At 41.0% G+C, this 72089-nt stretch overlaps 3 protein-coding genes across 9 annotated transcripts; 1 reads left to right on the top strand and 2 right to left on the bottom strand.

Moving 5' to 3' along the window:
• Positions 1-20392: 20392 nt before the first annotated feature.
• On the bottom strand, positions 20393-28467 carry mtfr1l (mitochondrial fission regulator 1-like). 2 transcript variants are annotated; one of them, XM_083544875.1, is made up of 9 exons: positions 28373-28467; positions 27236-27422; positions 26562-26693; positions 26081-26188; positions 25654-25763; positions 23906-24117; positions 23453-23810; positions 23200-23353; positions 20393-23083 (listed from the first exon to the last, which is right to left on the bottom strand). In XM_083544875.1, the coding sequence occupies exons 3-8, from the start codon at positions 26574-26576 to the stop codon at positions 23245-23247; spliced, it is 912 nt and encodes a 303-aa protein (XP_083401001.1). In that variant the 5' UTR covers positions 26577-26693; positions 27236-27422; positions 28373-28467; the 3' UTR covers positions 20393-23083; positions 23200-23244. The 2 variants fall into 2 exon arrangements, with proteins under 2 accessions (XP_083401001.1, XP_083401002.1); XM_083544876.1 differs by lacking the exons at positions 27236-27422; positions 28373-28467 and adding an exon at positions 26859-27026.
• Positions 28468-28543: 76 nt separating this feature from the next.
• Positions 28544-51641, top strand: LOC310727823 (oxidation resistance protein 1). Of its 6 annotated transcripts, XM_083544678.1 has the most exons (18): positions 28545-28670; positions 30193-30398; positions 31994-32148; positions 36652-36731; positions 38373-38450; positions 39744-39848; positions 41306-41437; positions 41515-41699; positions 43386-43621; positions 43697-43844; positions 44379-44547; positions 46926-47042; positions 47188-47340; positions 47846-47941; positions 48712-48785; positions 49565-50387; positions 50443-51431; positions 51513-51641. In XM_083544678.1, exons 2-16 carry the CDS (start codon positions 30340-30342, stop codon positions 49698-49700), a joined length of 1923 nt encoding a protein of 640 aa, XP_083400804.1. In that variant the 5' UTR covers positions 28545-28670; positions 30193-30339; the 3' UTR covers positions 49701-50387; positions 50443-51431; positions 51513-51641. The 6 variants fall into 6 exon arrangements, with proteins under 6 accessions (XP_083400805.1, XP_083400804.1, XP_083400803.1 ...); XM_083544679.1 differs by having other exon boundaries at positions 28544-28670; positions 43700-43844; positions 49565-51431; XM_083544677.1 differs by having other exon boundaries at positions 49565-51431.
• A 5087-nt stretch (positions 51642-56728) lies between these two features.
• Positions 56729-70610, bottom strand: selenon (selenoprotein N). Its single transcript, XM_083544706.1, has 12 exons — positions 70089-70610; positions 68750-68867; positions 68529-68659; positions 68204-68416; positions 67727-67851; positions 66260-66397; positions 65575-65656; positions 62586-62774; positions 62362-62467; positions 61379-61491; positions 60175-60276; positions 56729-59595 (listed from the first exon to the last, which is right to left on the bottom strand). Exons 1-12 carry the CDS (start codon positions 70323-70325, stop codon positions 59428-59430), a joined length of 1722 nt encoding a protein of 573 aa, XP_083400832.1. The 5' UTR covers positions 70326-70610; the 3' UTR covers positions 56729-59427.
• Positions 70611-72089: the final 1479 nt, after the last annotated feature.

The following is a 72089-nucleotide window of genomic DNA, read 5'->3' as shown; positions in this document are numbered from 1 at the left end:
GGGAAAAAGCCAAGCACGTGACGAGTGAACAAAAGGATTAAAAACTTTACAGCATGTCACACACACACACACACACACACACACACACACACACACACACACACACACACACACACACACACACACTTTTACCCTCTGTGTGTAGCTCTCTAGTGTAGTGAAGCTCTAGTTTCCATGTCTCTGGTGTGGATGAGACCCGATCTGCTTCTACTCATCATTGGTAATGAGGCTGCAGAGCTAAAACCCCCCCCCACACACACACACACACACACACACACACACACACACACACACACACACACACATACATATAGACACACAAAACCCACTTTTATAGTTGCTTTTGTAGTACTATCATCTTTTGTGTTAAATAAGGAGTGCCAACATTTCCCAAAGGATTCGCTAGTAATTATTTTGCCTTTACATGTACTATGAGAGTCGAAACCTGTTCCAGCATGACATAACTCCTGTGCACAAAGCCAGCTCCATGAGGATACATGGTTTGGATGGGAGGTTTCCTGAAATATGTCTCTAAAACTCTCACACTTCTGTGATGAATGTGAACGCTGACTGCACCCCAGATCTCCTCACCTCACCTGCATCAGTACCTGACTTTACTAACACCCTTGTGGCTAAATGAATCTCCAAAACAAATCCACAAAATCTAGTGGAACATCTTCCCAGAAGAGTGGAGGTTATTATAACAGTAAATTGGGGGGTTAATGTGGAATGAGATGTTCAGAAAGTAGAGGGTCTTATGCTCAGGTGTCCACAAATGTTTTTTTGTTTTTTTTTATTCACATTTATACCATTTGGCCTTTGGATCCAAAGTCAAATGTCTTAATATCCAGAGCAACTTACTACTAATCAGTTAAGGGTTAAGGGCCTTGCACAAGGGCCAAGCAGTGACCTTTTGGTGGTGCTTGGATTTGAACTCACAACCTTCCATCTCTGTGAATGACCAAAATGGAATAATCTCTCTATTAAGTGGTGAATGAATCATAATGAATAATGAATGAATCAGTGAGCCACTACGATCGTCAAGCTGCACCAAAGCCTGACAATGATACGATTTAGGCTGGAAATGAAGCATCACACGTCCCATCTCCTTTACTTTATCATTTCCCTCCTGGTTGGTCGTATAAACACTGAGCAGATCTAATGAGACCTCTGAGAAACCTGGCCCGGCACTGATGTCACATGTCATTTGCCACTGTATGACCCGAAGCACCTTGGAAAGCGCTCAGCTCTTATTAACATAGACAGCAGTGTTCAGAAAACCATCCCACGAGATCCCCGTATTCCCGTTTCTTTGACTCGACATGCCGAGGATGAGATTCATGAATTTTATATACCGTGTGGGGCTGGTTTCCAACGTAATGTTACACTGGATGCACATTTCAGTCTCGGCTTACATCCCTGATGGGTTCCTCAACCTAGAATAGAACATAATTAGTGAACTCGGCTGGCTGCGGCACAGGCCTGGAACACAAGCTAATGTCTTCTATGAGCTGAAGAACATTTCCTTTTATAGCAGGAAACATGCGTCAGATGTGACCTGGTACTTTGAATCTACATTGTGTGACCAGAAGTTTGTGGACACCTTAACAAAAAAAAATTGGTATGTGCTTCTTTAATACCCCATTTCACATTTAGTCCCTTTTCACATTTTTAATAAACTCTTCTAAATAAAAAAATGAGTATGTGACATTTATTTATTCTAAATGACAAGTTTTACAGCTTCCTGTGGTGGCTCTTACATTAAGAAAGTAAGATGCAAAGAAATATTCGCAATTGTGATTTCTAGTATCGATATACACTATATGGACAAAAGTATTGGTACACTTGACCCTTTCTTGCTTTTTTAAATTCTTTTTTAAACTGTTGCCACAAAGCTGAAAGCTCTCAATTGTACAGGACAGGAATCTGTAAATGCACTATAATAAAATGTTGTGGTCACTTGAACTTAGAAACCCAAACCCGTTCCAGCATGTCAGTGCCCCTGTGCACAAAGTGAGCTCCATGAGGATCTGCTTTATATGGTTTGGTGAAGAAGATCCTGAGCGGTCTGCTAAAGAGCTCTGATCTCATCCCCACTGAACACCTTTGGGTTAAATGTGAATGCTGACTGCACCCCAGGAACGTCTTTACCTCATCTACATCAGTACCTGACTTTACTTAACACCCTGGTAACTGATAAACAAAAACACCCAAGCCCCTTCTCGTCTCTACCGCTGAACAACATTGTGAATGGTTATTATTCCTAATCATCCCATCACCACGAGCTATGTTTGGTTTCCCGTGGTTCCAGAGGCATATCCCTCACTTGGACTGGACCAGTGGCACGGTGTTGGAATGGGGAATCTTGTGTGAAGCCAGCTGTCTCACATTAATCCCTCGGATCCCAACTCATTCTGAGATGGAATCTCCCTCCGATCTCTGTTCTGTTCCTCGGGAGTACCATGATCTGAGCTCCTCAGCGGGCCACTATCTTTACCAAGCTAAACCTCCGCAATGCGTACCACCTCGTACGCATCTGGGAGGGGGACGAATGGAAGACGGCTTAAAAGAACCACGCAGGCCACAATGAACACTTGGCCTCACTAATATTCCTGCAGTCTTCCAGGCCCTGGTCAACGACGTCCTTCGGGACATGCTCCATTGTTTTGTGTTTGTCCACCTGGATGACATATTATTCTACTCCCGCTCCCTGGAGAAACACCACTGCCATGTAAGCGCTGTGCTCACCAGTCTACTTTAGAGCCAGTTGTATGTTAAGGCTGAGAAATGTGAGTTTCACGTGTCCAGCACATCTTTTCTGGGCTTCATCTTCAATTCCTGCCCAGATTCTCGCCATGGTGGAGTGGTCAAAACCTGAAAAACATAAAGATTCCTCGGCTTTGCGAACTTCTACCGCAAGTTCATCCGTGGTTTTAGCACCATTGCTGCCCCCCTACACCGATTCACCTCCACTAGTCACTCATATACTCAGCTATATATCTCATCTAAACCAGGCGATACAGCTTAATTAACTCGGATAACTGAGTGTGTTAAGGAAATAAGAGATTGGATGACCCATAACTTTCTGCTATTAAATTCTGATAAAACGGAGATTTTGCTCATCGGCCCAAAAAATAGTACACAGAAGCTCCAGCATCTCAACCTGCATTTAGACGGATGTTCTGTAACCACTAGTTCAACGGTAAAAGACCTGGGAGTTATTTTAGACAGCAACTTGTCTTTCAAATATCATATCAACCAAGTTACAAAAACAGCCTTCTTTCACCTTAGAAATATTTCTAAGTTAAGAAACATGTTGTCTGTATCCGATGCAGAGAAGCTCGTCCATGCGTTTATGACCTCCAGAATAGACTACTGTAATGCATTACTAGGTGGATGTCCTGCATCATTAATAAACAAGCTTCAGTTAGTCCAGAATGCAGCAGCCAGAGTTCTCACAAGGTCAAGAAAATATGATCATATAACCCCAATCCTATCGTCCCTACATTGGCTTCCTGTTAAGTTTCGAATAGACTACAAACTATTACTTCTCACTTATAAAGCACTAAATGGTTTGGCTCCTATGTATCTATCCAGTCTTTCTAGTAGTTCCTAGAATAGCAAAGTCCACTAAAGGTGGTAGAGCATTTTCACATTTAGCTCCTAAACTCTGGAATAGTCTTCCTGACAGTGTTCGGGGCTCAGACACACTCTCCCAGTTTAAGTGCAGATTAAAAACAAATCTTTTTAGCAAAGCCTACAAATAACACACATCACATCATAACCTTGTGCTCCAGAACATCTGATCACATGCACATTATCCACTTGTGCTGTTAATATCATGAACAGCAGCTACGCCAATTCCTCTCCACTGCTTCTCTTTCTCTCCCCATCCCAAGACACCCTGAGGTTTGGCCAGCTCCAGTCACCTCCCACCTCGTGATGATTACGGACCTTTGAAGAAGTAGATGCCGAACTTGCAAACATCCCAAACCATCTAGAGATGTACCAGTGCCATTTGGATCCTGCTACATGTGTGGAGTTTGACATTGGACCTCCTGGAGTGTTTAAAGGCTCTGGCATGGAGAAGCTGATGCTGGATCTGTGATGATCACAAATGCTGAGCTTATAAAACTAGGAGCTACTAACCATATAGACTGTATAAGACTGCAGAAAGAACATCATTTATAATCTTATACTCCAGTAATCATGTTAGTTCTCACTCTCCAGTGTTCTGTATTGTTGAAAGATTTATGATCAAACTCTTGATGTCACCCAAATGAGGATGGGTTCCCCTTTTGAGTCTGGCTCCTCTCAAGGTTTCTTCCTCATAACATCTAAGGGAGTTTTTCCTTGCCACAGTCGCCACGGCTGCTCATCAGGGACAAATTCACATCATTCACCTTAACTGTTGATTTGTGTAAAGCTGCTTTGAGACAATGTCTGTTGTGAAAAGCGCTATACAAATAAACTTAACTTGACTTGACTTGACTAGTCAGCAATTATCTTGAAATCCTGATGCAGAACAGGCCTTTCCTGAACTCAAGACCTGGTTCACCTCTGCACCTATCCTTACTCTGCCCGACCCTTCCCGGCAATTCATCATGGTGGTTGATGCCTCCAACAATGGTGTGGGGGCCATCCTGTCTCAGAGAGGAGCCACTGACAACCGCCTTGATCTATGTGCCTTCTTCTCACGCTAACTAAATCCCACAGAATGCTATTACTCCATCGGGGACCGCAAGAGAGTCAAGCAGGCGCTTAAGGAATGGCGGCATTGGTCAGAGGGACAGACGGTGTGGACCATCCGGGCTCCAAAAATAGCAAACCGGAGACCCTGTCCCAGTTGGGTTCCCATGATGAGGAGAGAGGGGAAGATATCCTTCCTCTGTCTGTTTCCGTCCAAGCCCTTCACTTGGACATTGAACGCAAGGTGCACAAAGCTACTTCAGGGCAGCCCAGACCAGCTACGTTCCCAGGTACTCTAGTGGTGCCACAGCTCTCGTTTTTTCTGCTACCCAGGTACCCCTTGCACCTTGACCCTACTGCAGCAATGTTTTTGGTGGCCCACTATGAAGGAAGATGTTCGGCAGTTTGTGGCCTCCTGTCCTATTTGCACCCAGCACAAGAGCCCCAGAAACTCCTCGGTGGGAGTTTATATAAGTTTTATATATATATATATATATATATATATATATATATATATGGAGGTTGGATAGCATCAAGGATCGGCTCTGAGCCCTTTCTTGTTTGCAGTGGTGATGGACAGTTTGACGGACGAGGACAGACAGGAGTGTCCATGGACTATGATGTTTGCGGATGATATTGTGATTTGTGGACAGATAGAACAGATAAAAATGTGTGATTAGGTTGTGATTAATCGTGAGTTAAATCGTCAAGTCAAGTCAAGTTTATTTGTATAGCGCTTTTCACAACAGACATTGTCTCAAAGCAGCTTTACAGAAAACAACAGTGAAGGTGAATGGTGTGCGTTTGTCCCTGATGAGCAGCCGTGGCGACAGTGGCAAGGAAAAACTCCCTTAGATGATATGAGGAAGAAACCTTGAGAGGAACCAGACTCAAAGGGGAACCCATCCTCATATGGGTGACATCAAAAGTTTGGTCATAAATCTTTCAACAATACAGAACAATTTGTGATCATCATAGATCCAGCATCAGCTTCTCCATGCCAGGGCCTTTAAACACTCGGCATCTACTTCTCCATGATCATCCATAGGTCCATAATCTTCACGAGGTGGGACGTGACTGGAGCTGGCCAAACCTCAGGATGCCTCGGGATGGGGAGAGAAAGAGAAGCAGTGGAGAGGAATTAGCGTAGCTGCTGTTCATGATATTAACAGCACAAGTTGATAATGTGCATGTAATCATATATTCTGGAGCACAAGGTTGTGATGTGATGTGTGTGATGTGTGTTATGTGTAGGCTTTGCTAAAAAGATATGTTTTTAATCTGCACTTAAACTGGGAGAGTGTATCTGAACCCCGAACACTGTCAGGAAGACTATTCCAGAGTTTAGGAGCTAAATGTGAAAATGCTCTACCGCCTTTAGTGGACTTTGCTATTCTAGGAACTACTAGAAGCCCAGAGTTTTGAGATCTCAGGGAGCGTGACGGATTGTAGCGTGTTAAGAGACTGGATAGATACATGGGAGCCAAACCATTTAGTGCTTTATAAGTGAGTAGCAGTAGTTTGTAGTCTATTCGAAACTTAAAAAGAAATCGTGACAATCATGCGATTAGTTCTGACGATTACATTTTTTTATTGTGTCACGGAACCACCAGCCATGCCTTCCCCCTGCACTCAGCACATTCGCAGCGCCTCACCTACATACTAATCACCTTCACCTGTCTCCAATCTATGCTCTCCTTGATAAAGCCCCCATTCTCACTCACCGTTTGATCTACAGTTCATACTAGCAATCATCCCTGGACTTCCCCTGTTTCGGATTATACCAGTTTTCCAGTTCGTGCTTCTACCTAAGCTTCTGTCTGTGTACTACAGCAAATAAAACGAGCTGACCCTATTCTGGTTCCAACTCTTGATCCGAGCGTGACAAATTGATTGACAGCCCTAATATTAATATGATGTAATGTTCAGTTACCAGCGTGACACTAAAACAGGTAGTAATAATCACTACTTTTTACTGAAGTACATGTCAGAGCCAAAACTTCTTTTGAAAAACCAACAATCAACTTTTACCAGAATCTTTTAAAACATCAGTATCTGCACTTCTACTGAGTGAAGGATGTGTGTACTTTTACTATCTCTGATTTTGATATGTGGTGTGGCTGCAGTATTTTGTAGTTTATTTTGATAACCTTAAAGTTTGATTTTATTTAAAAATACATTTTGATGTATCTTTAGTCAACCCTGAAAGTGTCCATTTAATGATAGTATATCCCCAATGTATTCCCTTTAAAATTAGATTTGCCTGACTCGAATTTCTGTTTCAGTTCTCCACTGAAGAAAACAGTGCATAAAAAAATTCCATCCTTTGGGCTTCTCATTAATAAGCCATAAAGCCCTGTGTGAATGCTTGCGGTCTCCATGAACCTCACTGTCTCTGATCTGGCTATAAATCTTTTCATTCTGGACATCATATTTCTCTTTTAGTACATAAAGACCTTCTCCCATGTCACGGCGTCTCAGGCCCTGAACAGACCAGACGGAGCTGAGTCTAAAAACAGCACATGCATTTTAGCCCTACTTTCCACCCAAAACACACACACACACACACACACACACACACACACACACACACACACACACACACACACACACACACACACACTACACTACATGTCAGGGTAATGAGTTATCCATTGTTATTTATTCAGTATTAGAATAAATTGCTAGAGTGAGTCCTGAGTGAAGTGGAAATTGCATATTTTGCTATGTGTGTGTGTGTGTGTGTGTGTGTGTGTGTGTGTGTGTGTGTGTGTGTGTGTGTGTGTGTGTGTGTGTGTCTGTGTAGACGATGGGGGCTTAAGAGGACAAGATAATAATTACAGCTGCTGTTTGTCATTTGTTTTGTTTTTTACAGTGCAAATGCTACCATTAGCCCTGACAATAAAAGCCTTTAAGACTTGTCCAGGATTTTCCCTCGAATCTCGATTTCTCATATTTTAGTCACAGGCTTTACTTCGGATCAGGAACTTATCGTATCGTGGTAAATAGATCGGGATGAAAGGGTTCTGAGCTGTAGGCTTCATCTGTATCTATCATGTGAGGAGAATAAAAAAGGATCGCACAACATTTTAGAAGAAGCCTGGAATACTGTTAAGGTCATCGAGGCGGTGGCATTACCATAAACAGGACGTTCTTTAGGGAAGCTGTCAATGTCAGGATTATTTCTAGATCCACAGGGGTTCCCATCAGGCCTGGCAACATCACACAGCCTAGTAGCATGTCACTGATCACATACACCCACAGGAAAAACACAGGCAGTTGGGAAAAAAACATAAAAAACTTAGAACACAACAATGACAAAAACAACAGTCAATAAATAACACACACGAGCACTTTTTTTTATAGTTTGTTAACTCTAAACATTCTATGTAGATGTGTGCATACACAAAATTAACGCATTAACACAAATGAATTTTTTTGAACGCCACTAATTCTATTAACAAACGATTAATGCAGCACGCATCTCTGACCGTTTTTGCTTAAAAATGTAAATAAATAAATATAAAAGTTGCGAATTTAAAACCTTTAGCGCAACACACATCTATTCACAAAGTCCTTTCTTTATTTAGATATAAAAATACAAAAAACTCTACTAAACCTTTGTTTTACTGATGCGCCACGTCTCAAATCAAGCACCAAAATCCGCCATGATGCGCATATCCGGCAATTAAAACCGTCCGTGTGGAAACATAGCGAAAGTTCAGTTTGGTGTCCTGCTGATTTACGTCATTTTAAACACCATGATTACTTTAAAACATTAAAAATCAAAAGCTCTATGTTGAGTTTGGTTTCACAAAAAAACTAAACATTTTCTCGGTGAGAAAAATAAAATATAAATATGTACATAAAAACATGTCGAATTTTTAAGCAGCAATAAACCATATTTCCCACAACCTTCCTCTCTCTTTTTTAATAACAGGAAAGAAGCAGTTGATGCTCATAGGAAAGAATTAATTGTAATCAGATGCAGTGGACTTGATGTTTTCTCACTAGGAACTTTAATAGGACAGAGAGCAGCTGGTCATGTTAAAGAGAAATGGAATAAACAATGCCATTGTTCATGACTGAAAACTTTCAGCAATGACGGGAAACATCTGGCTTGTACTTAATGCTGATGGAAAATCTACTCACGGAAAAGTTCACCATATGAACCGGTACACGGATTTCTGTAGATCATCCACCTTGTGTTAGCTGTTACTTTTAACAAATATTTTCACTCTGTATTGTATTTTTCCACTTTTCTGTGAGTCTTGTACTGTTTAATTAATTAAGTTTGGAAGTTCTTAAATTTTTTTTCGCCCAAGTGTAAAGTTCTGTGAAGAACCTTTAACATCTATGAAGATTTTCCATTCCACAAAAGGTTCCTTGGAGTGGAAAATGTGGAGTTTTTTTGTGTAAAGAAACGTTTTTTAGATTCAATAATCTTAAATATGGTCATATATATATATTATAATCTTGTATTAAAGACATTTACTGAATCAGGCGGAACAAAACTTAATGTAATGTTTTATATGCCGTAATTAATATGCAAATAAATGCAAAAATGTTTAAAACATATTCAGCTAAAAGATGTACATTAACATTTTATTTCAATGGTAATTATATTCAGGTTCTAACTATACAGGGTTTGTGTAGGTTAGTACAGGGTTTGTAGCACCAAAAAAAAAAATAAAAAAAAAAGGTACTTATGGTTCTCTTTTAAGAACCGTTTACTGAAGGTGAAACTTTTCTATTTCATCACCATGGTATGTGATGTTCTTAGTGATTATTATTTATAAAAAAAAAAAAAAAAAAAGAAAAAGTTGAGAATTTCTATACTGGTTGTGTACAGAAATCATAAAACATAAATTCCAAATAAAAACCGAATGCAATGATTTGCAAAACTCAAACCCCATATTTAATTCAAAATATAGAAAAAAACATATCAAATGTTGAGACTGAGGAAATATACCTTTTAAAGACTTTTTTTTTTTTTTTTTTTTTTAATAGCTAAAACACCTCAAAAGTTTTAGGGGAAAAACACAATTTGGAAAAAGCAAGTGTTTTTAGAATGAATCAGCTGGAGAATCAAATTGCAATGAATTTATTTGGCAGCAGGTGAGTGACATGACTGAGTATCAAAAACATATCTTAGAAACCCTGCCATGCTCAATGAAGATGAGATTCTTTACATGGATTGGAATGGAAGATCTCCTGCCATAGAACTTCAACCATATTAGGATGAATGTGAACGCTGCCTGCAACCCTCCAAAATCTAGTGGAACATCTTCCCAGAAGAGTGGAGGTTCTTATAACAGCAAATGTGGACTCAATGTGGAACTGGATGTTCAAATGGAAAGGGAAGAATCCACAAACCTTTGTGTATATAGTGTGTCTAGGTCGATGTTTTCTGTTTTTGGCCGTGGTCTGGATAGTGCTTGAGGGATGCTGAACAAAAATTCCTATCAGCTCCGGTGGAATACACGTCTCAATCACACCCTGCTCCGTCCTGCTTCACCCTGATGAGCACTGTGATACACGTCCCTGTGTTTCGGCGTCCGGTTGTCAAGTTTTTGTCGATTTCTTGTCTGTTTGTTGCTGTGCCTAAAACCCAGCATTGTGTTGTTTTTTTTGTTATACTCTTTTTTTCCATTTCTAGTTGTATCATTCCAGCTCTGTTTTTTTTATCATGAATTGTGCATAAAAATTTTTGCAATTATATTCGATAGATTAAAAGACTTATCGAATCTATTCTTTAGAACGTCTTTATGCTGAATATGCAGAAAGATTCTAATTTAATTATACTCATTTTTAATTATATACTAGTTTTAGTTATACTGTACATTTTATTTTATTCCTTTATTGTATTTTTCATTTCGTGATTTCTACTCTTTTTCTTTCTACTTTTTTCTTCTTTTTTTTTTTATCCCTTTAAGCATGTTTGCGTTGTTCATGCCTTTTATAACGACTTAATCAACCACATATGTACTGTGTTCTGTTATTATGCTTCTCACCTTTTTGACTGTGAGAAGACTCATAAAAACAATACACACACATACACACATCTACACACACACACACACACACACACATACACACATCTACACACACACACACACATATGTTTTTTTTTTTTTATAAATAATAATCACTAAGAACATCACATACCATGGTGATGAAATAGAAAAGTTTCACCTTCAGTAAACGGTTCTTAAAAGAGAACCATAAGTACCTTTTTTTTTTTTTTTTTTTTTTGGTGCTACAAACCCTGTACTAACCTACACAAACCCTGTATAGTTAGAACCTGAATATAATTACCATTGAAATAAAATGTTAATGTACATCTTTTAGCTGAATATGTTTTAAACATTTTTGCATTTATTTGCATATTAATTACGGCATATAAAACATTACATTTTCTGTTATTTTGTCTGTCTGTCTCTGTCACTTTGTCTTTCTGTTTCTCTCTTTCTGTTATACTGCCTTTCTGTCTTTACATCTGTCATCTGTCTGTCTCTCTGTTATTCTGCTTACCTGTCTTTCTGTCTCTTTGTCTGTCTGTCTTTCTATCCTTTTGTATTTCTGTCAGTCTCTGTCTCTGTTTTTCTCTGTCTCTCTCTTTTTATCTTTTTCTGTCTTTCTGTCTCTTGATTTCTTTAAAGCTGCTTTGAGACAATGTCTGTTGTGAAAAGCGCTATAGAAATAAACTTGACTTGACTTGTCTCTCTCTCTCTCTCTCTCTTTCTCTTTCGCTTTCTGTCTGTCTCATGTAAAGAAGGAAGCAGCTGGTTATCTGTGGGTATGGAGAATAAAATGATGCTTCGTTAATCACACAATTCATCACATAGAAGTACAGGGGGTGCTTAGTAAATGTGTGTGTGTGTGTGTGTGTGTGTGTGTGTGTGTGTGTGTGTGTGTGTGTGTGTGTGTGCATGTAAAGGAGATTTTAAAGCTATACATCTGTGAACCCACCAAGTCAGAAACACACCCATGAGCATCAGTCACTGTCTCGTTCTCATTATCCTCCTCCATGCAGGTGAGATGAGGCTCTCCCTGGAGAGGAACCCTGTCTGCTCTATCCCTTTTCCTGTCTTCCAGACCCCACAGACCTCACGTCCCCATGGCTCCATGTCTTCTCAACTCCTGATCTGCCCTTATTCCTACTCCATTACGACATTAGGTAGCTGGCCAGGGGAAAGTCACTCGGCATTGTGTACTATTTATACAGGAGACGTTCTGTTCTTCACTGTGGTGTCTACCAGCGAGGGCTGAAAAGAAACTCTTTCACACACACACACACACACACATCAAATGGGGTTTTGTTTTATAGCTCGACTATATATACATACTCATACACACTGTCCCTTCTGCCCTGCGCTTCACTCGACTGAAGCGATGTTCTCATTTGGATGACGAGTTCGAAGCAAACACAGGTTTCTGAGGTGAGGTCAGTGTGTGTGTGTGTGTGTGTGTGTGTGTGTGTGTGTGTGTGTGTGTGTATGTTAGAGGTGTAAACAGTAGCTGAAAAACATACTTAAGTAAAAGTATAGATACCTTACTGCAATGTGTACTACAATACAGGTTAAACATCACCAATTTCTATATCCTTTGAGTAAAAGTCTTATATTTATATTTGACTCATATTGAACTCATATGGTCCTCAACACTGAGACACGTGTTAGTGAAAAGACTAAAACAGTCATTTTGTAAAGTTTTATTTCCTCAATTACAAATAATTGTACACCTCAACACTGAATTAACCAACAACACAACTGCGTCTTCAACGTGCCAGAATCAAACAAAGATCAACAAGTCGGTCCAAAAACAACAAAGTAGTAAAATGATCTTTCAAAAAATATAAATATGGAATCTTCTTTCCACCACTTTTTAAAAAGTTTGCCTAAAAGGCGACTCTCTTTTTTTCGCAAAACCGACTTTATTTCCCACAATTCACAAATTTTCTCGCAAATCCGACTTTTTTCTCGGAAATCCGACTTTTTTCTTTTTTCAGACTTTGTTTGTTTTGCGAATCCAACCGTTTTCCAAAATTGCGACTTGTTTGCTTGCAAATCCGACATTTTTTTTCTGTCGAATCCGACTTTATTTCTCGCGTTTCGGAGTTCTTTTCCAGCAACTGAAAGTCCGATTTGCAAGAAATAAAGTCGCAATTGCAATTAGGCTAACTTTTTTATTTAAAAGTGGCAGAAACGAGCTTCCATACAAAAAACATCTTCAAATAACAAATACAGTAAAATGACAGGATCATGTCAGAAGGTAAATGAGATATTAGTACTCAATAATAATGTAATAATTTCCGATAAAGTAAAACCAAGAATTCAGAGCTGACTGTAATACGACGCATCTCTCAGAGAGGGACAATATTTTGATTCCGCTTCAACAGCTGGTTCTAAAAAATTTTGGAATTTCTTCGAGCTTTTTTTGGACTGAAAATGAAACCTTACAGACATCAGATGTGTGTAGAGAAATTTGAGCCTCAATGACCTTCAACAGAGGTGCAAAATGTCATTGGTTGTGCTCATGGACAGTTAAAATAGAGTGGAGTAAAAAGTACATCTATTGAAGCATAAATGTAGTTGAGTAGAGAATAAAAGTTGCTTATATCTTTGTTACTCAGTAAAACTAGAAGAAAATACAGCAATAAAGAACATTTATGCCAACACTTGAAAAAACACTCGGAAAATCGATATCGGGGATAATTCCAAGATTATTCCTGAGTGACTGATTTTCAGACGCCTCCTGTGGACCAACATATACACAAATATTACAATTTACCTCCCGGAACTGGTCATTTTCTGCAAACGATATCTTGATGATTCATCCTCCACTTCATTTCCGTCCAATTAAACGCCCTCTACACTGTACAAGGTGATCAAAGGAAAAATAAATTGTGGACACCTGAGAACTTTGAGGATGGATTTTTGGACTGTAATTAATATAAACAGTTTGCTTTAATGGTTCCAGGGTTTACATGAACAGTTCTGCATTATGGTGTCTATCACTGAACAGCACTGAACACCTCAACAATGATGGAGCTGTAATGACTGGACATTCCCTTTCGAGTCTGGTTCCTTCTAGGTTTCTTCCTCATACCATCTCAGGAAGATTTTCCTTCACCACAGTGACCACTGGCTCACTCATTAGGTACAAACTTATAGGCACTGAACATATACACTCTTTTATACAACTTTATAACTTTGGGACAATGTCCATCGCTTTATCAATAGAAATGATTTGAACTGAAGATAAGTGTTTGCTTCTTTTTGAACATCCTATTCCACATTGGGTCCTTATTCGCTCTAATAACAACCACCGCTCACCTTGCAGGACGTTCCACTAGATTTTGTGGAGATTTTGTGGAGATTCATTCAGCTAAAATCAGGGACTGATGTAAGTGAGAAGATGAGGAGGTTCCTGGGGTGCAGTCAGCATTCACATTCATCCCAAAGGTGTTCAGTAGTGTTTGTGCTTTATAGCAGGAGATCTTCCACTCCAACCCATGTACAGCATATCTTCATGGAGCTGGAAGTGTTTTGGGTCTCCTAGTTCAAGTGAATGGGAAAGTTTTTCATGCTACTGCATCCAAAGATGTCCCATACAATTGTGTATTGTGGAAAAGTCAGGACTTCCAATACTTTTGTCCGAATTTATGAACTGTATATGAGGTGAAACGAATTAGTTATAAAAATGGAAATTTTTTATAAACGCATGAAGTGATAGAAACCACTTTGCCTTTGTTTTTCGAGTTCATGCTTTGGTCATTTCTCCATCATTACTTTTGTCATTTTTGATATTGTTCTACTAATTTCCACCGTAAGAAAGTACAATTTGTTCTGTCACTTATATGGCCATAAACTAAAATAACAGACACAGACAAAGTGATGGACGCTGATGGTGTTAGCGTGGGTTCATGTCGACCCGTTGGGGAAATCGTTCGATTCTGTTCCGAGCGCAGACTTTCCTAACGCCTCTCCGCTGAGGGTTTTGTCTCCTAGCATCCCTTATGTCTGGAAAAGGTTTCATAGCAACTGGAGGCGAATGGAAACAGCCTAACGAAAAAAGACATGAGGGGATCGGCCATTACGGCACCTCGGTGGACATACACTTAGACACACACAAACACACACACAGACAGAAGACAGTTAACATTCAACTTATATGCGTCTTATGTAACATTGTATTCATCTATGATTCATAAATAATGATAAACTTTGTAAATCCTGGACGTTACTTCAGTGATGTAAACTCCATCTTCATGAAGCTGGTTTTAGCAATCAGCAGTCTGAGTTCCAATTCATCCCAAAGGTGTTCATTAGGGTTGTGGTCAGACCTCTATAGCAGGAGATCTTCAGCTGCAACGTACATACAGCAGGTTTAGGCAGATCTTCATGGAGCAGGCTTGGTGCACAGGGGCATTGTCATGGTGGAACAGGTTTGGGTCTCGTAGTCTTGGTAGTCTTGTAGCTACAACATCTAAAGACGTAATATACAATTGTGTGCTTCCAAAATTGTAATAAAAATCATTCACGGTACATTCCTCGGTTTTTAAGTCATGATTTGGTTCGATTTCCGTACAGTTAGGGAAAGAAATGCAAAACATAAAATTGCTTGTCATGTTTTAATATAATTATTATTCTATTTCGTTAATTACTATTCATACTTGTAAACAACAGTTTACACTTTTACACACTTTTCTATTATATTAATTAAATTTAGTGTTTTCTTTACATTTAATATTTAATTTTCCAAATATATGTTCTACTTCACTCTTCTACTTATTTTAGCATACTTCATAAATGTCTGCATTTAGAAAACACACAATAGTTACTTAATTATTCAATTTATTTATTCATTCATTTACTCCCTCCATATGCGGATGTGATAGCAGGCACGTGGAGGAGCGCCGGTGCACGAGTGGAGTGCAGAACCGAACGAAATTGCTGGGTAAAATGTAAATAAAAACAGTATGCAATGATTTCATTTTCAGGGCAGGCCTTGCATATGTAGGCCAATAGTATGACTTCATAGTGGAAGAGTCCGGGTGCCTAACTGACCTGCCTGCAGTCTAGATGTTTTGTAAACATTTGATGCATCATGAAACGAAAAACACAACAAAGGACACCCAGAACTGTTAAAACATTATCCTGTTTTAGACACATATGGGAGAACATTCATCTCCCAAAACTTCAGCAACTGGTCTCCTCAGTTCTCAGATGTGTAAGGACAGAAGATGCGATGCCACACAGTGGTGTATCAACTTTTTTGAGACGTGTTGCAGCCTTCAAAATAGAAACGATCTTATTTTTTCCTTAAAATGGTACATTTTCTCTGTTTATTCATCTGATGTGTTTTTTTTTTATTGCGAATAGAATATGGGTTTATGAGATTTGGAAATCATTGCATTATACAATGTGAAATCCAAATGTTTTGGAATTGGGATGTACAGTAGGTGTGCAAAAAAATATGCAAAGATACGTAGTGTGCCAGTGAGGTGCAAAATGGTGCAATGGTATTAAGAGTTTAGAGAATTAAGAATTGTGTGTAACAAAGTCAGTTGGAAGTTGTGGTTTCCAGTGAGACTGTATTACAGTTTGTTGATGATTCTGATAGCCTGCTGGTAAAAACTATTCTTCAGCCTATTAGTTCTGGAATGAATCCTCTGGTAGTCGTTGCCCTTTGGGCATGTCGGAGCGTTTCTCAGACATCTTGTGTGGTAGATGACCTGTAAGGCTCGGAGTTTATTTTCAATAATGAGTTCCGCTGCTCTTACAACTTTCTGTAGGGCCTTGCGGTCTACTGTAGTACTGTGCAGCTGCCATACCATACGGTCAGGTATCCAGTTGGGATGCTCTCGATGGTGCATCTGTAGAAGTTGGTGTGGATTTTTTCGGGAGGCCAAACTTCTTGAGTCTGACATGGTGCGCAGGGACCAGGACAAGTTATCAGAGAGGTGGGTGTTGATGTTCATGACTCTTTCTACGATGGTTTGATGTGTAAAGGGGTATAGTTGACCTTCTGTACCCGTCTGAAATCCATCATCTTCTTGGTTTTGCTGATATTGAGACAGAGGTTACTATGACTGCACCATTGTGATAGCGCTCTTAACTCATCTCTATAGGCCGTCTCAAAGATGATGTTGGATCTGTGCTGGGAAACACAGTTGTGTTTAAACAGGGAGTACAGGAGGGGACTTAGGACACAACCCTGTGGAGCACCAGCACTCAGAGTCAGAGTGGAAGGAGGAGTAGTTCCAATTCAGACCACTTGGGGTCTGTCTGCCAAAAAGTCCAAAATCCAATTACACAAGTGAGAGTTCAGTCCTAATTCTTTCAGCTTTGAAATGAGTGGGTTGGACGATGGTGTTAAAGGCAGAGCTGTAATCAATGAACAGCATTATAATAAAGGACATTTTCTTGTCCAGGTTTGTGAGAGCCTCGTGTATCGCTAAAGTGATGGCGTCCTCTGTCAATAAGTTAAATTACAGTTTGTATCCGTTTTAATCGTTCTTGAGTTTAACCCTCCAAAGTAACCTCATGGATCTTTAGGCAGTTCATGTGGAACCATTCTCAGTCTCCAGTTGAGGAGATCTCCATCCAGATGTAGAGTGTCAGGATGAATCAGGTGGGTCCTGAAAATTAGAAAGAGACAGGATCACTGGTTCTTTAGGGCATGTGTCACTCAACAGAGAGAAAGCATATCTTGTTAGATTTTTGACTTTGTAAAATAAAGTTTTCACGCTAGACCCAAATCCCCACCTCCACCTCCACCTAAAGAGCAAAGTAAAGATTTCTTGCATGCCAGATCTTTTTTTGGTTTTTGTTTTCCCTCCATGATAACGTTTGTTTGGAAGGAAATGGCTCACCTAAATTCCTGGTATGAAGAGGTGATGACTGCCAGGAAGAACGTGAGCCTCTGGCAGTCTTTAATTGAGGAAATTGCATCGTTTGTGTGTCAGTATTTCAAAATAAACAGATCTCTGAGGTCTGCACGTTACATAATGCTGAAGCACATCGTTGTTGTTCAAAGTCGAAACGCATCGGCCTCCGTTCTCGTCTCTGAGAATTAGAACTAAATATAGCACCAAACTTTTTCTTACCTTCATATACGCTGTACAGCCAGACGTTTTGGGACACCTGACTTTTACAGCCATATGTGGTTCTTCCTGAAACCGTTACCATAACCTCTGTAGAAGATCCCCTGTGATCTGTATCTTGAGGATGGATGTGAAGGCTGACTGCACCCCAGACATCCTCACTTCACCTACATCACTACTCGACTTTACTAACACCCTTGTGGCTGAATGAATCTCCACAAATCTAGTGGAACATCTTCCCAGAAGAACGGGGTTTATTATAACCGCAAATGGGAACAGAATGTATAAATAAGATGTTCAGAAAAGCACACACCAATCTTATTGTTTAGGTGTCCACAAATCTAAGCTTTCAAAGGAACGTTCAGAACCACATCAAATATTATTCCAAAATTAAACTATCATAATAGAAGTAACCTGAAATGTAATAAAAACATATATATTATATAGCAGATGTTTAGAAGGCTTCACACACTTGTCTAACTTCTACATCAGCATAGTTATCACTCCTCATGTCTTTCCAACGACATGCAGATTAGCAGGAAAAAAAAAAAACGTGTCAATGTCATGCAGAGGTCGATATTTATAGTCGTCAGCAGCCACAACGCGACACCGGACTCGATTAATCCGATTCTCCGCAGACCATCTAAACCATCTAAAATAGGCAGGATCCACTTCAGCGAGGTGAGAAGTGAACTAGGCCAAGGACTCGGGCGCGGAAAAATAGACCATGAGTCAAAGCCAGCCTCGAATGAATCAACGAGCCTTTACGAGAAGAATTACAACAACAAAAAACGTTAACTAGTATCTTAGAGGTAGAAGGTTTAGTAAACCCTTAACACACAGAGTGATGATCACGTGATGACCTCGATGTAACAGTGTACACTGTAACACTGGTACGGGCTAATAAGCTAGCACATAGAAAAGAGATATGTTACATACGATCATTTTTCCAGAAGAGCTAATCATTTATTTAAACAGTTAGTAATTAATAAGAAAGCTAAGAAGCAGGTTGACTAGCTTTGTACGGACGACTAGCACCTAAAATGTTTATCAAGGAATTATCGAGAAATAATAGTAGCCTACTTCTGCCCAGAAAACTAGCCAAAGCTAGAAATCAGAAGCTAACTTCCCGTTCACGAAACTAGCCACATCTAGTGGCTGGTTTCTATTAGAAACATCTTCAAAACAGTGAAAGCTTGACATTAATGTTATTTTCTGTTCAGAAAACTAGCCAAAGCTAGAAATGTGAGGTAACTTCTGTCCAGAAAATTAGATACATGCAAATATCCAGTCTTTATGAGCACTTAGGGCTAGCTTCTCTTCCAAAACAGTGAAAGATGGACTTCCTGTCCAAAAGCTAATCTTCCAGAAAATGAGCATGAAATAGGGATCTTTGTCTTAAAAAGTCTTATTTTATGAGGTTGAGGTATTTGGGTTTTACATCCCAGAGGTAAAATATCTGATCAACCATCAGATATTCAACATATTGCTTTCACTCCAGGAAGTTCATAGGGAAAGGAAATGAGGGTCCCACACATTCTTATAGATTTATGAAGCGCACAAAATCTTTACACACTCCTGCCCTGCCCCACCCCTGCCCTGCCCCCCCCCCCCCCCCCCCCCTGCCCATGCCTTGCCCACTGTTCTGCTGGATTGTATGTGATCTCTGAATGTGTTCATCTAGTTTGTATTATATTATTTATCATTGGTCTAAAGGGCTCCAGAGTGGACGTGGATTCAGTGTTGAAAATGAGGATGAGGTTTCCTTTGGTGTCTAGTTCCTCTCAAGGTTTCTTCCTCATGTAATGTCAGGGAGGTTTTCCTTCACCATGGGCTCGATCATTAGATTAGATTTGAATAGAATAGCCTTTATTTGTCACATATACATTACAGCACAGTAAAATTTGTTCTTCGCATAGCCCAGCTTGTTTAGAAGCTGGGGTCAGAGCGCAGGGTCGGCCATGATATGGCGCCCCTGGAGAACAGAGGGTTAAGGGCCTTGCTCAAGGGGCCCAAAGTAGCAGCTTTGGCGAGACCGGGGCTTGAACCCACAACCTTTCGATCATTAACCCAGCACCTTAACCACTGAGCTACCACTCCCACATTAGGGCTAAACATACAATTATAAGGAAAACATTCCAACTTTATACCCTCTTTATCTCTGTAAAGCTGATTGAGAACTTAGTATTGCCCAATTGTATTGAAGAGGACATGATGTTCATCTGGAGCTTCATCGTGCGTCACGGGTTCAGATTCTGTATTGAAGGAACATTTTAGTTTGGTTTATGTTGTTGTAGGTCTTATTGTCCTGAATAACTACATTTAAGAAATCCAGCTTATTAGAGCTCAAGAATCTGAATCGGGTCCTCAATAGGCGCTGCCACCTTGTGGTCTGTAGATGCAACTGCAATCGATTTATTGATTTTTATTCTTAATGCGTTCATTTATGCACTGATTTATCCTCGGTATTCAGTGTTTGCCAGTGAGATTCCCAGTGTAGCTTGCGTTTCTCGTGGCTGAGGTTGGGATACACCTCTGTGATGAGATGCCGGTCCATGTGCAGACCTCCACACGAAGAGAAAATCGGATGCATTTCAAACGTTATCCTTTTTTATTTTCTCATGTACATACAATATACAGGTAGCACTCTCATATTGGGAAAAAAAAACCAATTCACAACACACGGACGTCCCTCTCGAACAACACTCGCGATCGAGATCTCAAACAGGAAGTAATAAAACATGCCTGATCTCTCAGTATAGTTCAAACAGTCACATATCATATCATCATCATCATCATCATCACATTTTCCAATACAAATGAAACACCAGGACTTGGTGAGCATGGTACACAAAGCGGTTTTCTACAGATTACAAACATCTCGCCGTTTTCAGAAAGATTATGAGCAACACAGATATTGAAGCATGCGTCCCAAACTATTTAACAGGAAGCGGAGAATTTAATAAAAATAAGCAAATTTTTTTCCACATTACACCCGAAAATATTGTTGGAAAATTCTACTATTGTTTTCAGCCCCTTTCCTTTACATCTGTAGAGGAAAAGGGATCCGGTCAGTATTCGCAAACATACTCAGAGGTGAGGTACAGTCCATTTTAGGACTTGATATTATATGAATATCATTAAATGAACTCCCCGTCACTGGGACGAGCAGCGAGGGGAGCTGTCCATGCTGAACTCATTCCTGTTAAACTATAGACTTCAGTAAGCGCTGAAAATGTTGGCACCTTTAATGTCTTCAAGTATTGTGACTAGAAAGAAAGAGTTATGTTGGGTGTGCAAAAAAACTAAACCAAAACAAAAAGCGGGATCACGTGAAGCAGAAGTCCCAGTTTTGTGCGAAACAGAACAATCCTTTCATACATAAAGAGAACGAAAGAAACCACAAACAAACTTCTATTCATGCAGATTATACACAAATCATATACACTATATGCACAAATGTATTGGGACCCCGGACTTTCCCAGCTGTATGTGGTTCACACAAAGTTGGAGGTACACATTTGTATAGGATGAAATTCTCCCTTCACTAGAACAAGGAGACCCAAAATCCACCTCCATGAAGATCTGCTTTCCATGGAATTGGGGTGAAAGATCTCCTGCTATAGAGCGCTAATGAACACCGTTGCGGCTGAAATGGATCTCTGTAAATCTCCACAGAATATAGAGGAACAGCTTCCCAGAGTTGAGAAGAGTGGAGCTTATTTTAAGATGTTCGTGTCCACAAACTTTCGGCCATATAGTGTGGGCACTCTCATCTTGTTTTTAGCCGATGTGCATAATTTTGTTATTTGCATCTTAGTCATTTTGCGTACGTTTTTTATATAACGTACATAATTTATTTCCATGTCTATTTATTTATTTATCTGGACGTATACGGTCAATTTGTATACGTTTTTGTTTGTTTGTTTGTTTTTTTTAAACCTTATTCAAGTTTCACTGTGCGGATGTTTATAAAGGCCGACTGAAACGTTAAGCCACGCCCACAAAACGCCATGAAAGAACGAAATCTTCCAATAACGCAGCTCGGCTAACGTGGCGATCTTCGGCTACGGCAGACGTGAACGCTAACGCTTTCTGCTTTTATTGGGAGTGTCTTATTTTGTCTGAGATACGAGTCGAAGGCGGTCGATGAAAGGCCCTTTGTAGTCTTTGAAAACACGCAAAAATAAACAAGGCATATACGCGACGTACACCAATGCGCGTTAGTGGAAATGAATGGATTTTCTCTGCTAACGCCGTGTTTCTTGTGTAAACGCTCCTGCGAAAGATTTACGAAATAAACAAAGTTGTTCTTATAAAATACAGAACTTTCCTCACAGGCAGCAACGAGTAGCTACTAGTAACACACACACAAACACACACCTCATCTCGACATCAAATCTCTAAATATTTTGGGATTTCAGTGTCCATCATGTGTGTGTTTATTTTGTGTTGATGTAGTTATTAGTCAGTTTAAAGCCACAGCTTCAGTGTAACTAAACGAGTGTGTAGTGAAGCACATTGTGTATCTTTTGGCTAAATGTTCACAATCTATTGCGTTTTTGTACTGGATGCTGAAAATCACACGCTTGCAGCAAACGGCGCTGTTTAGTTTAACAGCATTATTTCTACATTAACATCTGCAGAAAAATTCAAAATAAAAATCCTGAAAACTAAATAACGAGTAACTCCGTGTCAGGTATCACTGACCGTAGACATAAAAGTGAAGCTTAGTATTCTGTTGTCTGTTCATCTGAAAATACGGGACTTTCGGAAGATTTTCCTGTTTTTGTAAAGTGAAAATAATAATAATAATTATAATAATAATAATAATAATAATAATCTGTAACCAGGCCAGTCATCCAAATGATTCAAGTATGTATATTGCTGGGTTTTGTAACAATAAATAAACGAGTGTGAGGAAAAGTGGACAGTGGAGAAACTAGATGTGAGAGAGAGAGAGAGAGAGAGAGAGAGAGAGAGAGAGAGAGAGAGAGAGAGAGAGAGAGATACAAGAATGAAGAGAGAAATAGATACAGAGAAAAGGAGAGTAAGAGGGATACAGGAAAGTGTGTGTGTGTGTGTGTGTGTGTGTGTGTGTGTGTGTGTGGTAATGAGACAGAGAGATGGATAGTTAGAGCTAGATAGAGAACATTTTTTGCACACAGCTTCTCTATTCCAACGTGACTGTACTCATTGAGGGAGGGGAAATGGGCGGGGCTTAACTTGGCATCAGTGGGTTGCTGATGGCATTTCCATGGCAAGCGGTTATTAGGCACAGACCTGCAAAAACACACACACACTCTCCATCATACTGAGAAAGACGAGGACAAAAACTAATTTCATACTTGAGACAAATTTCAAAAGATGTGTCTGATCACACACGTGTATGTTCTTACGTGCAGGTGTGTGCGTGTGTACAGAGACGATGGAGAAAAGGCAGATCACTTCATAATAACGTCTTCATCCCGCAGAGTGAACTTCTTCCTCAGAGCTTCAGAGATCAGGGACGCGGAGTCTTCTTCTCTCAGTGACGTACAGCCACGGGAATATCTACACACACACGCACACACGCACAAAAAGACAAAAGTGAGAAAAATAACAGAAAGGACAGATGGACAGAGAGGCAGACAGACGGATGTTTCCTCTCACCTGTCTTTGCTCATCTTCATGCGGTTCATGTCCTTCAGGATGTCCTTGACGTCGGCGAAGCTGGTGGACTTGGACAGAGACACTGTGTCCTCTTCCGCCTCCCGGAAGTCCATTGTGGGCCGGTCGAGTTCGAAGGTCGCTGACGCCGTCATGCAGACGGGGGGCACGGGGTCGGGCGCTAGCTCAGGGAGTTCAGACTCGTCGTCCTCCTCGTCCTCCTCCTCCACTTCGGTGACATCGCTGATGACGAAGGAGGCGGAGGGGAGGGGGTGGTACGCCGCAGTCTCGAACGGAGCCATGGAGAAGCCGACGGAGGTGTCGTCTGGAGACAGGAGGTCCGGGGTGATGGGGTTGGAGTCTGGAAACGAGGGGACGGTATCTGGTTTAAAACCACTCTGCAGATGACTGAATTCCTGTGTGTGTGTGTGTGGGTGTGTGTGTGAGAGCGTGTACCGGTCTCTCCTGCGACGATCTTGGCGATTTGTGAGCGGAGGCGACTCAGTTCGTCCTGCAGAGCGGTGGCGCGGTTTAGTGCGGTGATCCCCGGCTTTCTCAGACCCTCCATGCGTTTCCCTTCACGCCTGAAATTAGGCACTGATGAGTTCCTGTGCAGGACCATGAGGGGCGTCGGCCTCCACTCCTGACGAAAGGGGCGTGTGTCACTTCTGACCAATCAGAGAACAGAGAACTGTTTTATTATTAAGTAATGCAGCTCTCTGTGATTATATCTGTGTCTATAGATATCTTAAATCACCTGTCCAGATCTCTCATGCAAACACACACACACACACACACACACACGCACAGACTCACAGAGACACACGTGCATAGACAGACGCACACACGGTGACAGACGCATGGAGACACACACACACACACAGAGACACACACACACACACACACAGAGACACACACACACACACACAGAGACACACACACACACACAGAGACAGAGACACACACACAGAGACAGAGACACACACACAGAGACAGAGACACACACACAGAGACAGAGACACACACACAGAGACAGAGACACACACACAGACACACAGAGACAGAGACACACACACACAGACGCACGCACACACAGAGAGACGCACGCACACACAGAGAGACGCACGCACACACAGAGAGAGACACGCACACACAGAGAGAGACACGCACACACAGAGAGAGACACGCACACACAGAGAGAGACACGCACACACAGAGAGAGACACGCACACACAGAGAGAGACACGCACACACAGAGAGAGACACGCACACACAGAGAGAGACACGCACACACAGAGAGAGACACGCACACACAGAGAGAGACACGCACACACAGAGAGAGACACGCACACACAGAGAGAGACACACACACACAGAGAGAGACACACACACACAGAGAGAGACACACACACACAGAGAGAGACACACACACACAGAGAGAGACACACACACACAGAGAGAGACACACACACACAGAGAGAGACACACACACACAGAGAGAGACACACACACACAGAGAGAGACACACACACACAGAGAGAGACACACACACACAGAGAGAGACACACACACACAGAGAGAGACACACACACACACAGAGAGAGACACACACACACACAGAGAGAGACACACACACACACAGAGAGAGACACACACACACACAGAGAGAGACACACACACACACAGAGAGAGACACACACACACACAGAGAGACACACACACACACACAGAGAGACACACACACACACACAGAGAGACACACACACACAGAGAGAGACACACACACACAGAGAGAGACACACACACACAGAGAGAGACACACACACACAGAGAGAGACACACACACACAGAGAGAGACACACACACACAGAGAGAGACACACACACACAGAGAGAGACACACACACACACAGAGAGACACACACACACACAGAGAGACACACACACACACAGAGAGACACACACACACACAGAGAGACACACACACACACAGAGAGACACACACACACACAGAGAGAGACACACACACACAGAGAGAGACACACACACAGAGAGAGACACACACACACAGAGAGAGACACACACAGAGAGAGAGAGACACACACACACAGAGAGAGACACACACAGAGAGAGAGAGACACACACACACACAGAGAGAGACACACACACACACAGAGAGAGACACACACAGAGAGACACACACACCTGACTCTGGCGTAAGTCTCCTCTTCATCAGAAGCGATCCAGGCGATGTCGGCCAGCGTGGGCACCAGGGGGCCATCTGTGTGTCGCAGTGGGGTCAAACCTGGCAACTCCTAAACACACACACACACACACACACACACACATAAGAATAAGAGAGTGGCATAAAAATATAACAGGGGGAAAAAAACTAAAAATTAAAAATCAAAGATAGAAAAAAAGGTGGAAAAAAGAAAGAAATAGATAGATAGAAAAGAACACTGAAAATGGCAGAATTGAAAATAAGAACAAAAGAAAGAAAGAAAACAGAAAAGAAGGAGAGAAGTCCATTAGACCTTCACATTGTTTTCCTCAGTCACTTCACATCATGAGGTTTCCCCCGAGTGTGTGCGTGTTTGTTATTGCTCACGTGTGTGTGTGTGTGCGTTACCTGGAAACAGGCCCGGGGGCAGGGTCTCAGGGGCAGCGTAGAGCCGATTCTCCTCACCACACTGCGAGTCGCCCCGTGAGGTTTGTTCTGCCAAATGGGAATCACCTCCTGCGCACACACACACACACACACACACACACACACACACACACACGCACACACACACACACACACACACACACACTTAACACCTTTGTACTCATCACACAATCATCCCCCTCACACACAACTTTGGAAATGTGCTGGAAGATCCTAGATCCACATGAACACATTTTGGTTTGAGACACGCCCACCACAAACTGCCATGTATGAATAAACATACTATTAGACGAGACACAATATTTCATTTGAGACTTACAAGGATGAGACATGAGTGATCTGGGATTGAGAGCAGATCCCTGGGTGATGAAGTGAGGGTGTGATATGAGACACAAACAAGAGACAGGGGGCAAAAAAAAAAATATGAAAGAGGGGACTTTACCGCTCCAGCGTCCATGATCTCAGAAGCAGGTAAAGGACAGTAGGACAGTAGGCTGATGGTCCGGTATTACAGGGGGCCGGAGGACATGATGTCCACAAGGCTTCAGTCCACTTTGTTCAAATTAGCAAACATCTGAAAGTCCAGGAACCCAAGATGCACATGGAGAGGGAAGAAAGAAGACACGTGAGGACACCAGGACCAAATATATCAAACAAAAAACATGATTTAGACATTTTAAAGTCGCAGAACAGCAATATTGCCCTCATTCACACCAATAATCACAAAAAAAGTCTATACCAGCTAGCAAACAAACCGACAGTTCAAAATCCACAACTTTGATTAATTTTCAATGCAAAAGAATTAAAATGAAATAAATCCGTCACTTCTTCCACAATCCGAGCTTACAGGATCTCAGTAAACTTGCACTGAGATCTTATAACCTTGCAAATATACACAGCGCCATATACATGGACTCGATCCGGAATCCCCCTCTGTTCACTTCGTAGGCGCACTAATCCCGTCGTCGACGACTTCTAATCGAGCACTCTTATTGCGACAACGTGGCAATTTGGAACACAGCCGTCAGGTTTGTTTAATAGAGACCTGAAAAGCCGCTACAGCGTTTTATTTTTAATATAAATATTATTATATATTAATAAACGCGTAAAACGAACCTTTCATGGTCATGGAAAAGCCGTTTTTTTTTGCACTTTCGGTTTTATTTCCAAACAACACGGAGAAAGAAAATCTACTGCCTTGGTAACAAAGCTAGCCGGGCTAGCATCGCGAAGAAGCCGAATGTAGTGTACACAGGCCGCTTTGTGATTGGTTCCCGGTGGCGTCTCGGCGTCCAATCAAATCCTATATCATATACAAAAATAAAACTTTAATCGGATGGTCAGAGAGCGCAGTAGTCAGCTCACAAACCGCATCTTTAACAAACCGAACAAGAACAAATACATTTGTGTGGATTTAATAGCTGTTTTTATTATTATTATTATTATTCCACAATAAATTGATTTGGTCACAGGTATATACACTTTTTTAAGAAAAGCTGAACATCTTGCAAGTCATGATTATTTATATTGCGCTTTTCACAACAAACATTGTCTCAAAGCAGCTTTACAGATTTTAACAGTGAAGGTGAATGGTGTGTATTTATCTCTGATGAGCAGCCATGGCGACTGTGGCAAGGAAAAACTCCCTTAGATGGTATGAGGAAGAAACCTTGAGAGGAACCAGACTCAAAAGGGGAACCTCTTTCTCATTTGGGTGACGTCAAGAGTTGGATCATAAATCTTTCAACAATACAGAACACTGGAGAGTGAGAACTTACATGAGCATTGGAGTGTGTGATTATGATTAATGTCCTTTATACAGTCATATGTGGTTATAAAACTAGAAGCTACTAAGCAACTCATAAAAAAGCTCAACATTTACGATCATCACAAATCCAACACCAGCTTCTCCATGTATGTTTATATGTTTAGATTTATACATATATTCAAGTATATATTGTTTTATTTTCAGATTGCACAATTGCTACTATTTGCACTTCGATAGATAGATAGATAGATAGATAGATAGATAGATAGATAGATAGATAGATAGATAGATAGATAGATAGATAGATAGATAGATAGATAGATAGATAGATAGATAGAAATCCTACGTCGCGGTTTGATTACGTCACCAGTTAACCCAAGACAAACGCGGAAGCACAATAACCCGTGATGTGATTTTATTATTCTCTCCGAATTCGGCTTCACATACTCTTTTATTTTCAAAATAAATCGAATTAATATTCTTACCTACGAATGTATGTGATGCTTTAGATATTAAACAAAATAATAAAAAATAGTTAGAACTAGTGTTATGGGGAAGAAACGGGGATCAGATAGATCTGGGGATGCGACGGTGACTTGAGCGATATGTGAAGTGTCCAATCAGCGGGCCGGCTTGTGTACGCGAGCCAATCAGAGAGCAGGAGGCGGGACTTGTTTGAATGCCGTCAAAAGCATGTTTATATAAAGGCACATGATGGAGACTCACCGCTGCTGCTGTCAGAGGCTCGGATTCAAGCTGCGTTAATGATGATTATACACACAGGTCAGGGTCTGCTCTTTCTGTGTTCCTGTGTCAGATTAAGATCTTTTATTGATTCGTTTCTGATCAGATAACGATTCGGGATCTTCTTATTTGAATTGCACCATCATCTTCACCGTTATCATCATCATCATCATCATCATCATCATCATCAACAACATCATGGATTAACAAGGCTGTCTAATTTTCATGTTCTTTTCAGACCGAGAATGAAAGTAAATGTTCCCTCTAGAAATGCAAATGCTGAGGTGGAGTTACAGCTTTAATCTATTTCTTTATTAATATACATCAGTAAAATGACACTACCTGGGGGTGCCATTACTTTGTCTCCTATGCAGTTCGTTTGTTTTTGATGAAGTTGGTGTTTCAGATCATTTACAGAAGTGGAAATGTGTGTGTGTGTGTGTGTGTGTGTGTGTGTGTGTGTGTGTGTGTGTGTGTGTGTGTGTCTATATATATATATATATATATATATATATATATATATATACATGTATATACAACAGTGTGATTTATTATACTCAATGTTTCAATGCAACAAACTCTATAAAAGGCAGAAATTGTAACCGGCTTCACCGCACAACAAGACGATAACGCAAACGAAGCGTACGTAAGTGTTCTGTAAGTGATATTTAAAGAGCAAACAGTGGTCTGGAATGATATTTATCATAAAACGACCTGCCCAGTCACTGCACCTAAATCCCACTGATCTGCTCTGGGATGAACTGGATCTCTTGGACAGGTTTTCTGTTTGCTGGTTTTCATGTGAGCCAGTTTCAGAAGCTTCATAATTGAACCTGGTTAATTCATTGACTTTATTACTATAGTTATATACCGATGTCATAAATGATTATCTTTATCATTGACGCTGAGGCTCACGATTTTAACAAACACTTAAGCGTACAAAGTCGTGTGTCTCTTGTGTGCTGTTTAGGTCGTTATTATGGACTTTAACTGCAGCATGAAGCATGAATATTTGATCTTGTAGTGTAAAGGAACAGGCAACACGTATCCAATCTTTAGATGTTTTTCTAACCCAATGTAGCATCAAATCCCTGTTCCTAGCTGTTGTAGCTCATCCCCCTTAACATTTTGTGTGTTCCTCTGTGCTTTTCTGCTCGGCACAGTTGTAAAGAGTGGCTATTTGTCCTATCGTAGTTATTCGACAGCTTGTTTCTGTTTCATGAAGATGATGAAGGAAAAGAAGAAAAAGATGATGGACAGAGAAGCTCATATTTGTTTTTTTAGGTCAGTTCTCCTTTGACTTGGCCTTTTGATTTCCTGAAATTCCCAGAAAAAATCTCCAAGCCTAGCATCAACAAAGCCTTTAATCTTGCGTTTATTCTCCACATTCTGATGTGTTTGTTCTAGAAAAAAGCTCTCGAACACTTTCATTCCTTCTTCTGCTGACCAGATGATTCTTTTGTATTTTACCAAACGTCTGTCCAGGTGTTCCTAATAAACTGAGTATTTTATTTGAGGAATAATAATAACAGTCAGATCTCCTCTTGCACTTTTTCGACAGCTTGTTTCTGTTTCCTGAAGACGACGGAACAGAAGAGGAAGATGGCGGACCGAAACGCGAATCCCTGCGAGTATTTTTCTCAGAACGGCTGTGCTTTTGGAATTTAACTCCAAAAAAATAGTAATAATAATAAATAAAACACAAACAATGGACAATAAACAGAGGGACAAGACGAGAGGCAGTCACTTCGGACATGTCAAGGACAGGTGAGTTCTCATGTGTGTGCACTTCGATTCATATTACTCACTAACAAAGTAAGAGCAGGAATGTGATACGTGAGGGAGGATGTGATGAAATCGTGAAATCGTGGTCAATAGAGTGTTTCTCAACTGTAGACGCATAACCTGGAGAAGTGCATGAGTGTGAAGGGTGAACTAGCCGAGTAACGGCACAGCTGCACATGCAATATTGATGTCCACACAGCATAATGGAAGACGTATCCGAGTTCAAATCAGGACAGCCAGTCTTCCTGGTCCAAAAGGAATCCCTACACCAAAGGTCTCCAAACTTTTTCCTGTGAGGGCCACATCATTTTTCCTTTTTTTTCTGGGGTTGAGTCGTACTGCCAGTATTACTGTGGAGAATTTATTACGATTTTATTCTATTTATTTATGTATTTATTCTGCCTTCTAATGCAGGATTAATTAATTTATTATTCTGCACCTTCCAAACTAATAGGCGTAACTTTTCAAGAAATACATCGTCTATCAAAACAGCATTATTAATATCATAATGACATTTATTTCATATTTATTGCTATTAAAATCAAAACATTTACCTAATTATGCATGTGGTTGGTGGGTGAATCTAACAAATAATGAGACTACGTTAATTAATATAGGTAGTGGATTTTAGAGATTTTCCCGTACTTGCCCATACCTGATTAATTGATTAACTGAGTTTTTAAAATGTATACTGTATAAACAAAAAACACTCCATGTAAAATAATACTGACCTTTATTTAAAAAATTGAGTACTGAATCATATAAAGGTGCTAAATTAAATAAATATGAATATATTTATTATTAAATATAATTATATAAATAATAAATCCAACACTCTCTGTGTGTCGAACAAGCAGCACGTGGCATCAGTGATTCACCTCTAGAGGCCGCTCTCGTATTTATAGAGGACCGGAAAAACTATCGGTATGGTTTTCTGCCGATAGTTCCAGCGATATCTTTCGATGCCTCGACCTCTATTAATAACTAAGAGTATTTTTTGTTGAAAAGGCAACCTTTAGTATCGAATACAGATACGATATGAAAAAAAACATTAAAAATAATTTTTTTTCAAAATGTGTCTCTGGCATTTCAGGCCTTTCAGTGGGGCGGGATGTAGTTTGGTGACCCCTGTTTCAGTTTTGTTTCCCGATTTCTGTAGACACAAGGCATCCAGGGTCTTATTATTAGACAATTTAGAGATGTTTTAGAGAGTTCAGGGCTGGACGATATGATGACGTAACACCGATATCATGATAAATTACTGCAATGTGTTTGAGTAGTTATATTGAGACTTGTACTGAGAACTGTGAATTTTTTTCTATATTGCTTTTTTTCTTTATATAAATGTTCTAATGATTGTGCTTTAATTTAAATCTGCTGAGGTGATTTGTTATTTATTTATTTATTTATTTTTCACATATTTTATATTAAAGGTCGAACGATTCGTCCATTTTGCCAATTAATTGGCACCAATAGTTAATTGCTAGAACTAGGGTTAGGGTTAGGGCATTGTATATATAAATATTTTATATTTTTCTATGTTACAATATTGACCCCTGACTCATGCCGACCCCCAGGTTGGGCACCAGGCTGCCGTCAGGCTTCATACAGCCTCCAGGCTTTGTCACAGTACAGTGGGAAACCTCTGTTAGCGCTAACGCAGGACAGGACGTTACGGACACCGTGCGCCATCACATCCGCAACCCCAAACTGAGACAGTATTATCTCAAAGGTGAGAAAAAGATCAGGATAAGATCAGCCTGAGTTTACACAGTAATAATTTTTTTTGGTTATGTTTTTATACAGTGAGGAAAATAAGTATTTGAACACTCTGCTATTTCGCAAGTTCTCCTACTTAGAAATCATGGAGGGGTCTGAAATTGTCATCGTAGGTGCATGTCCACTGTGAGAGACGTAATCTAAAAAAAAAAATCCAGAAATCACAATATATGATTTTTTAACTATTTATTTGTATGATGCAGCTGCAAATAAGTATTTGAACACCTGAGAAAGTCAATGCTAATATTTGGTACAGTAGCCTTTGTTTGCAATTACAGAGGTCAAAGGTTTCCTGTAGTTTTTCACCAGGTTTGCACACACTGCAGGAGGGATTTTGGCCCACTCCTCCACACAGATCTTCTCTAGATCAGTCAGGTTTCTGGCCTGTCGCTGAGAAATACAGAGTTTGAGCTCCCTCCAAAGATTCTCTATTGGGTTTAGGTCTGGAGACTGGCTAGGCCACGCCAGAACCTTGATATGCTTCTTACAGAGCCACTCCTTGGTTATCCTGGCTGTGTGCTTCGGGTCATTGTCATGTTGGAAGACCCAGCCTCGACCCATCTTCAATGCTCTAACTGAGGGAAGGAGGTTGTTCCCCAAAATCTCGCAATACATGGCCCCGGTTATCCTCTCCTTAAAACAGTGCAGTCACCCTGTCCCATGTGCAGAAAAACACCCCCAAAGCATGATGCTACCACCCTCATGCTTCACAGTAGGGATGGTGTTCTTGGGATGGTACTCATCATTCTTCTTCCTCCAAACACGTTTAGTGGAATTATGACCCAAAAGTTCTATTTTGGTCTCATCTGACCACATGACTTTCTCCCATGACTCCTCTGGATCATCCAAATGGTCATTGGCAAACTTAAGACGTGCCTGGACATGTGCTGGTTTAAGCAGGGGAACCTTCCGTGCCATGCATGATTTCAAACCATGACGTCTTAGTGTATTACTAACAGTAACCTTGGAAACGGTGGTCCCAGCTCTTTTCAGGTCATTGACCAGCTCCTTCCGTGTTGTTCTGGGCTGATTTCTCACCTTCCATAGGATCATTGAGACCCCACGAGGTGAGATCTTGCATGGAGCCCCAGTCCGAGGGAGATTGACAGTCATGTTTAGCTTTTTCCAATTTCTAATGATTGCTCCAACAGTGGACCTTTTTTCACCAAGCTGCTTGGCAATTTCCCCGTAGCCCTTTCCAGCCTTGTGGAGGTGTACAATTTTGTCTCTAGTGTCTTTGGACAGCTCTTTGGAATTGGCCATGTTAGTAGTTGGATTCTTACTGATTGTATGGGGTGGACAGGTGTCTTTATGCAGCTAACGAACTCAAACAGGTGCATGTAATTTAGGATAATAAATGTAGTGGAGGTGGACATTTTAAAGGCAGACTAACAGGTCTTTGAGGGTCAGAATTCTAGCTGATAGACAGGTGTTCAAATACTTATTTGCAGCTGTATCATACAAATAAATAGTTTAAAAATCATATATTGTGATTTCTGGATTTTTTTGTCTCTCACAGTGGACATGCACCTACGATGACAATTTCAGACCCCTCCAAAATTTCTAAGTGGGAGAACTTGCAAAATAGCAGGGTGTTCAAATACTTATTTTCCTCACTGTATATAGATTTTTTTTTTCTGCTTTCGGCTTTTACCATTAGGGGGCGCCACAGCAGATCATAATTCTCCATACCTCCTGTCCTCTACATCTGCCTCTTTGAAACCAACTACCTGCATGTCTTCACCCTCACCACATCCATAAATGTCCTCCTTTTTCTTCCTCTTTCCCTCCTTCCTGGTGGCTCCATCCTCAGCATCCTCCTATTGATATACCCCATGTCCCTCCTCCACACATGTCCAAACCATCTCAATATCTCCCTCACCTTGTCTCCAAAACGTCCTACATGCGCTGTCCATCTAATAAACTAATTTCTAATCCTGTCCATCTTTGTGACTCCCAACGAAAACCTCAACATCCTCAACATCTGCTACCTCCAGCTCCACCTCCTGTCTTTTACTCAATGCCACTGTCTCTAAACCATACAACATCTCAGGTCTCACCACAGTCCTATAAACTTTCCCTTTCACTCTCACAGATACTCTTCTATCACAAATCACTCCTGCTATCACTGTTCTCCACCCACTCCACCCTGCCTGCACTCTTTTCTTCACTTCTCTATCACACTCTTCATTACTTTGCACTGTTGACCCCAGGTACCTGAACTCCTCCACCTTTTCCACCTCCTATCCCTGCAAACGAACCACTCCAACCGCATCCCTCCACTGCGCTCCCTCTCATTCATACAGTACTCCTACTGACTTTTATTCCCCTTCTCTCCAGCGTGTACCTCCACCTCTCCAGGCTCTTCTCCACCTGCTCCCTACTCTCACCACAAATACCAATATCATCCACAAACATTATAATCCACAAAGACTCCTGTCTAACCTCGTATATCAACCTGTCCATCACCACTGCAAACAGGAAAGGGCTTAAAACCGATCCTTGATGCAGTCCAACCTCCACCTTAAACCAGTCTGTCGTTCCTACTGCACACTTCACTGCTGTCACACAGTTCTCATACATGTCCTGCACCACCCTCACATACTTCTCTGACACACCTGACTTTCTCATACAATACCACAACTCCTCTCTCTTCGTTTGTGCACATATGGGTGAAAAGTGTCCAAATATATATATATATATATATATATATATATATATATATATATATATATATATATATATATATATATATATATATATATATATATATAAATACCGTATTTTTCGGACTATAAGCCGCTACTTTTTTCCCACGTTTTGAACCCCGCGGCTTAAACAATGAAGCGGCTAATTTATGGATTTTTCGTGGGTTTTTCCCGGTTTCACAAACTTCAAGCCAAAAAACTGAGCGACATAACATTAGACCAATGACATTTCCGAACGGAAACAAAAAAACGCACCTCACCTGTGTTCTGAGCTGCACGGCATTGGGAGAAAAAACTTCTACCGGTGGCGCACGACGATGACAGAAGATAAACTCCCCAGAGAAATACAGTGGTACCTTGACCTACGAGTTTAATTCGTTCCGTGGACGAGCTCGTGTCTCGATTTGCTCGCACATCGAATCAGTTTTCCATATTGAAAATAATTAAAATAGCATTAATCCGTTCCAAACCTCAAAATGACACCCCGTTTTTATGTTTTATGTTATTAAATTGGAAAATACATTTCTAAATAACAAATCTTCTATATAAACATAGAAAGAGTGTGTAAAGATATAATAAGGTTTTATTCAGTGTATTTTCCTTGGAGATGAGACGACTTGAGCTAACGAAAACGCCGGTGTGTGTGTGTGTGTGTGTGTGTGTGTGTGTGTGTGTGTGTGTGTGTGTGTGTGTGTGTGTGTGTGTGTGTGTGTGTGTGTGTGTGTGTGTGTGTGTGTGTGTGTGTGTGTGTGTGTGTGTGTAGAGGGGGGGGAAGAGGCGATAAGCGGAGGGGGAGGGAAAACTCGTTTTTTTTACTATAACTCCTGTACACTACGGAGCCCTAAACTTCAAAATTTTTAACTTTTTCTTCTTTGCTTATCTTAATTTTCGTCACAATCTTCGCTTTCTGGCTTCGCTTCGCCATCTAGCAGCGGCGTCTCGAGCTCGTACCTCAATTTTTTGCTCGCGTAACAAAGCAAAAAAATCGACCGAATGACCGCTCATACTTCGAAAAACTCGTACATTAATGCGCTCGTAGGTCAAGGTACCACTGTAGTTGTGAAAGGAAGGAGGAAGACAGTGAACAATGACTTTCTTGGTCGGCTACTGTTTAGATACAAGCCGTTGTAACGCGTTGAGTCTGGGTGAAGGGAGAGCTCACTAACTCCAGTTGCAACAGAAATCATATAAGCACAGACAGGTTTCCAAAACTCGTGCTTTTTTATTTTTCTTGGCAACAGCGTTACGGGTTAGTCAAAGAAACTTAGAAATGAGAATCAGAAAATAATAAGGACATATTCCTCGGTCTTACACACATGCAGTAATACCGGAGAATGCAGTGCCAGGCTATTCCCAAAATACCGCTATGCGCCTAATAGAAGCACAACATATTTCACCCGTTACACCGTGTGTAACGTGTCTTTCGTTAAAGCCTGTGTAAAGTACATCAGTGTACACACTAGGCTTATAGACAGGTGCGGCTTATTTATGTTCAAAATAAAAAATATTTGTCAAATTCAGTGGATGCGGCTTATATAAGGGTGCGCTTTATAGTCCGGAAATTACGGTATATAAAAAAACAGCTTTTCTGTTACAAATTGCAGACTCTGGTCTCCTTCTGTAAATGTCTCCTCCCAGAAAACTTTACCATATCAGCGAATACACGTCTTTATTAAGTCTCTATGCGTGAGCTGTTGCTATAGAAACACTAGACATTTCTGATAGATGGTTCCGTGTGATTTGTACAGAGGCTGCTTTTCCATCTGACACGTCAAAAACGAAGACGCTGCAATCACAAGCAGAATCAAGCAGGAGGGACGAACAAGCGGTAAGTTATACTCACACACTCACTCACTCACTCACACACACACACACACACACACACAAACACATTACGATTATGATTTCACTAATATACCATATAGAATAATACATGCGCACACACACACACACACACACACACTATATAAACCATACAGTATTCAACTCTCTCATGGATAATTTCCCAAAAGGCATGTCATAAAAAATCTTTATATATATATATATATATATATATATATATATATATATATATATATATATATATATATATATATATATTTTACACTCACTGGCCACTTTATTAGGTACACCTTATTAGTACCAGGTTGGACCCCCTATTGCCTTCAGAACTGCCTTAATTCTTTGTGGCATAAATTCAACAAGTTACTGGAAACATTCCTCAGAGATTTTGGTCCATATTGACATGATAGCATCACACAGTTGCTGCAGATTTGTCGGCTGCACATGCATGATGCAAATCTCCTGTTCCACTACATCCCAAAGGTGCTCTATTGGATTGAGATCTGGTGACTGTGGAGGCTATTTCAGTACATTGAACTCAATGTCATGTTCAAGAAACCAGTCTGAGATGATTCGCGCTTTATGACATGGCGCGTTATCCTGCTGGACCATGGCCAATGATTGTACCAACATACCATACATAAGGCAAAAAAATTCACACACACACACCCAGACACCACACTAAAGTGAGCAAAGGTCATGGACAAACTGCAACACAGCAGCGTTCCTCCCAAACCCTGATTCCACCATCAGATCTCTGGGTTTATGGATCTTCAGAAAAATCTGCTGAAGCTTTACAATGAAGCTCTGCGGTCCAAAAAGGCTCTGGTAACTGAGAATTGGTAATTCATGAAAGTAGATATATAGAGATCCTTGCTAACTACTAAACATTTGTTTACTAGGACATCTTGCTAACTACTGGATCTAGCTTTGGAGTGCAGCTAGCTTTATATAGAACATCATGCTAACTACTGAATCTTCATTTTCCTATTTGTGAAAGTAGATAGATAGAGCGAATAAACTGAGACAAGATTTGTATAAGACATTTGTAGTGACAATTGTTTGTTTACTATCTTGCTAACTACTGAATCTTGATTTGCTAAATAAGTGAGATTAAATTGATCTGGAACAAACATTTGTTCTTGATAAGTAGCTAATGCCTAATTTATTTCCAATATATATTTTCAGTTTTTATTTACCAATATATTGCTGACTAACAGATTTAGCTTTCTAGATTGAGTGTAGTTAGCTTTATATAGAACACCATGCTAACTACTGAACCTATACTTGCTAATTTGTTAAAGTAGCTACATAGAGATCCTCGCTAACTACTGAACATTTATTTACCAGGACATCTTGCTAACTAGTGAAAATAGCTTTTCAGATCGAGTGCAATATCTTTCTGTAGAACAATGCTAACAACAGAATCTCGATTTGCTAAATAATGAGATCGAACAAATGAATGAGTGAGTTGATGATTTGAATATTTTTTGTTTGTTTGTTTTCATTTGCCAATATTTTGCTAACTTATGGATTTAGCTTTGGAGATTCAATGCAGCGAACGTTATTGAACATAATGCTAACTACTAAATCTTGATTTGCTAAATAATGTGTTTGTGAGAAACAGGTGCATCGGGGGGACACAGTGTTCAGTATAACCTCTCAGTTCACTGGTGGTCCAGCAGATACCACTTTACTCCCACAGGTACACCACACTAATTGATTTCACTGTGTGCCTTGTTGAGTTTTCTAGTGCAAGTTTATAACCAAAACTATTAAAACCTTTTTTTTTTTATTGCACACGAACAACAAGCACTGCCACCAACAATAACAACCACCAATCCCACTAACACCAACAATCACTATCGGCAACAACAACCCCATTATTACCAATGTCAGCACCTCCAACACCATCACGAACAACAACACCAGGCTCATGAACAACAAAACCAGCACCAACAACAACAACAACATCACTAAAGACAATGCCAACATCACCAACACCACAATCACCACTAATGACAAAACCAGCACCACCAACATCACCAATGACTAAACCAGCAGGACCAACACCAGCACCACCTCCACCATCACCATCACCAATGAAAAAAACAGAACCACCATCACCACCAACATCAATGCCAACATCACTACTAACACCACCTCCAACAAAGCCAGCATCACCAATGACAAATCCAACACCGCCACCAAATACAACACCACCGATTTCACCATGACAAACACAATCAACAATAACAAACACACCACCAACAACAATAAAACCATTACCATCAACATCACCAATAACTACACCAGCACAAACACCCACAACACCAACATCACCAATGACAAAACCAGCACCAACACCAATACAAAGCCAGCACCATCATCAATAACAATACCATCATCACCAACAGCAAAACCAGTACCATAAACACCACCAGCATCACCAACATCACCAATGACAAAACCAGCACCACCACCACCATCACTGATGAAAAAAATCACCAACAACATATAAATTACTACAAGCCCAATCATCAATAACAAACTTATCAATTACAGAGACAAAATACACAACACCAACAACAGCCAAACCACTACCATCAGCACCAATAGCAAAACCAGTAACATTAACACCAACACTATAAACCTATTCAGCACTACAAACCCCATCAACAATGTCAATAAATCCACTATCAACAACAATAGCAACACAAACTAATACACCACCAGTATCAGCACCAACAACAAACACAACAAGAACAACAGCAAAATCACCACCGGCTATACCAGGTCCTGTGTTGGTATCTGGACAGTTTCCCAGAGCAGGTCATGTGGTCCAGTGTGGTGACTGTGACTCTTTATGACACTCTTCACATGCTGAACACATGATACGGTCATTCACTCGGCTATAATCAGACGTCTGGAACAGAAGTCAGAGTGAGAAAAAACGATGCTAGTATTTTAACACTTTGTTTCATTTTCACTTTTTTAGAAAGTCTCAGTGATGCTCTCGGACCTTTCTGAGCCCAGGCTGGATGCCATGACCCCAACGACCCCTGTGTCGCCGTCCACTGACGCTGACTATGACAAGCTCCTGGTGAGCATCAGGCTCGGTTTTATTCTTTCGATTGAATGTAAAGTGAGTGGAAGAACTTGACTGAACCACCATAAAGAAATTAGCCAGGTGACACAATGTTAAAATATTATGACCTGATCATAAGATTTTTATGCACTTTCTGACCATCCTAATCCACATTTAGTCTCCATTTAAGTGATTAAAAGCTCCACTCTTCTGGGAAGATGTTCCACTAGACTTTGTAAAGAGATTTATTCAGCCGCGAAGGTGTTAGTAAAGTCAGTACTGATGTAGATGAAGTGAGGAGGTTCCTGGTCAGTGTTCCAGTGTTTCCTTGTTCAAGTGAATGGAAAATTTCATGCTAAAACCCTTTAAAGGCGTCCTATAAGATTATGTCCATATACTTTTACTCCATTGTGATACTTTTGTCCATATAGTGTACATCAAGTTAATACAATTAAAGCAATTAAAAAAATAAGTATAAGTAAAGCTGCAAGTAGCAGAATTTTAGGAGCAAGTAGCCACTTCTTTGATACGTTGTTCAGATGAGAAGATGTGAGAAAAATTTAAAGTAGCTCTTTGAACGATTACCAAACTGTTCTGCGTTTGCGTGAGCGAACAGAACTCCCCCATACCAGCAGGAGGCAGTAGCCTGTATTCAGCATCCAAACAGGGAAACTAGAAGAGCTAGAGTTGTAAAAATATATAACAAAGCAGCGTTTACACCTGCCGCGATCACTACGGATTTGTTTAGGGGGTTTTTCTTCGTCAAAATACACCTACGTATTTTTAGCTTGTTATTGTAACTTTTGTCCAGTAGGAGGTACAAATAAAATAAAAAAAAGTTGCATAGCCTCAGAGCACGGTTCTACCAACATTGTTGCTAAAATCCAACCACGCTTCCTGTTTGGTTGCCTCACGTTAGATTTGTTGGCATTCTAGAAGTTTGTAGTATTGAAACTTTTTTGTATGTTGTATTCTGAAGGTGCAATCTGACAAATTTTGTAGGAGGAGCAGCAAGAAAAGTAATTCTAAATGGCGGGAAAATGTAGTTAGGAGTAAATTGATGTCGTAGGGTGCACAAAAATATAGGTGACAAAAAAAAAAAAATTTAAAAGGTAGAATGACCATAGGGTTCCTATAGAGTACATTTTTGGTGCTTGGCCCCCTAAAATCTTTTTTTTATTTTGTATTTATGAGTAAAGTATATTTTTTTATTTTATTTACCTATGTTTAGCTATTTTGTTAGCTTTTTTATGAACAAACAAAAAAAATGTTTGGTTTAAATAGGTATATTAAAATAATATTTGTAATGTGACTAAATATTCATATAGTGACTATATAATTATAATTTGTAAGATATATTTAAAAATGATGGAGTTTTGTTTTTAAATAATGATCTAAAATACAGTGTTTCTACTGTAAATAAATAACAAAATTAAATCATTACATTTTAACGGATATTCCTTTTTCCCCAGGACGTGGAGGCGGTGCCGTTGCCTGACGGACAGCTCTGCCTATTGGCTCTTCCATCCGAGTGCACACAGGGGGCGGGGCCGGCGAACCCACCGTGTCTCAAACTGTTCTGTCGCTTCATTACGGAACGGAAAGTGAGTAACGGCTTGCGAATCTGCTTATTGTGCGTTCTTGGATTTCCCGCTCATTTACGTCTGCTTGTTTGTTCCAGGGCGTAGTTTCTGGCATTCTGCTCCTAGCAGCCAGTAAGATCTTCTTCGACCCGTATAAGTCCCTCCCCCTGGTGCAGGAGAACGGCTGCGAGGAGTATCTCTTCTCCTGTCCGGTGGACAATCTCTCATCCGTCACCTTTTTCTCTGACATCTCAAACGTTCACTTCAGCAGGTCGACACAGAGGTGTGTAGCTTCTCAGGATGTTCAGGATCATGTCCGAGCGTGTTTATAATGAAGGCATGGCAGGTAAAAGCAGAGTGGTTGATCCTGACAGGGAGGCTACAGTACCTCGAAAAGAACCACTCGTTACAACTCAAGTGCGATCGATATCGAGATATATATATATATATATATATATATTTTTTTTTTCCCCAAAAGTCCAAAACCTGCCTGATTATTCGGCCGGTTGATCAGTCGGTCAAACTCTAGTAGAGCAGAAAAGCATCCACAATTCATGAACACATTGAGGTTCATGACCTACAACATTGACGTGACCGAATCCTGTCAGCCAAGAACAGGAATCGGAGGTTTCACTGAGCATAAACTGGCCATAAATGGACGCTTGAGGATAAAAATACCAAGCAGCAAATATTCCACAGTCACAAGTCACTCAGATTGCAATATAATATTTCCTTCATCTAAATCTTTAATGGGAATGTTTACTGAAGCTCTTGGATGTCATGTAAAGCGAGGAGAAGGAGGATCCTAATAGAAGCTCGTCACTTAGGCCACGATAACATCCTAAAGGTTGCACTTATGCTCCTCTTGCGCAAAAAAAAAACAACCCCTCATGGCTAATGTCTTTGACTTTGGAGGCAATCAGGAGTTCTACCCTCTGGACCTGTGAGCTTGGATAACTGAAATCTTCTCAGGTTCTCAGGTTTAGGGTCCACTATGCTCTAAAATGAGCACTGGAATAATGGGATCCGTCAAAGGGTTCTGGGGTTCCGCGATGGAATCCAAGGGGTATTTCATGGCAACGTGATTAACGAGTCGAATGGAAACAGGTGCGGATAATAGGACACAAAGGGATGAACCCCAGAATATCATCAAAAGTTTCAGAGAATCTAAAGAAATCTCAAGGTAGATGGCCATGATCTTTTGACAGTTATGGTTCTGTAATGGGAATCACTGCATGGGCTCATCAACACCGCCAGAAATCATTGTCTGTGAACACAGTTTTCATGAGTCAAGAAGCTTTTATTGTCCTTTCTACCATATAAAGCTGACGCAGTACACGGTGAAATGAGACAACGTTCCTTCAGAACCCTGCAGACAAAAAACAGTGCAGCCAAACAGCACAAGACTGTGGGACAGAAACACAGAATACAAAATAGCGGAGAGGGATCATCTGGCTTGTTATTAGCGATCAGTTTAAAAAGCAGGGTCTCTGATGGTATGGGAGAGCATTAGTGCCTGTGGAATAGGCAGCTTGCACAATTGGAAAAGCTTAATCAATGCTGAACGCTATATACAGGTTTTAGAGCAACAAATGCGTCCATTCAAACGTCTTTTTTCCTTTGAAGGTTTTTTATATTTGAGCAAGACAATCCTAATTGCGAATCTAGGTGCTGAACTGGTCTTCATGCAGTCTAGACGTTTCGCCATTTGAAAACATTTGGCGCATCATGAAACGAAAAATACAACAAAGGACACCCAGAACTGTTGATTAGCTAGAATCCTGTATCAGACACATATGGAACAACATTCCTCTCGCTAAACTTTAGCAACTGGTCACCTCAGTTTCCAGATGTTTATGGACAGAAGACGAGATGTTACACAGTGGTAAACGTGGCCCTGTCCCAACTTATTTTGAGACGTGTTTTGAAATTTAAAATGACAAAATGATAAGGTTCTGTATCGTCACAGGTGGAAACGTCGTCAAAACGATAAAAAGGTTAAAAAAGATCAGATCGTCTGCGTCACCGCGTCCACGCCAGTTTCTACCATGACACGTGACGCGCAGTTGGAAGCGGAGGCACGTGGAGCGTTGGAGGATGAGGCCGAGGAGAGCAGAGACATGGCGGAGGTCGAGCGACAGCTGGAGATGCTTGTGCTCGAGCTCAACACCGGGCAACAGCTGCGTTCAGAAAAGCAGCTCTCGGGTAAATGACGTGCGAGCTAGCGTGTGAATATTTATACATGCTGTAACTCCTGGACTTACTTTCTGACCTTTTCAGCAGGACACAGCACCAGGACCAGCTGTATGATGTTCGTGAGGATGCGTCAGAAGCAGCTTCTGAAGAAGAAGGTTTTCGGGAAGCTGGAGCTCGGAAAATCCAGAACGGTTTTGTGCAGAGACGCCTGGTTTATCCTGCAACAAGAAAGGTGACTAAACATGTGGGCGTAAGATTTTGTGCTTTTTGAACATCCTATTCTGCATTAAGTCCCCATTGGCTCTTATAATAACCTCCACTCTTCTGTGAAGATGTTCCACTAGATTTTGTGGAGATTCATTCAGCTACAAGGGATTTTGTAAAGCCAGGTACTGATGTAGGTGAGGTGAGGAGGATCAGGATGCAGTCAGCATGAAAAATTCATCCCAAAGTTGTTCAATAGAGCTGGATAGCAGGAGATCTTCCACTCCAACTCATGTAAAGCAGATCTTCAAGGAGCAGGCTTTGTGCACAGGGGTATTGCGATGCTGGAACAGGTTTGGGAACAGTTTTAGGAAGAAGCACTCATGTTTGGAAAAGTCGAGTGTCCCAATACTTTTGGCAGTACAGCGTATTATCCCGTGGTACTCAGTAGAGTTTTTAGGAATCAGAACGAAGACTGCGATTTATTTCCCTAAAATTTAAAAGAGTGAATTTCGGTCTTCATTGGCTAAACTTGCCGTACCCTTCTGGTTTTTGGGAACAGTTCAGACGAGCTCTACTCCTACCTGAGCCAGCACTGGCCCGACCTGTGCATCCTGGAAGGAGGAGAAGAGGAAGAGGAGGCAGAGTGGGACGAAGACGACTTCGTGATTCTCAGCGAAGAGGAAGGAGGGGAATCGCATCGAGACGGTCATACTGCAGATGAGTGGGAGGTGTGTGTGTGTGTGTGTGTGTGTGTGTGTGTGTGTGTGTGTGTGTGTGTGTGTGTGTGTGTGTGTGTGAATGAAAGAAAGTGCTACATGCTTTGTTATAAGCTGAAGCGGAGCTTTAATTAATTAACAGGGGTTTCATACGATCCAGGCCAAGAAAATGACAAAGTTTCCAAAGTTTGCGATCGTTTCAAACTAAAACATAAGAAATTACCATATAGTGCGTTTATTTTTTAATTTTTTAAGAGTAATCTGAAATGTATTTTTACATTTGTATTTATGATATTTATATTAATTTAGGTTCCCTGGTGGTCTATTGGTTAGGATGCGGCGCTCTCACCACTGCAGCTAGGGTTCGATCCCCGGTCAGGGAACCAACCCCAGCCACTCTCAGTGCCGGTCCCAAGCCCGGATAAATAGGGAGGGTTGCATTAGGAGGGGCGTCCAGCGTAAAAACATGTGGCAAATCAAACATGCGGATGATCCGCTGTGGCGCCCCCTAATGGGAGAAGCCGAAAGAAAATGTTATATTTATATTAATTAATTTAAGATTTATTTTTTATAAATGTATTTGTATTTGATTTAATATGGCAATTAAATGCACTAAACGGGATTAGTTTTCACAGATTCTTGTATGAAATTTAATCAATAAAATGTTAAGTATTCTAAAATGGAAATAACGTTCTTCTGTTTATTTAGATCAATCCATTAATCCTTGGAATAATTGATAGAAAACTCGATTACTAAAATAATCGATAGCAACAGACCTAATATATATATATATATATATACACACACACCACGGTTGCAATGGCACAGCGGTAACAGATCTTCAGTATCCTGTAGCACAGACAGGAATATCCACAATGACCTCCTTTGTCTTCTTGCGGTTGAGTTCCAGGTTATTGTCCTCCTCATCATTACCTCTGATCAGGAACACCACCGTGGTGTAATCTGCGAACTTAACGATGCTGTTTGAGGCATAGGCAGGTACACAGTCATGGGTAAAAAGGGGGTATAGAAGAGGGGAAAATACACATCCCTGAGGAACCCCGGTGCTGAGAGTAAGACTGGACGAGGTGATCTTGTTCAGTCAGACAGACTGTGGTCTGTTCGATAGGAAATCCAGGGTCCAGTTGCAGAGATGTTTGCTGAGGTGTCCAGGTGAGTCAGGGCAGAATGAAGTACAGTGGAAATGGTGTCCTCATTTGACCTATTCAGGCGATAGGCAAATTGGTATGGGTCCCGATTTAGTGGCAGACAGGCTTTAAAATGGGTAAGGACCAGTCTTTTAAAGCACTTTGCAATGACAGGGGTGAGTGTGACAGGAGGAAGGTCACCAAGTACTGTTGCAGCTGAGTGCTTTAGTACTGGAGTGCTGGAGGTACAGAAGTGTAAAATTCAGGACTTCTAGGCTAAAGAACTCTTTCTTTCCACTCATGCTCTACCACGTTTATTTGATTATCAACGCTGATTTTGAACACTGATGGTGGACTTTCTCACACACATTGGTGGATATTATTGTTATATATTGTTTCTTTTTTGAAGCATTCACTGTGGACAGCAAAGGAAGAATCTCATTGTACAGGGGAAATGTTACTTTACTGTGCATTTATTCATCAATTGAGGTGTAAGGGCTTCGCTTATTGGCAGCTTGGTTGTGCTGGGATTTGAACCCACGACCTTCGAACCTGGCACCGTGTTCTGTGCTCGGGTGGGATTTGTGATTTTTGACTTGGCAAGGGTTGATATATATATATATATATATCAGAGCATCGACTGAAAAAATCTTCTTATTAATAGAGAAATTAATAATACATAAACAAAAACATACATAGTGCATGCATACATGTGTAATATTATTATAATTGAGTATTGAATTATAACGTAATAATTTTAATTTAATAAAGTATTTTAATTACGTTTGGACAACAACAAAAAAATCGAACAAATTCAGATTTTTTTTATATATTTTTTTAAATATATTTTTATTTATTTATTTAATAATTTTTTGTTATTGTTTTTTTTTTTTTTTTGTAAAACCAAACCAAATCGCACAAATGCAAATGAGCCAAAGTATCAGTTTCTGCATCAGATTCAGACTCGGGTGTGAACTAGACATCAGGAACAATTTTATTTCACTTGCACACATTCTTAACTAAAATGCTTTAAAAACAACAACAACAAAAAAAAGTTAAAATATGAAGAGATGGAAAACCTTTAATTACATTCGATATGAAGGTATAGAGGAACATTCAAATTATGTATAAATGTATATTTCAGCTGTGTGTGTGTGTGTGTGTGTGTGTGTGTGTGTGTGTGTGTGTGTGTGTGTGTGTGTGTGTGTGTGTGTGTGTGTGTGTGTGTGTGTGTGTGTATAGATGGTGTGTGTAGAGGAAAGCAGGATGAAGGAGTCCCTGCCTATAGACAAAGAGCCTGATGGACTGAGTGACATTGTGAAGCAGAGTCTCATTCTGAATGCACAACACGTCAAAGAGGTCAGAACACACACACACACACACACACACACACACACATATATATATACTGCTAATTCACTCACACTGCTCCCATACTGTTGTACTCACTATTGTAAGTGACTAGCTATAATATAAAGAGATGTGGTTGTCGTTGTGTCCTCAGCTGTCGGCCGAGCTTCCTCCTCGCACCGTGGGTTATTCATGGAGATTAGCCTACAGCATGAGCAAACACGGTGCCAGTCTCAAAACACTCTACAGGAAGCTGAGCGTCTCGGATTCGCCCGTTTTGCTTCTCATCCGAGACGGCACCGGACAGGTCAGACACTTACGTCTGGAGCTCAAAGTCTCAATTTGTGCTTTTATTCTAATAAATATACTTAATTGACAAAAGTTTGTGGACAACTGACCATAAAACCCATTCCACATTAGGTCCTGATTTTCTGGAAGCTCCACTCTTCCTAGCAGATGTTCTTCTAGATTTATTGGAGATTTGTGGAGAGTACTTCAGTCACAATGGTGTTAGTAAAGTCAGATACTGATGTAGGTAAGGGGAGGAGGCTTCATTTTCAATAGGGTTTAGAGCTCTATAGAAGAAGATCTTCCAATCCATGGAAAGCATATCTTCATGAAACTGGGGGCATTGTCATCCTGGAACAGGTTTAGGTCTCTTAGTTTTAATCCAAATATATCCTATATAATTTTGTTGTCCAACTTTCTGGTAACAGTTTGGAGAAGAAGCACATCTGGGTGGAAAAGTCAGGTGTCCCAATACTTTTGTCCATATTGTGTTCACATGAATTATGTTTTTCTCTCTCACTCAGGTGTTTGGTGCTTTCCTCTCTCACCCTTTGCACCCGAGTGACAAGTTTTATGGTACTGGAGAGACCTTCCTCTTCCTTTTACACCCTCGATTTAAGGTAAAGCTTGTGTGTGTGTGTGTGTGTGTGTGTGTGTGTGTGTGTGTGTGTGTGTGTGTGTGTGTGTGTGTGTGTGTGTGTGTGTGTGTGTGTGTGTGTGTGTGTGTGTGTGTGTGTGTGTGTAAATATATATATATTTCACAGTTCGGGTCATTATTATTAACATTTGAAGAGTTTACATTTTTTAAAATCATTTTAAATAAAATGCCTGCTGGTTAAGTAATTTATAAAATTATATTCCACAATATTTTATACAAATAAAATACATCAGAATACATCAAATTAATGCAAGACTCTGTTTTTCTTATTTTTAAATGAAATAGTTTACATTACTAATCCCCATTTAACCAAGAAGTCACAGCTCTACCTCTGCCATGTTAATCTGTACTCTGTGACTCTCAGGACACGCCTCGGTCTCCGTATTGTTGTGACGCGTCATATTCACGTACTAAAAATAGTATATAAATACATCGTTTTTGACATTTTTGACGGCAAAAAAACGATGTATTTCTATACCATTTTAGTAGATGCGCTTTATTATTATTACTTAGAAAGTGACCTGTAATTTGTGAGCAAGATTTTATACGTAGATCGATTTCTCCTCGATTTTACACGATGCACATTTTTTTAAATCGATGCATCACATCATTAACCTTCGTATTGACGTGAATCAGTGAATCTTACCATCTCTAATGTATGTTAGGGATTATTGTGGTCTCTGAGCTCTTATCTCTATTATGTCTCTCTCGCTCTCTCTTTCCATCTCTCAGTGCTTCCACTGGACAGGTGAAAACTCCTTCTTCATTAAAGGTGACCTTGACTCCTTTGCCATCGGTGGTGGAAGGTACGAGCGCTTTGTAACCAGATATTTACAGACATCGTGGTTGTTATTAAACATTCTCACCACAGCGTTCTTTAATTCTCAAATCTGATTGGTCAGTTTTCTGAACAGCAGTTCAAATCGCAGGTTTATATAAATGCCCTGGTTCCAATATGTTAGATTTAATTGCGAAAGCTCATTTAGGGGGGAAGTTAGAGGTCGGATTTTACGGATTCCGATACCGAGGTTGGATCGTATTTGCCGATAAACGATTAATCAACCGATAGTTTTTTATTCTTTTTTTTTTTCTTTTTTTTATAATGGACACTGGATAAAATTTTTTTTTTTTTTTTTATTAAATATTACTGAACTTTATTCCAAAAAAATGGCTGTTTTTAAGCAGGACTGTTTGGATTTATGTGCAATGGTAATGCTTTCAAGTAAGATTTCATTTGTAACATTAACTAAAGTTGATGAGTGAAGGATTTTTTTCCTTTTTATTAAGCTTAATAAAATAAAAAATTAAGCTATGAACTAAAGTGGAAGCTGTACAGTTGTTATGCCAGTGATTCGCCTCTAGAGGCCACTGTTGTACTGTATAATGACAGCCGACCTTCTCAGCACCTTCATGCAAACATCAATGACCACTTTAACTTGTCCAAGCTGGGAAGTGACCATGGTAAGGGTGATAATCCACCGCTAGACGTGAGGCCTGTCATCATTATTAATGATCTCCGCTTCACCTCCACATCGTGTAGTGCGCAGAAACGTAAACTAGATTTTTTTTTTCCCTTCATCCGCAGTGGACACTTCGGCCTGTGGTTGGACGAGTCTCTGTATGTGGGCCGGAGCAGCCCGTGTTACACCTTCAACAACTGCAGCCTGTCTGAAAAGAGCGACTTCCGGGTGCTCGAGTTCGAAGCCTGGACCTTCTGGTGATCTCGGTGTTCCTCGGCTCTGAGTTCCCAAAGGGCTGTTTGGTAGCGAACGAGGATTAGAGTGAAGACTGTCTCTGAGATCTGTTGGAATTTGTTAAGCAATATTGGATAAATTGAGGATATCGTGTGCAATGCTTCTCCCATTAGCCCACACACACACACACACATTTTACCTTCTCGGATTTCCAACCCATTTGACCTCGATGACAGGAGAGGTCCTGGATGTAGATAGGAAATGAACATCCGCCTGCTTTTTCTTCTTGACTGAACATCATATATATATGGAACAATTGTACAATTTTTGGGTTGACTGAATCAGAGCGATGGAGCTCCATCACCCAAAAACATCTCTCACAATCATCGCTCAGCTCCATCTACGAACGTTGAAAAAAGTCCCCATAAAAATCGCTTCTTAGTTGCGAATCAGATTTGTATGTTCGTGTTTTTCCTTCTGGAACAGGAACTGTTACATTGATCTACACACTAGGCAATAGTGTTCGAGATAAGCCACACCCCCTTTCAAACGATCTAATCGATCAGCTGTTTATGGACCAAAGTATGTGAACACATGACCATTAGATTGGTATGTGCTCCTTTTTCAACATCTCATTCTTCACATAGTCGCCATTTGCTCTTATAATGAGCTCCACTCTTCTGAGAAGATGTTCCACTAGATTGTAGAGATTTTGTGGAGATTCATTCAGACACAAGGGTGTTAGTAAAGTCAGGTACTGATGTAGGAGGGGTAAAATGTTCTGGGGTGCTGTCAGCATTCACAATGATCTCAATAGGGTTTAGAGCTCTATAGCAGGAGCTCCTCAACTCCAACCCAGACCTTTATTGATCTGCGCCCAGGAGCATTGTCATGCTAGAACAGGTTCAAGTGACCGGAACATGTCATGCTACCAAACGCATCTAAAGATGTAAATACAACTGTATGTGTGTGTGTGTAGCTTTGTGGTAAAAGTTTGGGAAAGAACCACATATGGCTGGAAAAGTCATGTGTCCTAATACTATTGCCCGAGTGAGAAGTACCAAATGCGATTTTCCGTTCTGATTCGTCTCTGTTCTCGGACACCGTGACGACGGGAGGAATTTGACCGAGCTGCCTTGTGAAAGTAAAGACTGAATCCTCTGTAAGCACTTACACAGTCTTTAATGATGCACTGATGCTCATACCAATAGGAATAAAGCAAATGATATATAGGTTTGAATATAATAACCAATTTATAGATCAATTATACTTTAGAGAAAAAACAACAGCCGTTCCTTCCCAAAAACAAACAAAAACAAAATGTTTGGATTGCAACCAATCGGTGGCCATATTACTTCCAAATTTTGAGTGTGATAATAGTATGACACAAAGCATTATTACATCACAACTAGTGTACAGGAGTTTCACTTATTGGCACTAACAGAACGGGAAGTGTACGACTTCTAAAAAAAAACACTGTAACTAATATATATATATATACACACGCATATGGGGTGGTATCACAAAGTTTTAAAACTTGCTCTGTTTACAAGAAAATACTTCATTTATCTACATTTCCACACTTTCACCTTCAAAAATAGTCCCCTTGCACAGCAATACAGCGCTCCAGGAATGTGTCCTGGAAGTCTTCTTTTTAAAGCGATTTCCGAGCTGGATCTTCATCTCTGCTAAGAGGGCGAAAGTCCGCAAGAGCCGAATCCGTGGAGTAGTTTGGGTGCTGAAGTGAGATAAATTCACGTGAGAGGAGGAGCTCGGTGACAGGGGGCGCATGTGATCAGAATAGCACCAGTTGCACTTTTAACACACTGACTTATGAAGGTTTCTGCTCCCTGTGACTGTGCGTGCAGCCTTGTGCTGCCATCTGCTGGTGTGTTACGAAACGTCTCGAAACCTTTCGATACCACCTCATATGTAAAACGATGAATAAATGTGAATCTTCAAAATTAATTGTGGTGTTTTCAATTCAATGTTTTTTTGGATGAACATTCTCTTCAATCTGCTTTACACAAACTAATAGATCAGGAATATAAAGTCGACCGTCAGAAACGCATCCTACTTATCTAATAAGTGAGCTAGTGGTGACTGTGGTGAGGGAAAAGCTTCCTGTGATGGGATGTGGAAGAAACCTTGAGAGGAACCAGACTCAAAAAGGAACCTCAACACCAAATGTCCATTTATTACAGTTCTAACATTGTTAAGGTTTTACAGCTGTTCATTGACAGAGACTTGAGTGTAAAACCTTTCATGGTGACCGGAGTCCTAAACCATTCTCTCAGTTGCTTTGGAGCATTTCTTGAATCGTCTTTAATATTTACTCTTCTTCTTTCGGCTGCTCTCATTCTCCTCTACATCTGCCACTTTCAAACCAACTTCAAACCTGCATGTCTTCCCTCACCACATCCATAAACCTCCTCTTTGGTCTTCCTCGTTTCCTCCTTCCTGGTGTCTCCATCCTCAGCATTCTCCTACTGATATACCCCATGTCCCTCCTCTGCACATGTCCAAACCATCTCAATCACACCTCCCTCACCTTGTCTCCAAAACATCCTACATGCGCTGTTTCTCTAATAAACTACTCAAGTCAAGTCAGGTTTATTTCTATTGTGCTTTTCACAACAGACATTGTCTCAAAGCAGCTTTACAGAATTTAACAGTGAAGGTGAACGGTGTGTATTTATCCCTGATGAGCAGCCATAGTGACTGTGGTGAAAGAACCACTCCCTTAGATGTTATGAGGAAGAAACCTTGAGAGGAACCAGACTCAAAAGGGAAAAACATCCTCATTTGGGTGACATCAAGAGTTTGATCATAAATCTTTAAACAATACAGAACACTGGAGAGTGAGAACTAACATGAGTACTGGAGTATAAGATTATAAGTGATGTTCTTTCTACAGTCTTATACAGTCATTTGTGGTTATAAAACCAGAAGCTACTGAGCAACTTATAAAATAACTCAACATCTGCGATCATCACAGATCCAACACCAGCTTCTCCATGCCAGAGCCTTTAAACACTCAGGGAGGTCCAATGTCAAAACTCCACATTAAGTGGGATCCAATTGTCTTTAGATGGTTTAGGATGTTTGTGGGCATCTACTTATTTAAAGGTCTGTAATCTTCATAAAGTGCGACGTGACTGGGGCTGGAGCAACCTCAGGATGCTTTAGGATGGGGAGAGAAAGAGAAGCAGTAGAGAGGAATTAGCGTAGCTGCTGCTCATGATATTAACAGCACAAGTTGATAATGTGCATGTGATCAGATGCTCTTAAACACAAGGTTAGAGAATATGTGTAGAACTCGCTAGAAAAATACGTGCCGAAAAATTCTACAGTTTCCTGCCTCAATGTCTATTGTCCTGTCGCACTGACACCCATCATGATGAAGAGGCTTCGAGAGGCTGGTCATGAGGCACATCAAGACCCTGCTACCACCCTCACTGGACCCCATGCGATTTGCGTATCATCCAAACCGCTCCACGGATGATGTCAACAACCTTGTCTCTAAACGTTGACAAAACTAAAGAGATGGTTGTTGACTTCAGGAGAGCACAGAGTGGCCATTCTCCACTGATCATCGATGGATCCTCAGTGGAGATCGTCAAGAGCACCAAATTCCTTGGTGTTTATCTGGCAGAAAACTTTACTTGGTAGCTCAACACCAGCTCCATCACAAAGAAAGCCCAGCAGCGTCTCTACTTCCTGAAAAAAACCTGAGGAAAGCCCATCTCCCTCCCACACATCCTGACTATGTTCTACAGAGGGACCACCGAAAGCATCCCGAGCAGCTGCATCACTGCCTGATTAAGGGGAACTGCACCGTCTTGGATCGCAAGATGGGGTCTTGCGATCCAAGACGGTGCAGTTCCCCTTAATCAGGCAGTGATGCAGCTGCTTGGGATGCTTTCAGTGGTCCCTCTGTAGAACATAGTCAGGATGTGTGGGAGGGAGATGGGCTTTCCTCAGGCTTTTTTAGAGGGTAGTGAGGACAGCTGAGAAAATCATTAGTCTCTCATCTCTCTATCACTGACATTTACACCACAAGCTGCATCCGCAAAGCCAGCAACATTGTGGACAACCGCACACACCCGTCACACACATACTTCACTCTTCTACCATTGGGAAAGCGATGTGCCCAAGCCCTCAGGCTCCTCAACACACAGAACTAAACTGTGTTAATGATCTGCACAACCTAAGCTTAAACACACACTCATACTCACTTCACACTTCCATGTCTTCATCACCACCATATTGTATTCTTAGTACACAAATGTTTACTGTATAACAAACAGTAGGTTTACTGGCAGTGCTTTTTTGTGTCTTGTGTATTTGTCCTACACTGTTGTGTTGTCTTGTGCACTGGTTGCACTTTATGTGCCGAGGACACTTACTAGTCCTCAGCTCTGTGTTTTCTGTTATGTAGCTTTATGTTGTTTAATGTAGCAGCAGGGTCCTGGAGGAAGAGTGTCTCATTTCACTGTGTACTGCGTCAGCTACAGTAAACAGTGAGGAAAATAAGTATTTAAACACCCTGCTATTTTGCAAGTTCTCCCACTTAGAAATTATGGAGGGGTCTAAAATTGTCATCGTAGGTGCATGTCCACTGTGAGAGACATAATCTAAAAAATAAATCCAGAAATCACAATGTATGATTTTATAACTATTTATTTGTATGATACAGATGCAAATAAGTATTTGAACACCTGAGAAAGTCAATGTTAATATTTGGTACAGGAGCCTTTATTTGCAATTACAGAGGTCAAACGTTTCCTGTAGTTTTTCACCAGGTTTGCACACACTGCAGGAGGGATTTTGGCCCACTCCTCCACACAGATCTTCTCTAGATCAGTCAGGTTTCTGGCCTGTCGCTGAGAAACACGGAGTTTGAGCTCCCTCCAAAGATTCTCTATTGGTTTTAGGTCTGGAGACTGGCTATTCCAACCCAGAACCTTGATATGCTTCTTACAGAGCCACTCCTTGGTTATCCTGGCTGTGTGCTTCGGGTCATTGTCATGTTGGAAGACCCAGCCTCGACCCATCTTCAATGCTCTAACTGAGGGAAGGAGGTTGTTCCCCAAAATCTCGCAATACATGGCCCCGGTCATCCTCTCCTTAATACAGTGCAGGCGCCCTGTCCCATGTGCAGAAAAACACCCCCAAAGCATGATGCTACCACCCCCATGCTTTACAGTAGGGATGGAGTTCTTGGGATGGTACTCATCATTCTTCTTCCTCCAAACACGTTTAGTGGAATTATGACCCAAAAGTTCCATTTTGGTCTCATCTGACCACATGACTTTCTCCCATGACTCCTCTGGATCATCCAAATGGTCATTGGCAAACTTAAGACGTGCCTGGACATGTGCTGGTTTAAACAGGGGAACCTTCCGTGCCATGCATGATTTCAAACCATGACGTCTTAGTGTACAACAGTAACCTTGGAAATGGTGGTCCCAGCTCTTTTCAGGTCATTGACCAGCTCCTCCCGTGTAGTTCTGGGCTGATTTCTCACCTTCCTTAGGATCATCGAAACCCCAGGAGGTGAGATCTTGCATGGAGCCCCAGTCTGAGGGAGATTGACAGTCATGTTTAGCTTCTTCCATTTTCTAATGATTGCTCCAACAGTGGACCTTTTTTCACCAAGCTGCTTGGCAATTTCCCCGTAGCCCTTTCCAGCCTTGTGGAGGTGTACAATTTTGTCTCTAGTGTCTTTGGACAGCTCTTTGGTCTTTGCCATGTTAGTAGTTGGATTCTTACTGATTGTATGGGGTGGACAGGTGTCTTTATGCAGCTAACGACCTCAAACAGGTGCATCTAATTTAGGAAAATAAATGTAGTGGAGGTGGACAATTTAAAGGCAGACTAACAGGTCTTTGAGGGTCAGAATTCTAGCTGATAGACAGGTGTTCAAATACTTATTTGCAGCTGTATCATACAAATAAATAGTTAAAAATCATACATTGTAATTTCTGGATTTTTTTTTTTTTAGATTATGTCTCTCACAGTGGACATGCACCTACGATTACAATTTCAGACCCCTCCATGATTTCTAAGTGGGAGAACTTGCAAAATAGCAGAGTGTTCAAATACTTATTTTCCTCACTGTATATGGTTGAAATGACAATAAAAGCTTTTTGACTTGGCATTTCTCTAAACAATTTGTACAAACAGCACCACACATTGGATTACTTGCAAAACCCAGTACTTTTCTTAGTTCATCTCTCAAAAGTAAGTATTTGTGTCAATGAACTCTGATTGCCACCAGACTGGTCAATCCTTTTGTCATTGTTCACAAACAAGATCAAAATGTTTGGTCGTGTTGTCAGTGTGATGGCGCACAGTTTCAGTATTTCCTGATGTAAATTACTGGTTGGGTTACAATGATTGAATTGCACAAGGCTGAATTTCTTCTGTAGGACATCTATGAATTTCAGCAGCACAAATGTACACATTACTGTATATTGATTGTAAGAGATCAGACAGGATTCGCACTTGTACTGTACTATTGTTTGGTCATTTCCTGGTTGTTCATCCAGTTTCAGAAATCATAATTCTATTTTGCTGTCGCCAATTGAAGGTTCACGAGTTTCACCTTTGACCGGTTTTAGAGAACCAGTTGATTATTGGTTGATTTGAAGCAGTTTCCTCTCCTAGTGACATTCAAGATTCATCTGCACAATTCATCACTTCAACACAATCACAATAAGAAGTTGAATCTTGAGATGACAACTGGTTTAACCTTTTTTTTTTTTTTGCATTCACTGTTGCTGAGATGTTTTGGGGGTTGAGACGATTCAGGTGAGAATTGATAATGTAGGAAACTCGCACACTTGTCCGCAATCGGTTAAATGATCAACAAGTGACCACATGATGTGGAAGTAGTTTTGAGAATTTAATTTCTGATCTGAGAAACGATCCAAAGCAACTGAGGAAAAAAAACGTCCACCTTCTACAGTTACCTCATGGATTTTAAGGCTGTTCATGTGGAACCAGTCTCAAATCAAATAAATCAATCCATAAATGACATTAAACAAAAATAATATGTAGAAAAGCAGTTTATTTTCAGGCACTCTATAACAAATACATTCATACAGGGAGAGAAATCCTACAGTGGACTCGATTGATGAACAGGGTCACATGATCGTGTCAAAAAGTCTGTTTGTGTTTACACTGGTGTGAGCTAATGAATTTTTTCTACTTTACAAAAGTTTAGTGTAAATTGTCTCCTCAAACCACATCTGGTGTTTAAAGAAACCACTCGGATTGTGTTAGAACCGAACAGGACTTCTGTCAGCTGTAAATAAATGATGGCAGCCATCTTGGAATAAACGCCATCGATCTATAAACAACTGTGCCCTCAGAGAATATGAACAAAAGTGTCGGAACACCTGACTTTTTCAGCCATTAGTGCAAAGCTCCATAAAGATCAGCTTTACATGTGTGTGAAGTAAAGCTACAGCGCTCTAAACCATATTAAAGACCTCCCCTCAGGTGAGGTACCTCACCTCACCTACATCAGTACCTGACTTTACTAACACCCTTGTGGATGAATGAATCTTCACAAATCTCCACAAAATCCAGTAGATTATCTGAGAAGAATGGAGGGAATTGTGAGAGGAAATGGAGATTAAATGTGGGATGAGATGTTCAGAAATAAGAACATCTTGATGATCAGGTGTCCAAAAACTCTTGTCTATATAATGTTTAAAAATATATACACATACACACAGCATAGTGTTTTGGGCTTAAATTTACCTCAGACAGGGAAAAAAAAGGATATAATATTTGGAAAATCTTCATTAGTTTGATGTTTTCAGGACGAGTAAATTCTTTCCATCCAAAATCTCAGGGTTTCATTTGGACCAAAAATAAGGAGTCGCTTCAAATCCCAGATCTGAGGGAAACGAAGTTAATACTGATCATGAGAACAAGACGAGACAACACACTGACACTCGAGCGGTTATAAAAGAGGGAATGTGTGTGTGTGTGTGTGTGTATATTATTCTGGACTGGAACAATGACATCAGGCTTGATCCCGCCACAGTGGGCTTTCAGAACAGGCCGTCACAAACTGCTCCATCCGAACACATCCGTGTGTGTGTGTGTGTGTGTGTGTGTGTGTGTGTGTGGAGGGGCATTCTGGGAAAATCTGTCAAACATCCAAACCAAATAGGTAAAACAAAAAAAAACCTTGTATTGTATTTGAATCTGTTGTATGCTTCAAGCTATAAATACACTCAGGCAGAAATGGCTTCAGTTTGGAACCGAGTTTAAAGATCTCTCCAACGCTGCACTAAAAAGAGTCTAACAATTAATTTTTTTTATATTTTTCTGCCAAAAACCGGATTTTCCCCACTGTACGTTCCACCAATAGTGACTTCGGGATTGTAAGAAATCTTTCCAATTGGTTTTCACTGCAACGACGATCATCTAAAAACCTCACCAATAGGAGGAGGGCAGGGGATCTCGTGGGACGTCTACGAACCCGGTAGCGGAGACGAGGAAACGTCAATGAAACGTTAACGGAACGAAGAAATACGGTCCTCGTGCTTCCTGCAAGATCCGATTTCGTCTGCGTCCTCATAAATCGAAATACTTTTTTGATTGTTTTTCTATTTTACTTTGTTGGATTTTTTTTTTTTCTGCTTTTTTTTTTTAGTTGTAGTGTAAAATTGAGGAAAGCCGTGTGACAAAAAAACCTTTTCCTCGACATCGCAGCATTCGTTCGAAGAACTAGAAAAGAAATTTACGGCTTCCAAAACATCGCAGGTTTGCCGGAAACATTTGAAAAATGGCGACGAGGACGACGGACAACGTTTCTCCTTAAAAAAAAAAAATTATAAATATTTTCAATACACTTGTATGGACAAACGTTTGTGGACACCTGACCATTAAATTGTGCTACTTTTTGAGCATCCAATTCCACATCGAATCTCCATTTGCTGTTATAATAAACTTCCACTCTTCTAGGAAGCTGTTCCACCAGATTTTGGAGATTTGTGGAGATTCCTTCAACCACAATGGTGTTTCCCAGCCAACTGCACAGGACATCTACAGAAATATTTCCTTCGATTGAACTTGGAGACCCAAACCTGTTCCAGCACAAAGCCAGCTCCATGAAGATCTGCTTTACATGGGTTGTAGTAGAAGATCTCCAGCTACAGAGCTCCAAATCTATTGAACACCTTTGGGATGAATGTGAACTCTGCACTCCAGGAACTTCCTTACCTCACCTACATCAGTACCTGGCTTTACTAACACCTATGTGGCTGAAAGTATCTCCACACAATCTAGAGGAACATCTTCCCAGAAGAGACCAGGTGTCCACAAACTTTTGTGTATAAATATGGAACTTTGTGTCTGGTTGAGGAACATGTGAAGAGATTTCCCAGGATGCCACTTAGATGCCATCATTTAGAGATAAAAAATTAAATAGGGAGGAAAAAGAGGTAAATATAAAATGCCTCTTTTCTGCCTCGGAGATGAAAGGAAAAAACATCTTGTTTGATCAATAAAGTTTCAGAACCATCATCAGGTCACAAAAAAAAAAAGTGTTATCGTATTCACGGTACTCGAATGTATGTAGAAAAACCTGCAGTCACAACTTTGCTATATCCCCAGCAGAGAAATTCCCAGAATTCAATTCAGCACAAGGTCCAGGAGAGAAGACCCTATTCACACACGTGTGTAAGAGATGATGGACGGTGTGTGTGTGTGTGTGTGTGTGTGTGTGTGTTTACGATGACTGGAGGTAAACTTTGGCCTTGTCCAGTCCCTCCTGGAGGAAGCGGACGTACAGGGAGGTGGACGGGTCCTCGAAACCGGTCGAGAAGCTGAACCCGGATTCATCCTCTGGCTTCATGGAGGTCTGGTCCAAGAAGTTGTTAGCGTTGATGTGGTGGACCTAAGAAGAAATAGAAAACTGAGATGAATCGATCATATCTAGAAAAGAGATACAGTGAATGAGCAAAAGTATTGAAAGAAACTGATTGTATTGGATGTGGTGAACTTCTTTCACTTCAACCTCTTCCAGCATGAACATGCCCATGTGCCCAAAGCCAGCTCCATGAAGATCTGCTTTTTATGGGTTGGAGTGGAAGATCTCCTGCTATAGAGCTCTAAACCTTACAACATTTGGGATGACTTGTGACTAAAAGGATCTCCACAACATCTAGAGGAACATCTTCCTAGAAGAGTGGAGGTTTTTATAACAGGAACTGGGGACCAAATGTGGAATGAGAAGCTCCAAAAAAAGGTCAGGTGTCCACAAACTTTCAACCATATAGTGTAAATATGTTATTTACTACATGAATTCACGTCAATTCCCGGAAAGTTTGACGTTGCCTTATTGTACCATATATGGGCATGACCATATATGGGCGTATCCTACATTTGCAGTACATTGGGTGTGTTTTTATTGGATGGAAAATATGTTGGCAGAATGCATTCGCAACACGTAGCAAACTAAAATCCCAGAACGCACCACTGTGCCATTGGGCAGGGCCACCATCATTTCCACGGGAAAGCTGTACTGCTCCAGGTGTAAACGTGCCTTCTGATTCAAGTCCAGATTCTTTTCATCGGCCTGCAGGATGAAAAAAGAAAGAAAGATGCTTTATACTCGTCACATTTACTTTTTACAGCTCAAAGGAAATTTTTCCCCCCACAAAACAGCACCCCCTGGAGCACAGAGGGTTAAGGGCCTTGATCAAGGGCCCCAAGAGTGGCATATTCATATTATTATTACAATTATTATTACTGATTACGGACAGAGCTTATGAAGGTCTGTGTAATAATAATAATAATAATAATAATAATAAGCCACTCTTGGGGCCCTTTATCAAGGGTAAGGGTTAGGAGGTAAACTGTTGAGCCACTGTTGGGCCCTTTAGGAAGGCCCTTATCTCTCATTTACTCAACCAAGCAGGTGAGAGTTAAGGGCCTTTATCAAGGGCACCAAGAGTGGCATATTAATATTATTATTACTGATTACTGATATGGACAGAGCTCATGAAGGTCTGTTTAATAATAATAATAATAATAATAATAATAATAATAATAATAATAATATGTCACTTTCGGGGCCCTTGATCAAGGGTTAGGGTTAGAAGGTAAGCTGTTGGGCCCTTTAGCAAGGCCTTTATCTCTTATTTACTTAACCAAGCAGGTAAGAGTTAAGGGCCTTGCTAAAGGGCCCAGCAGTGGCAGCTTGGTGGTGTTAAGATTTAAACTCATGATCTTCTGTTTTAAAGTCCACTGAGAATTTAACCACTGAGATACCACCTCCTCCATTCAAGGCAGACGCCCTCATCCAGAGCGACTTACAACCAAACAGTTGAGGGTCAGGGGCCTTGCTCAGGGGCCCAGCAGTTGCAGCTTGGTGGTGCTGGGATTTAAACTCCAATCAGAAGTCCAATGCCTTAACCTACAGCTCTGCTAGTCTCATCGATGTGACGTTCCACGTTCTCTACACAGCAAAGTTAGAACATGGAGAATCGAACATCTAAACTTATTTTCAACCAAATTCCATGTCGTTTTTTTCTTTCTAACACAAGACCTGATTGGTCAGAAAGTAATTAATACAATTAAAAAAGGGTAAATTAAAGGACTTCTGAAAACCTTCCCCAACTTTTTTTTTGTTTTTGTTTTTTTGGACAGAACAAATAGGAAAATGTGATTCGTTTCACCTGCAGGTCCTCCAGCTCTTTGACGAGAGACCAGCTGCTGATGAAGCTCTGGTTGAGCAAGGCCAGGACGGGCGAACTTTCCAGGACGGTCTCCCGGAGAGTTCGCCCCGAACCTGTTATTTGATGAACACACACACACACACACACACACACACACACACACACACACACACACAACAGAGTATACATTTGAGTAACCAGATATCCACTTATAAACATTTCATAACATCTCAGTAACCCAACCCAAAAACCCAAACCAAAACTAAACACCCAGACCAAAGGCTCAAACGCAACCCAACACTAAAAACCCAGAACCACAGACCAAAACTAAACACCCAGACCAAAGGCTCAAACGCAACCCAACACTAAAAACCCAGAACCACAGACCAAAACTAAACACCCAGACCTAAGCCAAGATTAAAGAACCAGAACACAGGCCCAGGCCCAACTCAAGACTAAAAAACCCAGACCAAGACCAAATACCCATATCCAAAGACCCAAACCAAAACTAAACACCCAGACCCAGAACCAAACCAAGACAAAAGACCCAGACTCAAACCAAAACAAGACTAAAGACCCAGACCAAAAATAAACACCCAGACCAAAGTCTCAGACCCAAACCGAGACTAAAGACCCAGACCAAAAATAAACACCCAGACCAAAGTCTCAGACCCAAACCGAGACTAAAGACCCAGATCAAAAATAAACACCCAGACCAAAGTCTCAGACCCAAACCGAGACTAAAGACCCAGACCAAAAATAAACACCCAGACCAAAACCGAGACTAAAGACCCAGACACAAACCAGGACAAAAGACCTGTACAAACGCTAATAAGTTCAAGTCAGAAAGCAGAAAAGTCACATCCTTACCACAGAAACTCCAACCATTATATTTAAACTTTTTTACCGACAGGGAAAGACAGACATGTAGACAGAGAGAGTCAGACACAGACAGAGAAATAGATAAAAAAAGATGTTCTGACCTCAGCAGGACTGATCGTCCAGTGCTCCCCACAGCAGGATGGAGTGAACCAGTTTCCCCTCTGCATCTGCCCTGCTGAAGGCCTCTGAGAAAGGAAAATACGCCACCTGTGGAAAAGGGGGGTAGTGCAGAGCGGAGACAAGAAGAGAATTAATAAGAAAGAATGTAAGAGTAATTGATGTGGTACGTGAGAGAGAGAGAGAGAGAGAGAGAGAGAGTGTTTACCTTTTTGAAAGGATAAAAGGTGACCTCGATGCGACCCGCTGCCTCGTCCCGGCTGATCTCTCTGCTCCAGCGAATCTCCTCGAACACAAACTGGATGGGTTCTCCTCCATCCTCCAGACTGTCGATCACCTTCCCCTGCTCATCGTAGATCACGGAGGGTGTGGACGGTCCTGCCGCTCTCAACTCCATCTAGATCAAATTATATATATATATATATATTTATATATACACAGTGAGGAAAATAAGTATTTAAACACCCTGCTATTTCGCAAGTTCTCCCACTTAGAATTCATGGAGGGGTCTGAAATTGTCATCGTAGGTGCATGTCCACTGTGAGAGACATAATCTAAAAAAAAAATCCAGAAATCACAATATATGATTTTTAAACTATTTATTTGTATGATACAGCTGCAAATAAGTATTTGAACACATGAGAAAGTCAATGTTAATATTTGGTACAGGAGCCTTTGTTTGCAATTACAGAGGTCAAACGTTTCCTGTAGTTTTTCACCAGGTTTGCACACACTGCAGGAGGGATTTTGGCCCACTCCTCTACACAGATCTTCTCTAGATCAGTCAGGTTTCTGGCCTGTCGCTGAGAAACACGGAGTTTGAGCTCCCTCCAAAGATTCTCTATTGGGTTTAGGTCTGGAGACTGGCTAGGCCACGCCAGAACCTTGATATGCTTCTTACAGAGCCACTCCTTGGTTATCCTGGCGGTGTGCTTCAGGTCATTGTCATGTTGGAAGACCCAGCCTCAAACCCATCTTCAATGCTCTAACTGAGGGAAGGTGGTTGTTCCCCAAAATCTCACAATACATGGCCCCGGTCATCCTCTCCTTAATGCAGTGCAGGCGCCCTGTCCCATGTGCAGAAAAACACCCCCAAAGCATGATGCTACCACCCTCATGCTTCACAGTAGGGATGGTGTTCTTGGGATGGTACTCATCATTCTTCTTCCTCCAAACACGTTTAGTGGAATTATGACCCAAAAGTTCTTTTTTGGTCTCATCTGACCACATGACTTTCTCCCATGACTCCTCTGGATCATCCAAATGGTCATTGGCAAACTTAAGACGTGCCTGGACATGTGCTGGTTTAAGCAGGGGAACCTTCCGTGCCATGCATGATTTCAAACCATGACATCTTAGTGTATTACTAACAGTAACCTTGGAAACGGTGGTCCCAGCTCTTTTCAGGTCATTGACCAGCTCCTCCCGTGTAGTTCTGGGCTGATTTCTCACCTTCCTTAGGATCATTGAGACCCCACGAGGTGAGATCTTTCATGGAGCCCCAGTCCGAGGGAGATTGACAGTCATGTTTAGCTTCTTCCATTTTCTAATGATTGCTCCAACAGTGGACCTTTTTTCACCAAGCTGCTTGGCAAGTTCCCCGTAGCCCTTTCCAGCCTTGTGGAGGTGTACAATTTTGTCTCTAGTGTCTTTGGACAGCTCTTTGGTCTTGGCCATGTTAGTAGTTAGATTCTTACTGATTGTATGGGGTGGACAGGTGTCTTTATGCAGCTAACGACCTCAAACAGGTGCATGTAATTTAGGATAATAAATGTAGTGGAGGTGGACATTTTAAAGGCAGACTAACAGGTCTTTGAGGGTCAGAATTCTAGCTGATAGACATGTGTTCAAATACTTATTTGCAGCTGTATCATACAAATAAATAGTTTAAAAATCATTCATTGTGATTTCTGGATTTTTTTTTTTAGATTATGTCTCTCACAGTGGACATGCACCTACGATGACAATTTCAGACCCCTCCATGATTTCTAAGTGGGAGAACTTGCAAAATAGCAGGGTGTTCAAATACTTATTTTCCTCACTGTATATATATATATATATATATATATATATATATAATTTTTTTTTTTTTTTTGTCTATATATACGTATAATGCGTGTTGTGTGTAAAATATACTTGACAAAAGTATTGGGACACCTGACTTTTCCAGCCATATGTGGTTCTTCCACAAACTGCTACCACAAAGTTGGAGGAACAAACAAAAAGTATAGGATGAAAGTTTCCCCTTTACTTGAACTAGGAGACCCAAATCTGTTCCAGCATGACAATGCTGACTGCACCCCAGGCTTCCTCACATCACCTAACTCAGGTTCTGTTCTGTTCCGTTCCTGACTTTACTAACAACCTTATGGCTGAATGAATCTCCACAAAATCTACTGGAAAATCTTCCAGAACAATGAAGCTTATTATAAAAGCAAATGGAAACTTAATGTGTATAAAAGAAGCAATGTTATGGTCAGATGTCCACAAACTTTTGTCCATATAATGTAAATTTAGCACCTTTATTAAGAGAATTTGACTAAATGTAACTATGGTTGCAACGTCACAAACAAACAAAAAAGAAACGACCAAATATTGTCCACCCTGAAACCACTGCCTGAAATATTCCATTCAACACGCAACCTAGAGACGAGAAGTTGACCAATTAATCGTTTATATCCAGAATAATCGGCACCGATAGTTCCAACTATCGGCAAAAATCCATACCAGAAGTTTTTCCGACTTCTGGTTTACTGATGCTTAAAGAGCGGCCTCTAGAGGCGAATCGCTGACACCACATGCTGTTTGTTTTTGCACGCGAGACTGCACGCTGCACGGAGAGCACTATATTATATTTATTATTTATAACTTCATTATATAATTCTATTTATTGATTAATATTTTTTTCATATAGCACATTTTAATGATTCAATACAGGCTTTATTTAGTAATAAAGCTCTCTACTATTTAACGTAGTGTATTTTTTAATCCAATATAAAATATATTGGTTGATTAATCGGTTAACGGCAAGTACGATCCAACCTAGCTATCGGTAAAATCCACTATCTGTCGAACTCTACTTCAAAACCTATTGTGAGAGCAGGTCCGGGACAACAAAGTTCATTTCTAGCATCTAAGACTCTTTTCTTCTCGGATTAGGACCTTTTCGGATGCGTGTTTTGTGAAGGTTTACGTACTTGAGGCAGGTAACCGATGTCCACTTCCATGTTGCTGCTCTCACTGGCACCGTACAGCCACTCCATATCGACATTCAGAGATCTATGAGGAACAAATCAGATTCATCTACAAGCTGCGTTCAATAGCTGCAGGATCGAGGTCATTTGAGCAACATCTCAGCTTCTTCTGAAGACAACATTTCATTTCCATAATTATCGGAACACCTGACATGATGTTAGCACAAAATCGGAGGAACACAATTGTGTAGGACATCTGCGGATGCTGTAGCATGAAATTTTCCCTTTACTTGAAGTAGGAGACCCAAACCTGTTCCAGCATGCCAATGCCCCTAAAGCCAGCTCTATGAAGATATGCTTTACTTTGGTTGACGTGGAAGACCTCCCACTATAGAGCTCTAAACCCTATTGAACGTAAATGCTGACTGTACACCAGGAACCTCCTCACCTCAGCTCCATCAGCACCTAACATTACTAACACCCTTGTGTCCGAATAGATCTCACACTTCTCCACAAAATGTAGTGGAACTTCTTCCCAGAATAGTGGAGCTTATTATACCAGCAAATGGGGACTAAATGTGGAATCTACCACATAATCTTATAGTCAGGTGTCCACAAAACTTCTTAAGCGTGTGGTCATGTTTTCATAAAAAAAAAAAAAAAAAAAAAAAAAAAAAAAGGTACTTACTTGTCATTTGGGACGTACAGATGGAAGTCCCGGACGTGAGAAGCGTCTTTAGAGAGCACGATGTGGCCGGCGAACTGACCGGGCGTGAACCAGAAGGGGAAATCAGGAACGTCGTTCAGCTGGAACTCGGCGTGTATCCTGAGGTCCGAGACATAAACACGGTTTGTACACATGTGGATTGTGACGTCATGGGACGTTCGTTAGGATATTTTATCATCACCTCACGTGAAGCAATTTAGTAAAACTGTTAAAACAAACCCTGGGTCGTGATTTAAAGCAGTTTTAAATGCATGATCAGGCAGGTACTAAAGATGAATAAACTTCTGCATTCATGGTAATGAGGGACATTAAGGGTGTATTTTAAATGCGACATAAAACACTACGTTTTGGCCAATCTCGAGTTTCTCTTGATTTTCTATAGAAGTGTTGTATCCTTCATATCTCTAAAGCGTCTGCAAGCTGTGATGTTGCTATAAATAAAACAGGAACAAAAACTTTATCATCCTAAATGAAGTCTGGCTAACAATCAGATCCAGGATCTGAACCAAGTCTGAAACTGAACATCAAGAACAACAGCAGCAACAACGACTACAGAAGAATGTGTCTATATGGTAAAAACGAGGTTCATCTTCCCTCAAATCAAATTCTTTGGAGACGTTTTTCTCAAGCGGGTACTATGCAGCACTGTGACGACTTCCGTAACCAAATGAAGCACGGTGATGGGTGCTTTCTTGCTCTGCCTTAATCTCTTTAACAGTGTAAATAACTGAGGATGCATGAAGTAGCACCAAATCCCCCTCTTAACCATTACAATTGGAAGTTAGAGCTCAGTGGTTTAAAGTTCTGGGTTACTGATCAGAAGGTCAGGGGTTTAAGCCTTAGCATTGCCAAACTACCACTGCTGGGACGTTAAGCAAGGCCCTCAACACTATCCCTGAGATTTCATGAGGAAGAAACCTTGAGAGGAATCAGACTCTAAAGGGAACCAATACTCATCTCCTAATCACAGAATGTCCATCCATTACAGTTCCATCATTGCTGTGTTCGAGCACCTCGACACGTTAAACGTGTCTACACAAAGGACCAGAAACAATATTTTCTGTCAGAAAGATCACACTGTGGGCAAACCAAGTCATAATACATGTAAATGCAAATTCGTTTGGAAGAAGAAACTCAGTCATTAAGTCTCTGGGTTAATGGTCAGAAGGTCAACGGTTCTTTTCATCAGTCTACCCCTAAGGAGATATGAACATCTATACACATACATTTATTCATTTTATTCCATCATGTGGCTGAATGGCCATCACGAGTGGTTATGTAATATTACATTCACACTGTGCTTCAGACCAGAACATTCTTGAAATTCTAGCTTAGCATCGACCCTTGTGGCCATCTTGAACAATTAACTCGGGAGAGGGGGAAAAAAAACTGCTGATGGGTTCGAATCAGTGCCGCAAAGCTCGATACCTGAACACAATGTCGTAGTAAAAGTCGCTGACGGCTCGGATGCAGGCAACAGTTCCCTGAGGAGCGAAGCGAGATTTGATAAAAGGGCGAGGATGAAACATGCTGAGCAGGGTGTGGATCAGGACCTGAGAAAGCCAGAGGAAAACAGAGGAGCGTTTTAAGAAGTCATGTGGAAGAGATTTTGTGCATTGCATTCTAGTTTAAGTCTCTATTTGCTCTTAATAATAATAATAATAATAATAATCCTATAATCTTATGGGAAGATGTTCTACTAGATTTTGTGGAGATTCATTCAGTTACAAGGATGTTAGTAAACTCAGGTGCTGATGTAGGTGAGGTGAGAAAATACGAGAAAATATACGAGACAACCACTAAGCAGGATGTCGGATCGTTTCCCCGAGTCATAACATGGATCAATAAACAAACAATAAATCACACTTATTGATTGGCCGAAAGCTCAGAGGACGCAGGACGTACCTCTTTGCCGCGTGGGGCAGGAGGGTGGTACCGATTGTTGGGCAGATATCCAGTGAAGATATTGAGATCGCTAGAGATGATCCACCACGTATCCCCCGGTTCCCCTTTACCCTTGGGGGGCAGAAAGATCCGGAACTGAGCAGCCGAGAAGGTGGAGGACGGAACGGCAGGATTCTTCCACGAACGCAGGCCGTTTAGCGCGCTGTGGGAAACCTAGAGAAGATAAACTGGATTGTTAAAATTCTGGGTCACAAACAGAGAAACATTTAGTTTTATGAGGAACAAATTGCGATACGCTGATTTTTCTAGGGGAATGAAGTTTTACCCCCAGGAAGCCGTCCTTGCTCTTGGTCATGGTCTCGAGCAGAAGCGGCTGCATGGCCGCGTGAAACGTGAGCGTCTCTCCGTTCGGGTCGGCGTCGAACTCCTCTTCGGACTCCACCGGAGGAGAGACGCCTGTAAACAGAAGAACGCGAGATGAGATCACGCCGTTTCAGAGCGTGATGTGACCACGTTTGGTTGTTGAGCAAAACGAAAAGAGCGAACCTGTAAGCTTTTCCGCGACTGGTTTAAACTCCTCGGGACTGAGATAGAGGTCGTGATCGGCATCCAGAGATGAGAAAAGGAAAAGTCCTTCAGCTCCCAAGGTCTTCAGCGCTGCTTCCTGGAAAAAAAAAGAGAAGAATTTGACAAGTGAGAACATCGACTCCAGGAACGTGGGTTTGAACGTTCAGTGGTCTCACTTGCCTGGAAATACATCTCCTAGTAAGTAATTATCGGGACACCTGACCTTTCCTGCAGTACCACATGCATTCTTCTCCAAAGCTGGAGGCACACAATTGTACAGGACATCTTTGGGATGCCGTAGAATAAGATTTTGTGTTCAAAACCGAATCTGTTCCATGGCAATGCACAAAGCGAGCTCCATAAAGATATGGTTTGACGAGGAAGATCTTAGGTGGCCTGCTATAGAGCTCTGATCTCAATCCTACTGAACACCTTTGGGATGAATGTGAACAATAACTGCACCCCAGGAACATCTCCACATCACCTACATCACTACCAGACATTACTAACAAGCTTTTGGCTGATGAACACACATGTCCACAAGAACACTGCAAAATCTTATAAATCATCTTCCCAGAACAGTGAAGGAAATTATAAGAGCAAATTGGGAGTAAATGTGGAATGCAACCCTCCAAATTCAGAACATGAAGTTCTTAAGCAGCTCAAGAACTTTGATGATGGATTTGGACTGTAATTCATATCAACAGTCTGTTATGATGGCTACAAAGTACTTCGGTTTGCATCCATCACTGAAGACCTCATCAATGATTAAACTATAATGAATGGATATTCGGTGATGAGGATGTTCTCGTTGGTTTCTTGCTCTCATCTCAGAGAGGTTTTTTTTTTATTATTTCTTCAAATTTGTAGGCACTCACATATAAATTCACATTTTAGAACCTCTTGATCTCCGTAAAGCCGCTTTGGGACGATATACATAACTAGAAGCTCTGAATTGATGTGATGTGGGTTATGTGCAGAAAGACCATGAAGTAATGGAGGAAGGAACTCCTCCACATGGAGCCCATATGTGTGTGTGTGTGCGCGCGCGCGCATCAAACAACCCGCTGTAATAAAAACGGCTCTACTATAACAAACATACGTGGCGAAAAGAAACTGCAGCACGTGCGATTAATCGATTCTCACCGACTCCGCGTTTACCGATACCGATACCGATACGAATCGGCGCAGCTCGCGCGTTAACCGTGATTCAGCTGCGTGCATTTATTTTTCTTCCACATTGCTACGATTCTAATCATCGGTACAATCGATTAATCGATTAATGCACAGATTGACCTTATCAAAACTTGGCACTCACGTGACGCCCGGATATCTGCGCGTTCCTGCAGTACTGGATCCCGGTACCGATCAACGGGACGCACAAGACCGCCAGCAAAGTCCAGAAAGTCCGCGCGCGTCGCGATTCTCCGCTCCGATCTCCGCGGGTTCCCGAATCGTGATCTCCATCATCATCATCATCATCATTATTGTACCGTTTCTTCTTCTCGTCCTTCTCCTCCTTTAACAGCTCTGCCTTATCCACATCCTCCGCCATCCCTATATATAAAACAGAAACCGTCTTCCTTTATATTTATAGTATCATCATATCGTGAAGTCGATCCTCCTCGTACCGGAAACCATCAGACCACCAGAAGCCGCTGATTTGAAATGAAGGAGGGAGAGCGCGACTGGTTTTCACGGTATTCTGGCTCGATCCCAAACGCCTCCCTACTCCCTATAGAAGAGCACTATACGTAAGGTGTGACATCATGACGTATACGCCCTACGTAGACGCCCTGTAACCAATAGCGTGCGTTTTTTTTTTTTTTTTTTGGCCGGCTTTTTTTTAAAGGACAGGACTCTTTATTTTTATTTTTTATAAATAAATAAATAGAGCGAGGGGGCGTGGCTGTGGTTGTGACGTCAAAATAATTTCGATTAATTTACATTTACTACAATGTAAAATAATGGAGAGTGTGTGAGAGAAGTAAAGAAAAGAGTGAGGCAGGGTGGAGTGGGTGGAGAAGAGTGATAGCAGGAGTGATTTGTGATAGAAGAGTATCTGTGAGAGTGAAAGGGAAAGTTTATAGGACTGTGGTGAGACCTGAGATGTTGTATGGTTTAGAGACAGTGGTGTTGAGTAAAATACAGGAGGTGGAGCTGGAGGTAGCAGAGCTGAAGATGTTGAGGTTTTCGTTGGGAGTGACGACGATGGACAGGATTAGAAATGAGTTTATTAGAGGGACAGCACATGTAGGGCGTTTTGGAGACAAGGTGAGGGAGGTGAGATTGAGATGGTTTGGACATGTGCAGAGGAGGGACATAGGGTACACTAGGAGGATGCTGAGGATGGAGCCACCAGAAGGATTCACTAAAATGTTGCTAGAAGCTGTTGCTTTAACTAATCAAATTAAGAGTTTGCTACACCGGGGCCGTCTAGCAGGCGTCCAATAACATCATTTTCACGTCCTTTGATTGGACAATCAGAGAGCAAACTAGAGCTTGCGACCCGCATCAGTGGCAAACTGCACAAGCTCAAATATATTCATTTGGATAAGAAACTGATTTGGTCGCAGATATACAGTGGGTACGGAAAGTATTCAGACCCCCTTAAATTTTTCACTCTTTGTTATATTGCAGCCATTTGCTAAAATCATTTAGGTTCATTCTTCTTCCTCATCAATGTACACACAGCACCCCATACTGACAGAAAAACACAGAATTGTTGACATTGTTGCAGATTTATTAAAAAAGAAAAACTGAAATATCACATGGTCCTAAGTATTCAGACCCTTTGCTCAGTATTTAGTAGAAGCCCACTTTTGATCTAATACAGCCAGGAGTCTTTTTGGGAAAGATGCAACAAGTCTTTCACACCTGGATTTGGGGATCCTCTGCCATTCCTCCTTGCAGATCCTCTCCAGTTCTGTCAGGTTGGATGGTAAACGTTGGTGGACAGCCATTTTTAGGTCTCTCCAGAGATGCTCAATTGGGTTTAAGTCAGGGCTCTGGCTGGGCCATTCAAGAACAGTCACGGAGTTGTTGTGAAGCCACTCCTTCGTTATTTTAGCTGTGTGCTTAGGGTCATTGTCTTGTTGGAAGGTAAACCTTCGGCCCAGTCTGAGGTCCAGAGCACTCTGGAGAAGGTTTCTGTCCAGGATATCCCTGTACTTGGCCACATTCATCTTTCCCTCGATTGCAACCAGTTGTCCTGTCCCTGCAGCTAAAAAAAAACCCCACAGCGTGATGCTGCCACCACCATGCTTCACTGTTGGGACTGTATTGGACAGGTGATGAGCAGTGCCTGGTTTTCTCCACA

Source organism: Silurus aristotelis (genome assembly GCF_946808225.1).
Source record: "Silurus aristotelis genome assembly, chromosome: 6".
Classification (NCBI taxonomy): Eukaryota; Metazoa; Chordata; class Actinopteri; order Siluriformes; family Siluridae; genus Silurus; species Silurus aristotelis.
The sequence above is the reverse complement of the archived record's forward strand: the minus strand, read 5'-3'. Positions and strand labels throughout refer to the sequence as shown.

Coding starts and splice junctions, on each gene's coding strand:
- mtfr1l (XM_083544875.1), bottom strand. Junction 25,764..26,080: donor GCCCCCGGGCCTGTTTCCAG/GTAACGCACACA, acceptor GTGTGTGTTTAG/GAGTTGCCAGGTTTGACCCC. Junction 23,811..23,905: donor GATCGTCGCAGGAGAGACCG/GTACACGCTCTC, acceptor CCTCGTTTCCAG/ACTCCAACCCCATCACCCCG.
- LOC310727823 (XM_083544678.1), top strand. CDS start 30,340: ATGGACAATAAACAGAGGGACAAGACGAGAGGCAGTCACTTCGGACAT. Junction 43,622..43,696: donor TTCAGAAAAGCAGCTCTCGG/GTAAATGACGTG, acceptor TGACCTTTTCAG/CAGGACACAGCACCAGGACC. Junction 43,845..44,378: donor TTTATCCTGCAACAAGAAAG/GTGACTAAACAT, acceptor TTTTGGGAACAG/TTCAGACGAGCTCTACTCCT.